The sequence below is a fragment of the Hippopotamus amphibius genome, chromosome 3 (assembly GCF_030028045.1).
Source record: "Hippopotamus amphibius kiboko isolate mHipAmp2 chromosome 3, mHipAmp2.hap2, whole genome shotgun sequence".
Taxonomy (NCBI): Eukaryota; Metazoa; Chordata; class Mammalia; order Artiodactyla; family Hippopotamidae; genus Hippopotamus; species Hippopotamus amphibius.
Window position 1 is genome coordinate 154,948,261 of NC_080188.1, and position 66,743 is coordinate 155,015,003.

The following is a 66,743-nucleotide window of genomic DNA, read 5'->3' on the forward strand; positions in this document are numbered from 1 at the left end:
AGATCCCACATGCCGCAGAGCAACTAAGCCCGTGCGCCACAACTGTTGAGCCTGTACTCTAGAGCCCGTGAGCCACAACTATTGAGCCCAGGTGCCACAGCTACTGAAGCCCATGTGCCTAGAGCCTGTGCTCTGTAACAAGAGAAGCCACCACAATGAGGAACCCACGTACCACAATGAAGAGTAGCCCCCGCTCATTGCAACTAGAGAAAGCCCATGTGCAGCAACAAAGACCCAACGTAGCCAATAAACAAATAAAAATAAATAAATAAATTTATAAAAAAATACTCAGAGACCTTTTAAAAAAATAAAAATAAATAAAATTCATAAACCATATTCTGATGGAGGTAAATGACTGGGTATTTCTTCTAATTTATTGGAAGCAAAGTGCAGCTCTAATGGAAAGGAGTGACATCTGAGAGACAAGGGACACAATCATCCCAGCCACCCTGAGCCCCAGAAGCAGGATCTCGCCCCCGCCGCCCCTCCTGAGGCAAGGGCTGCGAGGAGCGGGGCCCACACCACTCAGGGACCAGCTTCTGCATTTTGTCCCTCCTGTTCTGCCCTGTCAGGAATTCACAGCCTGTAGAGGTTAATTCATGAGTCACACTCATGTCTGTGGAGACGTGAGCGGCTGATTACTGTGTGTGTCTTCACAACAGCTTTGTTGGACAATGTACCCAGCATGGAGGGAGGAGGCACGGGGGAGCTGCAGGTCATGTACAGTCTTCTTCTTAAGGGAGTGAATGCAGAGAATGCAGGGCCACCCGGGACAGGAGCTGGGGAAGGAGCGCCCAGTGGAGGTGGGTACATGTCACCCCGGACCAGTGTCTGCTCTGTGGGAACTTTGGAAGATGTCTGGAACTTTGCAACTGATTCACTGCTTCTTTCCTTCATTTAAAAACATTCATTAAACAACGCCATATTTTAGACCCTGGGAATACAGCAGTGAACCCAACAGATAAAAGCCTTATTCTTATGGAGCTTACCTTCTAGGAGGGGAATAAAGGCAATGAACAAATAAACAAGCAAGGACACAGGCCGTAAGATGGTCGTGTGCACTATGGCCCCAAATAAAGCAAGCCCTGGAGTGTAGGGAACACCAGGTGGGAGTGGGTGGCTATTTTGTATTACATGGTCAGGTATAGGCTCGCTGACATTTGACCTGAAAAAGTGAAAAAGTGAGACCTGAGGATAAATGGGGAAGAGCATATCAGGCAGCAGGAACAGCAAGTGCAAAGGCCCTGAGGTGGAAGTATACTTTTCATGGTCAAAGAATATCAAGGATGTTAGTGTGCCTTCAGTGAGGGGGTACAATATGGGAAGATGAGGTTTGTGCAACAAACAAGCACCTAAGTTTGGGAATCAATGAGCTAAGGTAGTGTTTCCCGCCGCATACTGCATGCAATGTGAGTATGGGGACCCCTGGTCCTTTGGGGATTATGCCACTGGCTGCACCACTCTCTATATTCCTGTGGCTCACATCTGTTAATCCCCAGATATTCCCCTCATTTATAGGGGACTCCTGGTCTCCACTCCACCCCGATCCTGTCATCACCCAAGGTTATTTAGGTGGCAGTGTAGACAGTCCTCCCTACCTCTGAGCATAAATTTCCCCAAAGTGTGTTCTTCCAGTTATGGGAGATATTAATGGATGTTGGGAGGTAGAGAGTAGGTGAGATCTATGACCAACTAAATTTGGGAAATGATGAATAAGTAAAGAGTAATGGAGAAAACGAATTTTTCATTTAATACCAAAGCTGATGGAAGCCACTTCTGTCTTCAAAGAAGAATGGCATGGTTCACATCAGTAAGAAAACACATACTCTGTGGCCCCATTCCACTTATAGGAACTGAAGAGGGGAGGAGAAAGTAGAAAGGAAATACAAAGATTTCTAAGCCTCTGCCCTCTTTTCTGTTGAAAATGGGCACATCCAAAAGCAGACAGCCTTTTGTTACAGCACATATGTATGGTGACCACATGCCCTGGTTTGTTGGGGACTTTCCTGGTGTATGACTGTTGTCCCAGCAAAATTATTATTAGGTCCCCTTTCATCCTCAAAAGTGCCATCGTTTGGATGATAAATTATGTGGTCACCTGTTAACAAAGCTTTGAAAGTGGAAAAGTAAGTCCAAGGTCAATAAGGAGGGGAGAGCAAAGTTGTTCTGTACGATAAAGTGAGAGTGGAGTTGGAGTGGGGGTAGAGGAGACTGCACAGATAGTGAGTTAGGCAGATGCTGAGGAAAGTTTTGAGGGGAAGGGGGCTAAAATCATGTAAAAATTTTCCACCACCACAAACCTCAGTAAAGCCCGCTGAATACACCAATGATAGGTGTGGGTATTTGGGGAAGGGGACATCACGGAAAGGGGACTGAAATTCACATCTCGGTCCGCATAAAGCAGAAATAAGGGGGAAGTGGTAAGAGGTGCAATCTGAATGAGTTGTACAATTCAGGGGGAGGCTGACCTCAGAGCTGGAAGTGAACACAAGAACACAAACTCTCTGAAAATTCTCAGAAATCTCAGGGAGGGCACCAGAGTTCCCAAAGAACCTACAGTTGGGAGATTAACAACGGTATGTGACCTCAGCATACACCTGGGTTGCAAAATTTAAACAGGTTTCTTTATGGTGAGACTTCTCAGAGCCTTTAGTATGTAATGTGCTTTATAAATAGTACTCTTGTAAACTCCCTTTTATTTTCCTAGGGAGCATCCCATAGGACAGGAGGTAATCCTTGTAACACCCTGTGGGAAGACCTGCCCAAGCAGCACTGTTACAGGGGGACCCTAGCCTAAAGTCTGCTTTTGAGTCTATCTAAGGAGGGTGCAGAGGAGTTATTGTTAGTCTTTTATGTGGCAAATGGGGTGGCCATGTCCAGCCTGAGGCCAGGACACCCCCTCTTCCAGCCTCAGTGTTTACCCAACAGGCCCCAATTTTTAGTTAGGCAGCCAGAGGCATCTCTCTGGGCCCGTAACTCTTAGCTAGGAGCAATTTTGCTCCCCTTCCCAGATATCTGAAAATATCTGGAGACATTTTTGATTGTCACAACAGAGTGGGGGTGTGTGGGGGTGTGTGTGCGCACACATGTGCACGTGTGCTACTGGCATATAGAGGGTAGAAGCTAAGGATTCTGTTGAACATCCTACAATGCACTGGGAAGTCCCCCACAAAATAGAATTATCCTGCGTAAATGTCAATAGTGCTGCTGTTGAGAAACCCTGCTCTAGGCTCTTCCTAGAGCTCATGTATGAGCCTGCCCTGGTGCTGTGCTGGCTCCCATGCATAGCTAAGATGAAGACGTTGACCAGACTCTCCATGCTCCAAGCTTGGGACCCACAGTGATTTCAACAAAAGTAAAATGAGCACTGAATAATGATTTAAAAATTTCATCAACTAGAAGGTTGGGTGAACAACCATCCCGATTTGCCCTGGATTATCCCAGTCTCAGCATAGAGAGCATGAGTTTTAGCATTGATGGGTTCCAGGAAACCCCTCAGGTCTGGGCTGCTAGCAGCTGGGACTCTCCACTGCTGAATTAGCCTTTGTGGTTTTAGAGCAAGCAGCTTCCCTTCTCAGTTAGGATGGGAGAATTCTGGACCTTTCCAGCTGACGTCCAGAGGGCAAGTGAGTTATACACTCCAAGGAGGCCCAGGTCTTGGGCACTGACAGATCCCTCCAGTTCATCTGCAAAAGAAGGTGTCCACAACCCACTGGCCTGGCAGACGTAGCTGTCCTGCTTTCCTTGCTGTTCACCTGCACCCACGGCTCCTGCCCTGCATCACTCTCAGAGGAGCTGCTCAGCGCATTTTGCTGAATGAGTGAATGGGTGCTGCTCTTCTACAAGATTCTTGGGACATTCTGTTAAATAGGCCAAGGAGCTTCTAGACGTTTGTCCGTGTGGTGGTTGCTGTTTCTCTTGGGAAAGCATAATTCTGCAAGGTTCTGAACACCCTCAAAGAAAACGTATCTGTTTTAACAAGGGCAGGGATTTGGAACATAAAATGCTTTGCGAAGTCCTGAGAAAAATCTCTCTGTGTGACTGGAAATGAGGCCAACTTGCTCCCTTCATATTTCTTATTCAGAGGATAGAAAAAGCCAGCTTCTCAGTGCCCAGCAGGGAGGAGTATTACTGACAGTATTTGGAATCACTGGTGCATGGTGATAACAAAAAGCAGTTGGTGTTATTATGTTTTAAATCCTCTGCAGACAGTGCACTCCTTTAGTGCCTGCTTCCAGGAGGGACAGCTCCCACTGCCGCCTGCTCCCACCCACCCTGTGCACCACTCTCTTGTCAGCTATCAGTCCTGGCCCTTCACTTGCCTTGTACACCCTTCGGCAAGTTAACTAATTTCTTTAAGTCCAGGTTTTCCCATCTGTAAAATGGAAGTAATAATTTCACAGATTATGAAAATAATCTGTGACTGCTTTGAAGATACGTATTGTCTGATGATGTTACATGAAAATACTCTGTAAATTATAAGATGCTGTAGAAAAATGTGAAGAATTATTATCAACTGATTATATGACAATTGATTGTGTTACAGGCAGTTATTTCTCATGGGTCAGTTGAATGGAATAGATCAGCAGGACGATTTTGCCATCATTAGGAGTGGCCACTATCAGCTAACACGTTTTTTTTTTTTGAGAACCTGCCTCCAGTACTACTCAGCAACATCTCCTCATAAACAGGAACTCAGCAAATAAATAAATCACGTGGTCCCTAATTTTTCACTTCCTTAGGAGCCGATGATCTAACGGGAGTTAAAACAGTGGAAAAAATTTGTGTGCAAAAAAGGCCAGCCCAGACAGAGAAAAGGATATACTGAATGCACAAAGTTCCAATCTTATGTAATTGATGAGTATAGAGAGACGTCCCTCAAAAAAATTCTTGTCTTCATGAAAGGATGTATTTCAGGCTTTGTAAAAATAGTGTCCTCCTCTAATACACTCTGAAAGTACGTTTTTGGGCATAGATGTTAAAAACTTGATTTACTGAATTCACCAACGTTCCCTGGAAACACCTAGCTGGAGCAATCTTGACTGCACAAGGAAAGTGGGGAGACACCTAGAGATTCCAACCAGTTAGAAGGATGTTCCTTAAGACTTGGCATCCAGGCACTCCCACTCCATTCCTCCTGTGTCTTTGCTATGCCCTTGGGGTGTCCTTGGCAGGCTCCACTTGTCCCTCTGACATTGGAGCACCTCAGGGCTCTCTCCTGGCCCTTTGCCGTCTCACTCTACTCCCAAAGGCTTTAGTGCTCTCTGATGGCTGATGCCACTGAAATCTACGTCTCCAACTGTAGACATCTGTAGACATACAACTAACTGCTTACTGGACTTCACCTCTTGGGTGTATGACAGCGATAATAATGATAGATACTTTGGTAGTCTTAATCGTGTGTAAACACTTACATAGTCTTAACAGACACATTTTAAGTGCCTCACGTATAATAAGTCATATAAGGCTCACAGCAGCACTTTAGAAAGCTACTATTGTTCTTGTTTTCAAGAAATTGAGTCACCGAGAAGATAGGTAATGGCAGAGTCAGCCTGGCTTCAGGGCCCCGGTCCTTCACGGCCCCCTGGGTACTCACACTCAACACATCAGGCACAGAAAGCGTGATGCTGCTCCCCCAGTGCTCTCTACCTCCCCACTGGCCACCCACTGGCTGGAGCTGGAAATCTATGAGTCATCTTGCAATTCTTTTCCTCCCACCTCATTCCAAGTAATTCAATCACCAAATCCTATCTATCACTTCTACATCCTACGTATTTTAAAAATCTGTTTAATTGCCTCTGTCTCTCTCTCTCTAATATATTCTTTATGCTGCAATCAGAGGTTCTTCAAAAAACAGACTCCAAGTGGCCATTATCAGTTAACCTTTCTTCAACTTATCGGTGGACTTCAATGGTTCCAGTTGTCCATTGGATAAGTCCTAAGCTTCTTAGCAGAACCTGCAAGGCCTTCTGTGATCCCACCCATACGCATCTCCTCAGCCTCATCACTCCTCCCTGCCCCCGCCCCCCGCCCCCTTATCTTGGCTGGCTCTCAGTTTTCCAAATGTGCTGGCTCTCTCCCCCCTGAGATTTTACTCCTGCTCTTTCTTCTGCCTGTAACCCTTCCCCCACTCCCTAGGTCAGAGCTGAGTCCTTCTCTGACCAAAGACTGTGATGAGCCCTTCTGCTATATGTTCCCTGGCTCCCTTTAACTTTCCATGAGACAGCATTCATCACACCCTCGTGGCATCTCTCATCTGAAGTGTATGATCCCAATTGCATGAGGACAGGGATCACGTCCATCTTCTTTACCTCTGGATCCTAAATGCGGGGCCAGGTGCATCATCAACTACCAAGAAATATCTGTAGCATGAATGAATGAATGAATGAATGAATGGCAGAACCATTCAGAGGGAATAACATAGGGACCCCAGTAGCAAGGTCCTTGCTATTTGATAAAATATCACCTTATTGAGATAGAATTCACATACCACACAATTCACAATTCTGTGGATTTTAGTATACTCATAGAGGTGTGCAACCATCACCACAGTTTTAGAACATTTTCGTCACCCCAGAAGAAACCCTGTGCTCATTGGCAGTCACTCTCCATTTCCTTCTATGTTATTTTAAAAAGATAATAAAGCCAAGTGTTTGAAGAGTGTTTCATGGGGGTTAACAGAGCCCATATGCGCTCATTGAATCTTGAACAAATTCTGCATTTGAAAGCATCTGTCAATGAGTTTTAATTTCAGTTTATGGAGGAAGACCTTTAATCAATAAAAAGTTGCATCTAAAAGGAAGGGGAGGGGTGGTGGAGGTGGCCGGGGGCTGGAGGCTCCTGTTTACAGACTGCTGACCCTGGAAAGGCACGGGCTGGGTGCTCCATATGTGTTGTCACATGAACTTGGGGTGCGGCTCTGCACCCTAAGCTCTGGTATGTTGAGTGTCTGCAAAACTCATTGCTGTAGGACGTCGATTAGTTGGAAGATACAGATGGTAGAGAAATAATACATAAAGCAAATGGCTTTTGAGATAATAATACAAGATCTAAATTTAAATCCTGATTCTGCTGCTTACTACAACTCTATGACTTTGGGCAAGTTAACCTTCCCAATATTCAGTTTCTTTATTTTAAAACAGTATCCTTAGTATCTGCCTTGTATGGTTGTTGTGAAGATTAAAGGAGCCAGTGTATGTGAAGCAACTTCATATACTGGTACTCAATGAATACTAGAACATTTTACTACTACTAATAAACAGATTTGAAAAAATAAAGTAACACTATGTAATTACTGAAAAATGAGAATTCATTGCTATCTAGATTGTAGTGAAATAGACACACTCAAACACTGCTAACAGAACACATGTACTGAAAGCAAAAGGTGAATATGATGCAAAGGCCATAAAGTTGCTTTCCTTTGACTGAGATATCCACCCCTGGAACTTCATCCCAAGGAAATAGTTTAAAGTAAGCAACAACCACCACAAACCAGCATATACAAAGTTACCCATCACGGTGTCGTCTCCAACAGTGAAAACCCTGGAAAGAGCTCAAGGATGCTCCAAAGAATGAGATGGCATTTAGGGTTACATTAGCAGGCTGGGATAGTAGGCAGCCACTTAAAATGCCCTGAAAACTTTTTGGGCACAGGGAGACCCACTTGTGCAGACAGCCTTAGGTGGGAGGAAGCCTGGAGGAGCTTGAAGAAACAAAGGCAAGCAAAGTACCTGAGGTACAGCTAAAAGGGTAGATCTTGTTCAGGATCTAAGCTCAGGGGGAAGCCATTGAAGAGTCGTTAGCAGAGAGTGACCTCACCAGAACTACAGGTTTTAAAAGCTGATTTGTTATAATGTGGAAGACAATTTAGGAAATTATTTTTTAAAAAAACCACAAATGTGAGGAAAAAGCATTATGAAAAAACGTATTAGGATAATTGGGTAATGAGTATTTTTTCTCCATTTCAAAAATTCCTTAATCAAAAAATAAAAATAGGATAAATAAAAAGAGAACAATAAAAAGGTAGAAAAAAAATTCCTCAATCTTGTTGACACACCATGTTTCCCCCTTAAAAATCAGGAGAGATAATTGATTCTCCTGCAGAAAGTAGCTGTGTTCTCTGTGAGACGCTGCATCCCACGAGTGTTGGAGGCATTGTGCAAGGGGAAAAGGGCTTGGGAGGGATGCGGTCTTATGAAATGTGCAGGGGGTGGGAGGTGAAAGTGAGTTATCGACCTCCATCAGCCACTCCTTCTCCACCAGGTGATAAGCTATCAGAAATAACTTCCTGTTGATGTTACAGATGTTATAGCTTCATTTATCACTGTCTGATCTCCCCTTGAATGCTGCCTTTAGGGCTGTCAGCTCAAAGCAGAGAGAGCAGGACCATATCACGCTGGGCTCCACAGATGGAGGCCTGGATGTGGATCTCCCAAGGAGCACCAACAAGAATCCATTGACAGTGGCCTCCGGGAAGGAGCAGATTAAGCGCTTTTGTGAGCAAATTATCATCTCATCTTCAGCAAGTGTTTGCATGTAGTCAGGCAGTGTGCGAGATGTGGGCATACCCCAGGCATGTATAAATAACAGAGCACTTTAATTAATTTACTCACTTATCCATGCCACAAACACTGCTTGAGCACCTACTAGAAGCAGGCAGAGTTCTGGTGACCAGGAATACAGTAGAGTAAGAAATAGACCATCGATTTAGAGCAGTCACGGATGATTTAATCAAAACTCCTTGTGATTATTTATGAAGAAAATGTAGTCTAGAGAGGTCGAATCCCTCAGATCTCCAGGTCACTGAGGTCCAAGTCAAGTGGACTTTCTATTGTTGCAACACTGTCCTAGTGAGAGTACACACATGGAGGAACCCGAAATATGTCATGTTCAAAGATTCTTAACAACTACATGGTATTGTGAGCCTTAAAGTGCCATCACGGAAGGTTCTGGTCCCAGAGTGGTCCGCATAGAAGAGCAGAGCAGCGTGAATGTTACACAACCCTGGCTGCTGCCATATCTACCCTGGGTTCAGGTAAAAGGGCAGTCAATGCAGTGGGTCAAAAATCTCAGCTTGATTCCTGTGGGTTAACTGTAGCTAGAGTTAATTACTGAGACCCTGGCAGGGTCAGAAGCAGAGAGATATATGTTGACAGTGTAAGGAACATGCAGGGTGTGGAAAAACCAGTAAGGAAATCACTCTGTAAAGCTTCCAGCATCCCCATGCATTCCTAAACTTTGAATAAAGATGACAATTCCTGTTCTTAACATAGCTACACAAAGGAAAGAAAACCAGCTACAGACGTACTTCCACAGTGAACTGATAATACATTGTGAGTCGGAAAATGCTGAGCAGGACTCAGCCCAAGAGATGGATTTCTAACTTTAATTTAGAGAACAAAACTGTAAATAGCCACCATTTGTTGTTTACCAGAGAAAGTTCTGTTAAATGCTTTGCCTATTTATTTGTATTCTTTAACTTTAAAAAATCTTATGAGATTTAAAAAAATTAAACATTTATTATTAACCTAAGAAAAAACTGAGAATCAGAGAGGTTAAGTAACTTTTCTCACATCACCCAGCTACCAAGTAGTAGATCCGGGTTTCAAATCTGAATATATCTGACTTGGGAGCCATTATTCTACACTGGTTATCTTGTTCTGAGCAGGGAGGTGACATCACAGAGGTCTATAAAGTTCTGCTTTCTTTGTTTTATATCAGGATCATTTTATCCTCCTCCTGTTTTTTTTTTTTTTTTTTTTTTGAAAATGTTTTGTATTTTTTTTAGCTCTTTATTGGAATATAATTGCTTTACACTCTTGTACCACTTTTTGAGGTACACCAAAGTCAATCAGCTGTATTTATACACATATCCCCATATTCCCTCCCTCCTGCGACTCCCCCCACCCTCCTCATCCCGGCCCTCTAAGGCATCACCCATCATCGAGTTGATCTCCCTTTGTTATACGGCAACTTCCCACTAGCTATCTATTTTGCAGTTGGTAGTGTAAATATGTCTATGCTACTCTCTCACTTCATCCCAGCTTCCCCTTTGCCCCCCGCCCCCCCAACCTCGTGTCCTCCAGTCCATTCTCTGCATCTGCATCCTTATTCTTGTCTTGTCACTGGATTTATCAGTACCATTTTTTTTTAGATTCCGTATATATGAATTAGCATACAGTATTTTCTTCTTCTTCACTGCCAAATTTAGGTGTCGAGGGTTTAGCTTGAGACCCCCCCCAGAAGCCTGCAATTGACCTTCATTCCCTACCTGGCACTATCTGTCCTACAAACTGCAACAGTCAACTTAGGTTGGCTTTATTCAGTGTTTAACAGCAAAGAAGTCCTTAAAAAACTATCCTCATCAGTTGCCACTCATCCCATACGCACACTGAATAATCTATGGTCACATCACACACAGATGTCGAGATGAGGACAGCTGGGAGGGACGTTTGCTAATATGTAGAGACCCACTTCTTTTTTATGAAGGAAGATCATGAGTCCACAGGTGGGAAAGTGATTTGTCCGAGCTCATAGAGCAAATTAGTGCCAGAGCTGGGACTTGAGCCCAGGCCTCTTGACTCCTCCTCCAGTGCTCTTTCCACTCTACCAGGCTGTGTGCATATTCGTGGTATTTAAATATGTGTCCACAGGAGAGGAAGAGACCACTAATATCCATCGATGTAAACTGTCTGCATGGAGCAGTAGAGTAGAGCCCTGCCAAGAGAGATAGGGGGTGTTATCTGTCGCTTCACCCCGCTCTACTCAGCTGAGCTAGATTATTATCTTCTGAGCAGCGTGCCCCCGCCCTGTTAGAAATGATGAAACATTGGTGACTGACCTACAGCTACTGAGAAACTTCTGGGTGGGGCCGAGGCATGAGGGAGATGTTTCCATCAGGACATTGCTGAAACGCAGGCTGGGATCAGACCTTCCGCATGGTCCTGGGCGTAAGTATTGTCTGGGCAGGTAGGATTTTAAATTAGTTTGAGGGGTGTGTGTCTGTCTGTGAACATATATGTGTAGAGGTTTCAGAGGGGGTCTCCGTTTACGTGCTAGGATGCTAGGGTGTGGAATTCAATTGCCATTGGCTTGGAATGAGCTTATGATTTGGCAGTGCACACTTATGGACATTAGTCTCTTGCTCCTGAGACCTGGGATCTGTCTTCAGTAGGAGCAGTGTCCTTCAGGGCTCCAGCTGGAAGGTAGATAGACTTTGGATGCAGACAGAATCAGATCTAAAGAACTTTGCTAAATGTTTGTAATCCTCAGTTTCCTCACCTGTAAAATGGGTATAAAACCAGCCACCTTACAGTGTTGCTATGAGGATTACAGACAATATACATTTAGTATCCAGTCCAGTGCTCCATCAATAGTAGCTATAAATTAATTACTTGTTTTAAGTCGACTGGGAACCAGATCCCAGAGGATATCTCCCAGCAGGAGTTTTTCCCTTAAAATTCATTCTGATCTACAAAGAACTGGGATGTGTGGAGAAAAGGGAACCAGCCTGGCTGTTTAAAAATGTTTTGAATGAGAATCAGAAAATGTATGCTGTCAAAACAAACAAACAAACAAACAAAACCTATGCAAACATCTGGGCTAGGGAAAGCCAGAAACAACAACAGCAAAAATAATAGTTGACCCTTACGTAGAGCTTACTATGTCCCAGGAGCTGTTCTAAGAGCATCACGTAGATTAATTCATTTACTCCCCACAACAACTCTGAAAATATAGGTGCTGTTCATAGCTTCTCCTTATGATTGAGAAAACTGAGGCACAAAGGTGTTGAGTTCTAGAGAACTTTAGCATAGAAGAGTGTTCTTAGAGCAGGCTTCACTCCATCATCTCTGCAGCCTGGGAACTCAGAGGTGTAGACTAGGCACCCAAGGGAGCCCTGGTGATTGGCCGACCCTGCTCTTGTTCCGTGCACTGAGCTTGTTGTGTGGGCTTCAGCAACCCTACGCAGTACAATGCCTTGAGTAGTATCAGCTGCGTATTCAGCAGGGCCCAGTGCAGATGAACACTTGGGGTCCCTTTTCAAAAATTATTAAGAATTTAGAGATGGCAACAGCAGAGCACTGAACTCATCATGGGGCCCTTCTGAATGTGAGGTCCTAGTGGACTGCATAGGAAGCACGCCCACAGCCCTGAGACCCAGTTGTGAGGCAGGAACAGGGCTGGATGGTTCCATGGTCTCACTTATCCCTCTTGACAAATTCTGTGAGGGAGGGCTTTGGCTTTCTGATTTACAGAGGAGGAAATTAAGACTCAGAGACATTAAGTGCCCCCACCCCAAGCTTATACAGTGTTTATTACATGCAGACTGATTGAATTGCAATGTGTCCAGAATGTTACAAAGTGCTTTTCTCCACACACTGTCTCTAAATATTGCACCAGGAATTGTGGAGCTAAAGTGTGCACTAGACATGGTCCCAGCCACCAAAGTGCTCACAAACTGAGCATAATCTGTAGAAGGTGTTTAGTTTCTCTAAAATTTAGTTGGTCAATTCTATAAAATTTAGTTGGCCCCTCCAATTCACCAGGAGCTTTGTAGAACTAGCAAAATGACTCCTGAATACTGCTTAAATTGCTTGCAATTATTTGTCTTGCTGATTTAGTCTAGGTACTAAGTTGCATCATCTCAAGTAATTGTTTGGAAAAATGCTTTCCCCCTAAATCACCAAGTTGCATTCATCTCAAGCACTTTCTTACAAAAATGCTTTCCCCCAAATTACTAGTTAGAAATTTTGGATGACTTATTTTCCTCCTAAAAAATTGGTGGTGCCTGCACCTGTAAATCCATGTGACTGGAAATGTGGCTTAGGTGGTTGAGACTCAAAAGTTGCTATTCCTGGTTAATTTGAGTCTTATCCTTTATGTCATTTTAGACTCTTGGAATTCTACAACAAAACGTCAGAACTAAATCTGTTTAGCTCACCCCCTTCAGTTTCTAGATAGGGAAACCGAGGCTCAGAGAGAGGAAGCAAGGTGTCCAAGGTGGCTGAGTTTAGAAAGTTGCTGAACTGGAATGTTGATCTGGGTTCTCATTTTATATTCCAGATGTTTCCCAACTGCCTGGAGTGAGGCCCCTGCCATGGTGACCAGAGCCAAAAGAAATCCAGAGACGATTTCTCTGATACCCAGGACGGAGGTGATGCCCTAACCCTCTGTCGTCCCCTTGTCTGTGGTATTTGTCAGACCCGATTTCCTCCCTTTTCACACCTAGGTACTTTGACCTTCTCTGTTCCCTGGTGCATGGACATGGTGACAGTCATAGGAGCAGGGACTGTTTAGGACTAAGGCTCTCCCAGGACCATGTAGCTTTGTTTACTGGGTTGCTTATACCTCTCACCTGAAAATCACGTGTCAGCCTCTGTGGGAATGGGTGCATTTATATAGGTAAGCAAATTTGGGGTTGAACCCTCTGTTTTGGTCTGAGGAACACCCCCTGTTGTGCACCTATATATGCCAGGCACTCGGCTAAGCTTCTTAAATACTGTGTGCGGAGTGGTGAAGGCTCTGGCTCCAAACAGCCTGGGTTTGAATTCTTTCCCCTCCATGGGGGATTACAGCCTGGTTTTGTCATATGTAAAATGGGGACAGCAATAGCATCTACCTCATAAGATTGTTGTTTTGAGGATTAAATAAGTTATGCAAAATGCTTTGCATGATGCTGGCATACAGTAAGCACACAACGTGTGAGTTAAAAAAATGAAACAGGTGATGTCCTCATTTTTCCCATAAAACACTGGGGCCTGAAGAGAGAAAGCAAGTCACAGCTAGGAAGCCCAGAGCTAGGATCCCCAGCACAATTCACCTGGCCATTAAGGCCCTGTTCCTCACCATTTCCCTGTCCTTACTTGGGAGGTTGCCTGCCAGCGTACTCAGCTTTCTCCCATATCATCTCATTCCCATGTGGTCAAAGCTATAGTGAACTTTGATGAAGACAATCAATTCCACTAAAGCCGTCCCCTACAGTCAGGGTTGGCAGACACCTTTAGCTGGGGTGCTGTGTTCCCCACTCTCCAACTATCCATCACCTGCTCTTCAAATAATACCCTCTCAGTGACTCCTCTCTGAACCGTCTATTGCATGGGGATCCCCTTTTCCTCTAAAACATTGCGTGTTATTGATAGCATGCCTTTTAACAATCCATCATGCTTTGTTGTGGCATCTTTTGCTCTTTTTGATTTTTTTACACATTACCGTCTCGATTTTCCAAGTACATGAGCCCTCGGAAGTTCAGATAGCGTTCTCCCTTTCTTTGCGACCATTAGCGTATTTCTTTTTTTTCTTTTGTTTTTTTTCTTTTGCAGTGAAAAAAATGTCAAATTTAATACAGGGAGAATTGAGGTCCTGGCTTTGTTATTAATTATATGCCTATATCAAACTTAGTTGTATCAAGCTATTTTTATCCCTCAGGAACTCAGTTTTCTCTTTCATTCAGAAAAAAATGTTTATTTCCTATTTCTAAGGCTTTATGTTTTTTTTCCTTTAAGAACTTTTATTGAGATACAATTGACATACAATAAACTGCATATATTTAAAGTGTAGAGTTTGATAATTTTTTTCTTATTAGTAATTATGTATGGCAATCCCAATCTCCCAATTCATCCCGCCCCAACACCCCCTGCTTTCCCCACCCGTTAGCGTATTTCACCCAGGACCATGCACATAGATCACTCAATAAATATTTGATTGATTGAAATTCAGACATTTAGCTGATTATCTCAATGTTATGTTAATATGGTGAGATAGAATTTAGATGTAAATAAAATGTTGATGTAGATAAATGTGGTCTCATGCTAATTTAAGTTGCTCAGAATTTCTGGGCTTGTTTCCATACTCTTAAAATATATATTTTTTTCCTGATTGGAAAAAATCATCCACAACATTTCAATACCTAGTTTCGTCAACATTTAGGTATATTTTCTTCCACTTCCCCTTTTTGAACAAAGCACATTTAAATAGACTCCCAAATTTAATCTCCATAAATGTATATTCATAAGAAAATTTATATTTGATATGCAAAATTATTGTCAGTGAATTATTCTGTATTTGATGAACTGAATCGGGTGAATTGAGGGGTGGGGATTACTACTAAACTAATAGTCAAAAAATTTTTAATAACCCAAAGTTTTCTTTCTTTACAAATATTCATTCTTTTTATATTTATTTTTTATAGTGTTGTGATCGTATTGTATATTGTATACTGTATACATACAACAAAGTACAAGCGAAATCCAACTGTCTTGTACTTTTTCACAGAAGACTCCTTCCCTAGATTAATTTTTCCTAAACATAATTTTAAATGTCTGTATAATATCCCATCCTATACCTTCACTCTAATTTATTTAATCTTTGTTTTTCAATTAGATTGTTTTTCATGTTTTGCTTTTATAATCCACAGTGGGTAGAGCTACCTTGCAATAACACCTTTGGTCTCATCTCAAATTGTTTGTGAATTGTCTGTTCCACGCCTTTTACCAATTTGTCATTTGGGGAGTGCTAGGGTGTGCTAATGTTCCTGTTCCAAAAGGTAAAATCTTTTAAAATTGTGTTGCACATATTCTTTAATTTTTTTCTGTTTGCCTTTAAATTTTATTTTAACATACTGTTTTAATATTTTAGAACCAAATCTAATTTGCTTGTATTGCTTTGTGATTTCATCTGTTACATATAAACTGAGAAAGTTTTCTCTCATCTGGAGATTTAATAAATATTATTAAATATGTGAATAGTCAGTCCTATTTCCTTCTAATTTTAAATTAATTAATTAATTAAATTTGTGGCTGCATTGGGTCTTCGTTGCTGCACACGGGCTTTCTCTTGCTGTGGTGAGCTGGGGCTACTCTTTGTTGCTACTGTTTGTGTGTGGGCTTCTCAGTGCAGTGCCTTCTCTTGTTGCAGAGTATGGGCTCTAGGCAGAGTATGGGCTCTAGGCCTGTGGGCTTCAGTAGTTGCAGCACGCGGGTTCAGTAGTTGTGGTGCAGGGGCTTAGTTGTTCCGTGGCATGTGGGTTCTTCCCAAATCAAGGATCAAACCCATGTCCCCTGCAATGGCAGGCAGATTCTTAACCACTGCACCACCAGGGAAGTCCCAATTTCCTTCCAATTGTAATGTCTTAATTTAAAAATATTTACCTCTTTTATCCCTTTGGAATTTATTTTGTTATATCATGTCTGAATCGAAGATATTTTCTTTTTCCCTATAGGTAGCTAATTCATTGGCCTGTGTGCAAAATGTCTTAAATCACCCTTTCCTTTCCTCTCCCTGCTTTGTGAACCACTTTTATAATATATGTTACACATAGGCACATTTTACAAGTCTGCCCTACTTTTAAAAAGTGGTATATGTCTGGAACCCACTTTGTCATAATTTCTTTTCAAACAAGTTTCAACCCTTCTGGATTGTTATTATTTTTTCCCCAGATAAGTGTTTGAATAATTTTGAGGTGTAGGAAATTCTCACTCTAATTTTGGTTGGAATTACAATGGACCCATAAATCAATTTCAAAATGATTTATTTTTAGTCTTCTAGCTTCCTAATTTGAAACCCATCAGATGTCTTTCTGTTAAAGTGTTTTAGATTTCTCAGTAAATTTCTACAATTTTCTTCAAAATAATTTTCTTATAATTAAAGTTACGCTTAATAGATATATCTGTTGTGATGGTTGCTAATGTTCCTGGTTCCACCTGCCCCCAATTCCATTTTCTAACTGGCTATTGCTAGAATAATAGAAAGAATGACTGGTAATTTTAGAATATTTATCATGCCCTCAGGACTTTCCTGAGCAGTCTCATTAATTTCACTGTTTTTTCAACTGATTCTTTTGGGATTTCTAGGAATAAGAATCACATCTTTTGCAAATAAGGATAACTTGACTTTTCCTTGCCCCATTTCTTTCATGCATCAGTTACTAGCTGAGGCTCCAGAGCCAGCTGTCTGGGCACAAAGCCTCATTAACTCTTCCCGTTATCTTGGCCAATTTACTAAATTTCTCCATGTCTGAGTTTTGACCTGTGTAAAGTGGAAATAATAATAGCACCCACCTCCTAGTGTGGTTGTGAGAATCAGATGAGTTAATACATGTAAAAGTACCGCAGAGAACATGCTCGGTAAATATTCAATATTATTATTATAGGTTGGAAGAATTTCCAATTTCCAGGACTAACTTTTGAAAATGGTTACAGCAGACATCCTTGTTTTCATATAATGGCTAAAATATTTTACCATTTGGTAAGATGTGGATTGTTGGTATAGAAGGGATATTCTTCATTGGAGTAAGAAACAATCCTCACATTTGAATTTTATTAACTTAAAAAATAAAAAATGAGCATTCAGTTTTATCAAAGATTTTGGTATTTTACTGAGATCATCATTTAAAATATTTGATTTATCCATGTTGTATTTATAGTATATAAAAAGCAGCTTCTTGTAATGATTGAGGGTTAGACTTTTGAGTCAGATGGGCTTGAGTTTAAAACTTGACTCTTCCAGTTGGGGGACCAGGACAAATTGCTCAACCTCTCCAAGCCTCAGTTTCTTCGTGTAGGAAATGGCAATAACATCTGTTCTTGTAGAGCAAGAGGATTAAAAAAAAAAACACATAGCAAATATTCAACATTAATTTTTATTATTATAATAATTAATTTCCTGGATATCCCTGGAGCAACTTGCTTTTAAATTTTTTTTAAAAAAATTTATTGGAGTAGAGTTGATTTACAATGTTTCAGGTGCACAGCAAAGTGAATCAGTTATACATATACATATATCTACTCGTTTTTAGATTCTTTTCCCGTATAGGTCATGACGGAGTGTTGATTAGAGTTCCCTGTGCCATACAGTAGGTCCTTATTAGTTACCTATTTTATATATAGTAGTGTGTCTATGTCAATCCCAATCTCCCAGTTTATCCCTCCTCCCCTCCATTCCCCCGGTAACCATAAGTTTGTTTTCTACATCTGTGACTCTGTTTTGTAAATAAGTTCATTTGTACCATTTTTTTTTAGATTCCACATATAAGCGATATCATCTGATATTCATCTTTCTCTGACTTACTTCACTCAGTATGACAATCTCTAGGTTCATCCGTGTTGCTCCAAATGGCATTATTTTGTTCTTGTTTTTTTTTTAAAAATTATTTATTTATTTTTAATTTATTGGCTGTGTTAGGTCTTCGTTGCTGCATGCGGGCTTTCTGTTGCTGCGGAGAGCAGGGGCTACTCCTCGTTTCGGTGCACGGGCTTCTCAGTGCAGTGGCTTCTCTTGTTGCGGAGTATGGGCTCTAGGTGTGCAGGTTTCAGTAGTTGTGGAGCGTGGGCTCAGTAGTTGTGGCTCACGGGCTCTAAAGCTCAGGCTCAGTAGTTGTGGCACACGGGCTTAGCTGCTCCCCGGCATGTGGGCTCTTCCCGGACCAGGGCTGAAACCTGTGTCCCCTGCATTGGCAGGTGGATTCTTAACCATTGCGCCACCAGGGAAGCCCCTATTTTGTTCTTTTTATGGTTGAGTAATAGTCCATTGTATATATACCACATCTTTATCCATTCCTTTTTTGATGGACATTTAGGTTGCTTCCATGCCCTGGCTACTGTAAACAGTGCTGCAATGAACATTGGGGTGCAAGTATCTTTTTGAATTATAGTTTTCTCCAGGTATATGCCCAGGAGTGGAGTTGCTGATCATATGGTAGTTCTACGAATATTTTTAGTATTTTAAGGAAACTCCATATTGTTCTCCATGGTGGCTATACCAATTTGTATTCCCACCAACAGTGTAGAAGGGTTTCCTTTTCTCCACACCCTCTCCAGCATTTATTGTTTGTAGATTTTTTGATATTGGCCATTCTGACCTGTATGAGATAATGCAGTTTTGATTTGCATTTCTCTAATAATTAGTGATGTTGAGCATCTTTTTCATGTGCTTTTTGGCCATCTGTATGTCTTCTTTGGAGAAATGTCTAGATCTTCCACCCATTTTTTGATTGGGTTGTTTGTCTTTTTTATATTGAGCTGCATGAGCTCTTTGTATATTTTGGAGATTAATCCTTTTTTCAGTTGCTTCATGGGCAAAAATTTTCTCCCATTCTCAGTGTTTTCTTTTCATTTTGTTTATGGTTTCCTTTGCTATGTAAAAGCTTTTAAGTTTAATTAGGTCCCATTTGTTTGTTTTTATTTTCATTACTCTAGGAGGTGGATCAAAAAATATTTTGCTGTGATTTATGTCAAAGAGTATTCTGCTTATGTCTTCCTCTAAGAGTTTTATAGCACCCAGCCTTACATTTAGGTCTTTAATCCATTTTGAGTTTATTTTTGTGTATGGTGTTAGGGAGTGTTCTAATTTCATTCTTTTACATGTGCCTGTCTAGTTTTCCCAGCACCACTTATTGAAGAGACTGTCTTTTCTTCATTGCACATTCTTGCCTCCTTTGTCATAGATTAGGTGACCATAGGGTCATGGGTTTATCTCTGGACTTTATATGCTCTTCCATTGATCTATATTTCTATTTTTGTGCCAGTACAATACTGCTCTGATTACTGTAGCTTTGTAGTAGAGTCTGAAGTCAGGGAGCCTGATTCCCCTGGAGTAACTTTTGATATAATATCATGTATTTACCTCTGTGTTCATAAATGGGATGGACATGGAGAGTTTTCCATTTTTTTTTTGTGTGTGCCCTGTGTTCTTTAAAAATTTCAAATAACTCATTTATAAAACTACCTGGACACAGATTTTGAGTACATATTTTTTATAATGCTTTTAGTTTCTAAATAATAATAGCTGCCACTTATTGTATGCTTACTACTATGTTACAAAAGCTAGAATAACTGCTTCACATACCTCATCTTATTTCATCCACAGAGGCAGGTATCACTTGTATTCATCACATCTAATCCTGAGAATTAGTTATTATTGCTCTCATCTTACAGGTAAGAAAACAGAGTCTTTGAGAAATTAAATAACTAGACCCAATTCATGCAGAGGATGAGCTGAGATGTGAACCCAAGCTGTCTGACTCCAAGTTCTCTGCCTCTAGCAGCTAGAGGGGAACAGAACTTGGATCCCAAACGTTTTCATATTATTTTGCCTTGTTTTTAGTCTGTTTAAGTTTTCAGTGCCTTATGGAATCCATTTTGCAAATTTATATTTTTCTAGGAAATGTATAATTTTATTGATACTTCACAAAAAGAAAATCTCAGGAGTCTCACAATTTTTGACCTCCTCTGTTTCTGTGGTTATATTCATTATTAGTTTGGTTTATTGATGTTTCCTCCTTTTCTTGATTCTTCAAAACTGCGTATTCAATTGGGGAGAAACGTCTCAGAATATGAAGGAGGCTGGATGACATTATAAAATGGAAACAACTATTTTTTTCTTTCAAAATATTCCTTTTCCATCCCACTATGCTTCCCTTTCCCCTACTCTACTTCAGTCTTTAAAGAACAGAATGCTGAAGGCTAGAAAAAGCCTTAGGGGTACTGTCAAGTGCTGGGCCTGGAAAGGACTTCCACCTGTCCCACTTACACAGTTGCAAGTGGGGAGTCAGGAGCAGGAGCCTAGCTCTCGTCTCCCGGTCTTGTTCTCTTGTAGCTCAAATTCTTCATTTTAAAGACAAATTAACGAAGATTGCCAAGAAATCTTTTTAAACGCTTCATAAAAAACCTTTAAAGCTACTTAATTTTAAAAGATTGATCAGGTCGGCTTAGCAATATTGATTATGGTTACTTTAATCATATGATTTTCACATAAATCATCTTCTGCTGTGCTCTTGTTTTAAACCACTCTTTCCAGAATATATCTATCCAAAGAAAGCATAGCGTCAGATAGGAAAAGGTGTGTTTTCGTTATTTCACCCCTTTTGTTATGACATACCTACTAGAAGTGCCACAAGAGAGCTCCATTATCAGGAGAAGGGGAAACAAGAAAATGGAATCCAATCCTAACCGGAAGGCTCGGGGTTTCTACCAGGTCTGAAGTAAACAGGAGAAATGTTCTTAGCCCTCTGCTGACAGCTGGCAGGACACTGCATTAATGTGGGGCTGGGTACCCAAACCTTAAAGAGGGCAGGACAGTCCCATCTTAATGATGGAACGAAGCGTACCAAACTCACATGGTCCAGGTATTTTTTCACAACGTGGTTACCTCAAATTGCTCATTTCCCGGTTGTTTGGCTGTGTGTGTGTGTGTGTGTGTGTGTGTGTGTGTGTGCGCGCGCGCGCGCGCGCGTGCAGATGAGCAGATGTTTCTGCCGACTGTCTGATCAGCAATCTGCAATTAGACCCCAAGGAACAACCTGCTCATTGCGGTTAGGGGCCATTAGCCACTTAAATAATGACATCTGTCATCATTTTCATACCTCATCCTGCCCAGATTTTATCTTCAAACTGTACTCAAAACGAATGCCTAAGTTTCCAAAAATAGACAGACCCAATTTTAATAGCTCAACTCTAGTCACCATTTTGGTGCAGTGTTTTAGGGTTGAAGAATATCTAATAATTATTGAGTGCTTCCCACATGCCTGCCCTTATATTTAGACCTTCATAAACATAACTCCCTAAGCCCACACAAGAACTCTGTGAGGTACATATTATCATTGTCCCCATTTTACAGTGCAGAAACTGAGACACCGAGAAGTTCAATAATTCACATCTAGAAGGGAACAGGACTTGGATCCATACTGAGATCTGTTTGACTTTTATGCTATATCTTGACACAGGTACTGTGTGTCATTTGACTAGCAAGATGCTCAGAGTGTGTTAAAATGACAGAAGGAAGTGTAGGCAATATAGTTTTGTATAAAGAGACAAAATAAGATATTGGTTTTAAAATAATGGAACTTAATGCAGTGATTCTCATTGGGGGGGGGCAAAAGTGACTGCCTCAAGGGGACATTTGGAAATGTGTGGGGTCATATTTGGTCATTTTGATTGTTATATTGACCTGTTACACCTGTTATTAGTGGTCCACTAGGGCACTGAATGTCTGGCAGTGCACATAGCAATTCTAGACAATGGGGAACTCTCTGCTTCCAAATGTCAAGAGTACTGAAAAACACTGATAAAGTGGAATAGTCGTAATTTTAAACGATGCTATAAAACTGAAGGTGGCAAACTCAGATGCCTTCAGGGATCAGTCAGGGACTGAAAAGTACATGGCCCTCCTTAGGGCATCCACATACAAATCCTTAAAGCACATTATCAAACAAAATCATCTAGGCATCAAATTTGACCTGTGGACCCCAGATTGTGGCTTTTTAATGAAGTTTTTTCTGATCTGGGAACAAGTTTATGATCTATTAAGCGAAGAGGAAAAGCTCCTGGCAACCTCCAGCTGGCCAACACCCAGCCCTGCAGAGACGATGGTGGCAAGCTCCTTGGTTACGGCCCCACCTCTCTCCCAACTTGGTCCAGGTTTGATCTTGGATAACCTCAGTGTGAGAACTACAGATAGAAACAAAAATATCAGGACTTTCCACGCTGCCCTTATCACTTGGAAACCCTGACTGGGAAAATAAGCCTTACTGGCAATAAAAGCCTTTTCAACATTTACTGTCTGCAGCAGGACACGGGGCCTTCTTGCCACCCCCATCTTGTGCTGAGTAAACATCATTTCAAAGGCTCCGAAACCATCCTGGCTTTTTCTTACAGTAAACTGTAAGAAACTTTTTCTTAAAGTTCATATTCAGCTCCATTTTTTTTTTTTGACACTAAAAAATTTTTTTTAATTGAAGTATAGTTGATTTACAGTGTTGTGCTAGTTTCTGGTACACAACAAAGTGATTCAGAATATATACATATTCTTTCTCATATTCTTTTCCATTATGGTTTATTACAAGATATTGAATATAGTTCCCTGTGCTATACAGTAGGACCTTGCTGTTTATCTATTTTATATACAGTAATTTGTGTCTGTTAATCCCAAACTCCCAATTTATCCCTTTTCAGCACCATGTTGATGAAATTTATGAGCTAATTTTTAAAATAAACATATTCATAAGGGTGGAACAGCATCCACAGTCCCGGGCCTAAAGCCCAATGAAGTCACAGAGTGCATGAGTGTGTGTGTGTGTGTGTGTGACATTGGGCTTCTTCACAGAATATCTCCCAGTGTGTTTGCTCCTGTTAGACCCCTTGGCTTGAATTTGTGCATCCAGCAGCAGGTAAGTCTCCGGGAGCAGAGATGAATGTTGGGGGTAGGCTTAGATGCAGAGCTCAAATCCAGGCCTGGTTGTATGGCCTCAGACTCCTCCCTCAGCCCTCTGGACCTCACATCGCTGCTTATAAAAGGAGGATAGTGACACCTAGGTCATGGAATTGTGTGAATCAGGTAGGGTGAAGGGTGTGCTGCGAGCTCAGCCCTGTGGCTGGCAGCGAGCGAGTGCCTACCGGTTGGCAGGTGTTAATATTGTTACTGCCTATTTTGTAATTTCATAAACTGGAATCTAGGGAAAGGAAAACAAACAGCCCCCCAGCAGCCGAGACTGCCCTGGAATCCTGACACGCTGCATCACCTCCGCAGGTGTCCAGGGCAGTCCAGCTGGTGGTGCTGCTTGGACACGAGGTGCCCAGGGAGGTTCCAGCCACGTCTCTTCTTGCTGCCCCCGAGAGAGCCCAAGCCCCACTCACAACCTGCGGCGGCCCTGTGAGGAGCTCGTCATGCTGACAGAGTGAGTGGGCTGGGAAGAGCCCGTGCAGGTTCCCGTCAGGCTGATGGATATCACTGGCTTCCAAGTGTGCACCTCACCCTCCCTGGCCCCTAAAGCCTTCCCATTCGAGAGGGAAGGGATCCAAGATGCACGGCAATACCCGTAGGCTGCCCCTGGCTCAGGGCAGGGTTGGGTGTGCAGCCGTCCTAGCACGTCTGCAGCCTCTAACCTGATTTCCTCATTTCCCAACAGAGAAATGAAGGTCTGGCATGGAATAGTGATTGCAATAGTGTCGCTGGTCCTGCAGGCCTGCCTCCTCGCAGCCATCAACTACCTGCTCAGCAGGCACCTGGGTAACTGGCTCAGCATCCTCTTCCCTCCTGGTTCCCCTCAGGGACCACTCCCAAGCCTGCAGCAAGATGAGCCCCCTTTGGAGCCCCCAAATATCACTTGAAAATCTACTTGAGGAATCCCTGGCCAGATGTCCCTTCATTCCACCAACCTCTAAGTGGGTAATCCCCATTCTGACCCGACCTGTCTGAGGTTGGGAACGATGGCTCAGAGTCCTTCCTCTACGCAGACCTTCTGCCTAGAGACGTGTTTCTGCAATGCTCGTGAGTGTGGGCGCAGTCAATCTGAGCCTAGTGAATTTCCTTCATCCCAGCCAAGGGACTGAACGTGAAGAAATAGCCTTAAATTACAACAGAAGGGAGCATGGTTAGACTAAGAGATTAGCTTAAATTCCTGAGCCGATTTGCAGTGGAAAGTAGGAAGCCCTGTCCAGGGAAGACATTGTAATTAGGGAAAATAAAATAACACTGCATTGGCTGTGCTAAGACGAGGGATTGGGCAGGATGGTGTAAGACTAGGCTTCTCTAGTCATTCATTCATTCATTCAATACAACAAGGAATAAAATAAAAATCCCTGCCCTTATGGACCTCACATTCCATGGGTAACAGGCACAGACAGCAAACAAAAAGGTAAAATGTGTGTCAGGTTATGATAAGTGCCAGGGAGACAAAAATGCAGCAAGGCAAGGAGATATGAATTGGATGGGGGTCCGCATCCCTGAGATGCTGACACTTGAGTCTAAACCTGAGGGAAATGAGGACTAAGCCAGGAGAGTTTGCTCATAACAGCAGAAGCAAAGGGGCTGGGGTGGATAGAACGGAGGCGCAGCAGGAAGAGGAAGGAGGAGTGAGGCCCAGAGGGCCTTCGGGATGGGACTTTGGCTTTTACTCCAAGTGAGGCGAGGGGTATTACAGGGTTCTGAGCAGAGGAGTGCTTTGAAGAGATCCCTCTGATCAGTTTTCCCTAAGGAGAGCTGTGCTCATAGATGGCGAACTTTCACTTCTGACTCTTGCCTTGTCCCCTCTAGCCAAGGAGAATGAGCGGATACTGAAAGAGGCCAGGCTCCAGGTCCCCAGGCCCAGCCCTGCCCACTACCTCCCACCTGCTACCAAGGAGATGAAGGAGACTCGGGCAGAGAGAAACACCCCTGTGTCTGAGCCCCGCTTCCGGAGTGAGTACTAGGGCGGGGGCAGGGGAGAACTTGTCATGAAGCTTATTCTGCTCTATCTGGACTCCTCGGGAGCTTCCCTGCAGCAGCCCCAGTCTGTCCTGCCCAAACCACTAGCCGGAGGATTCCTCACACACCTTCCCCTCCCAAGTACAGGCCAAGCCAGGCCCCCGCTTTCAGAATGTTTTTCATCCTATCCAGTGGGGCAGATTGCATTGGGTTTTGTGTGGGTCTAGGTGCTTTCCTAGCTTTGGTCGTGTGTGAACGGCTGCCGCAGGGGCTTGGGAGCTGTCTCTGCCCGTCTTTGTGATGCCATGGCATCTTTTACTCTGTCTGCCCACACACCCCCCAACCCCCACCATGGAATCTGGACATTTTAATAAATCTGAGTCTTGGTGATGGTTCACATTTATATCCCGCTCTGGCAAGTGAACCAACAGGAACACCATGCTCTCGTTTTCTCTCTCTCAGCTTGGGAGACCTGCCAGCTCACTATTGACACAGTGGAAACTGCTGCTTCTGCAGCAAGAGATTCACTCAACAGAGATTGCTCTGTCCACGGCTTTATCTTTTGGTTGATTTGTGTTTGCTCCCTCCTTCTAAATTTTATCTTTTCGGTTGGAGAAATCTGGTTGTCAGACTTCCTTGGCACCAAGATAAGGCCTCAATGCATGTGGGAACCAGAAGATGCCACTTGCATGAACTCAAGGTTTCAGTGGAAGGGGAGAGGCACAGGCCTCACCATGACCCGTGATCCCGAAGCTTCCCTGAAGCCTGGTCAGAATCAGAGACTCTGTGGTTGGCAGGGACCTCAGAGATCATCATCGAACCCTCTGTGTGACAGGGGGCAAGACCAGCGCACAAAGAGGAATGTAACTTGCCTGGAGTTAGTGACAGGTTTAGATTAGAAGCTGTGCCTGTGATTTCTGGGGCCAGAGCTGTTTGCCTTGGGCCCCAGTGGCTCAGCCTACTCCCCTTCCAGCAGACAGCCCTTCCCAAACACAGTCCAGCCTCATGGGCTTGGTATGACTTTTAGATGGAGCTGGACAGAGCAGCAGTGCCTCTACCCTTGGACATGTTCCTGGCTACCTTGGGAGGCTCTGCCCTTTCTCTCTTCTATTCTTCTCATTGTGGGGCTCTCTGTCTCTCTTCCCCACTCCTCTTTGAGTTCCTGGCTCTGCCTCTGTCTTCATCTCATTCTCCTTTCCATTGCCTCTATATCTTCTCTTTAAATCCCCTGGCTTTCTTTAGAAGAACAGTTTCTATTTCTCCTTAGATGACAGTGACACGTCCTCAGATAGCTCCGACAGCTCGGACAGCTCACCTCCCACCCGCCAGGTAATGGACACTCCTTGTGATCTCAGCCCTCCATATGCAGTCTGGGGTCACCTCGGCTACAGAGATGGGAGCAAGGCAGGAGGGGCTTCTGGAGTCATTACAGCATCCTTAGGTGAGGGTGGTTGGGCTTTCGTTCACAGGCCCATATCAACATAGAGCATCCAAACAAAGTGGGTCTGACGAGGCTGTAAAAACAAAGGTGCTAATGAGAAACCCCCGTCTCCCCTGTCCCAGTCGCTGATCAAAGTCCACTCTGAGTCCTGACCTCACTTGGGTGGAGTCTCCATATCTTTCTTCCTTAAACCCATTCATTCCCGGAGGCACGAGGAGCCATCTTCCTCATTGCCCTGGCCCTGCTCTCAGACACAGCTACCTGGGACCCCGGTTCGTTCCCATCCAGCCTAGAGCGAGCCTCCTTGAGTGAGAATTGAGTACCTCCACCAAACATGGTAGAAATCTTGATCCAAATTTCTTTGCTTTTTCCTCTAAGGCCACCAAGGATGTGACCTACACACAAGTGGTCTTTTCAGCTCCTGGGGAACGAAGAAATGACTCTGTCTTGGACTATGAGAACATAAAGGAAGCCACAGATTATGTCAATGTCAACCCAAAAAGCCACAAGCCCAATTTCTGGACTTTTGTGAACCCTGCTGTCTCTGAGCCAGTGGAATACACTCAAGTGGCCTTGTGAATTCTAGGCTTTTTAATGCGGTGCAGTTCGTTATGAATTATTGCACTTATTTTGTAGGGGAATTACTGGTTTTGTTTTGTTTTTAAGACACAGCATAGGAGAAAAAAAGCCTGTGTATCAGCAAGAAAGATTCAGTTAAGTATGAAAACATTGGAGCAGTTCAGTAAAGAAAGTGATGAAGTCTCTCTCCATAAAAAATTTTTTAAAGATTTTAATCAGCTGTAGTAGAGTTCTGTTTGACAGTCTTATGATTAAATGCCTCTCTGAGCTATTTAATTATTGGCGATAAACAACTTCCTTAAAATTTTTAAATAAAACGGCAACCACCAGTTCCTCTTTTCCTCTGGCCTAAACTTGCCTGCTCTTCCTTTTTCAGTATTTTATCTTGCTGAGTAATCCTGCTCCACTCTCAGAACTTTAAATAGTGCCCTTGGAAATAGTGCCCTTGTGTCTAAAATATGGTAAATGCTCAATAAACATTGAAGTGAGAAAAAAAAAAAAAGCTTGGAAAGCTCCCCATTACTCAACCTTTGAAACTGCTGTTTCTTAGGAATGAAAGATGACAGAGTACTAGAAAATGTCAACTAGCTTCACAATCTGTTATTCCAAAAAAAATCTTTCCAAATTCAATCCAATAAAAATCAATATCCATTCTTGGTTTGTAGTGGTTGTTGTTTTTACTTTTGCTATCAATTAGTAGTAAATAAACACTTTCTTAACTTGATTAAGAATAGCTTACCTGAAACCAGCTAATGAATGGCATGATATTTAACTGTAAGGTCCTAGACGCAGGCCTATTAAATCATGAACAAAGTAGGAACGTCCAAAAGCCTGCCATTTCTTTATCATCTAACATTGCTCTAGAAATTCTAATCAGTGCAGTAAAACAGTTAACAAAAATAAGGGCTATAACTATGGGAGAGGAGAATAAAGTTTGTCATTGTTTGTGATATGCTAATCTTCAAAAAAATTAGCTTTTTGATTTTTGTTTTTTATTTTAAATTAATTGTTTGATTTTAATTTAATTTAAAATTAATAACATGCAGTTAGCGGTGACCAGATATACAACTTACTTTTCCCAAAAGCTAACTAAGACACTAAATGAAAAAAAAATTGCTCACAATAGCTAAGCAAATATCTCAAAAGATGGAAACCCCAGAAATACTCCTAGCCAAATTCAAACCCCAGAGGAGTGGCATTCAGGTCTAGAGACCATTCATTAACTGTGCGCCATCTGCTGGTTGTAAATGACTTTTCTAGCCCTGATATGAGGGGGGCGGGGGCAGCTTTCCTCTTCCCAGTTTCCTCTTCCCCAAGATGATCTGAAAAGATGGTTCCAGTTTGAGTTTCTGCGGCTGGAAATTTTTGCCAGTCTACATGTCCTACACCTTTCAGCTACCATTGTTGTTCCTCTCCTACTATGGTTTGAACATTTGTGTGCCCCCCGCCCCCCAATTTCATATGCTGAAATTCTAACCCAAGGTAATGGTATTGGGAGATGGGGCCTTTGGGAGGTTATGAGGTCATGAGGGTGGCAACCTCCTGAATGAGATTAGAGCTTTTAGAAATCCACAGAGCTCCCTAGGGCCTTCCATCATGTGAGGCTACAATGAGAAGTCTGCAACCCAGAAGAGGACACGCACCGACCATGCTGGCATCCTCCAAAACTACGAAAAATAAATATCTGTTGTTTATAAGCCACCCAGTCTATGGTATTTATAATGGCAGATGTAGGGACTATGGCATCTCCTTAGAAAGCTTTATTTCTTCTTTTTTTCTTGCAGTTTTACTGAAATATAATTGACATACAGCACTGTATAAGTTTAAGGTGTACAGCACAGTGATTTGACTTACATACGTCATGAAATTGTAACCACAGTAAGTTCAGGTAGCATCCATCATCTTGTATAGATACAAAATTAAAGAAACACAAAAAAATCTTTTTCCTTGTGATAAGAACTCAGAATTTACTCTCTTAACTTTCACATAAAACATACAGCAGTGTTAATTAGATTTATCATGTTGTACATTACATCTCTTGTACTTATTATCTTATAATCGAAAGTTACCTTTGTACTTTTTGACTGCCTTTATCCAATTCCCCTTCCACATGTACCTGAAAAGAATGTGAATTCTGCTGCTTTTGGATTAAATGCTCTGTGTGTATCTATTAGTTTTATCTGACCTAATGTGTCATTTAAGGCCAGTGTTTCATTATTGATTTTTTGTCTGAATAATCTGCCCATTGATATAAGTGGGATGCTAAAGTCCCCCCCATTATTGTATTATTGTCAATTTCTCTTTTTGTGTTTGTTAATATTTTCTTTATATATTTAGGTGCTCCTCTTTGCAGTATGCATTTGTGTGTGTGTGTGTGTGTGTGTGTGTGTGTATACACAATTGTTATATCTTCTGGTTGGACTGATGCCTTTACCGTTGTGTAATGTCCTTCTTTGTCTCTTGTTACAGTCTTTGTTTTAAAGTCTATATTGTCTGATATAAGTATTGCCAACCAGCTTTCTTTTTGTTTCCATTTGCACAGACTACTTTTTCCATCCCCTTGCTTTCGGTCTGTGAGTATCCTTATATCCTTATATCTGAAGTTAGTCTCTTATAGGCAGCATCTATCTATTTATCTATATCTATCTATCTATCATCTATCTATCTATCTATCTACCTATCTATCTATCTATCTATCTATCTATCTATCTATCATCTATCTACAGCCACTCTATGTCTTTCTTTTCTCTTTTTTTTAATTTTTCATTTATTTTGCAACTGAAAGTTTGTACCTCTTAATCTCCCTCACCTATTTCTTTCTTCACTCCATTACCCTGCCCTCTGGCAACCACTTGTTTGTTCTTGGAATCTATAACTCTGTTTCTGTTTTGTTATGTTTGTTCATTTGTTTGTTTGTTTGTTTGTTTCTATTCCACCATAAGTGAAATCACACAGCACTTGCCTTTCTGTCTGACATTTCATTTAGCATAATACCTCGAGGTTCATCCACGTTGTTGCAAATGGTAAGATATCATTATTTTTATGCCTGAGTAATATTCCATTGTGTATGTATACCACATCTTCTTTATCCATTCATTTATTGATGGGCATTTAGGTTGTTTCCATATCTTGGCTTTTGTAAATAATGCTGCAGTGAACATAGGGGTGCATATATCTTTTCCAATTAGTGTTTTCATTTCCTTCAGATTAATGCACAGGAGTGGAATTGCTGGGTCATATGGTAGTTCTAGTTTTAATTTTTTGAGGAATCTTCATACTTTTTTACACAGTGGGTATAACAATTTACATTCCCAACAACAGTGCATGAGAGTTCCCTTTTCTCCACATCCTTGGCAAAACTTGTTATTTGTTGTCTTTTAACATTAGACATTCTGACAGGTGTTAGGTGATATCTCTTGTGGCTTTGATTTGCATTTCTCTGATGATTAATGATGCTGGGCATCTTTTCACGTGCCTGCTTGCCATCTGTATAATTCTTTGGAAAAATGTCTATTTAGATCCTCTGCTCATTTTTTAATTGGATTGTTCTTTTGATGTTGAGTTGTATGAGTACATTGTATATTTCAGCCTTTTTATGTCTTTTGTTTGGAGTATTTAGTCCATTTACATTTAAAGTAATTATTGATAGGTGTGTACTTACTGCCACTTTGTTAATTTGGGGGGATTGTTTTGTTGTGTAGTTCTTCTTTGTTCTTTTCTCCTTCTTTTCCTCTCCTCATTTGCAATTTGATGACTTTCTTTAGCATTATGTTCAGATTCCTTTCTCTCTTTTTTTTGTGTGTATCTATTATAGGTTTTGCTTTGTGGTTAACAGGAGGTTCATATATAACACCTATCTATCTATCTATCTATCTATCTATCTATCTATCTATCTATCATCTATCTATCTTCTATCTACCTATCATCTACCTAATCTCCTTTATTGGATGTATCATTTACAAATTTCTTCTCCCATTCAGTAGACAGTCTTTTCATTTTGTTGATAGTTTCCTTCATAGTACAAAACTTTTTAGTTTGATGTAGTCCCATTTGTTTATTTTTGCTTTTGTTTCCCCTGCCTGAGGTGACATATCCAAAAAAAATGTTACTAAGAACAATGTGAAAATGTACATTGCCGGACTTCACTGGTGGCGCAGTGGTTGAGAATCCATCTGCCAATGCAGGTGACACTGGTTCAAGCCCTGATCTGGGGAGATCCCACATGCCATGGAGCAACTAAGCCCCTGCACCACAACTACTGAGCCTGAACTCTAGAGCCTGTGATCCACAACTACTGAGTCTGCATGCCACAACTACTGAAGCCCACACACCTAGAGTCCATGCTCCACAACAAGAGAAGCCACTGCAATGAGAAGCCTGTGCACCACAAAGCAGAGTAGCCCCCACTCTCCACAACTAGAGAAAGCCTGCATAAAGTAATGAAGACCCAACGCAGTCAATCAATCAATCAATCAATCAATCAGTATATAAATTTTAAAAATGTGTACTGCCTGTTTTTGTCTAGAAGTTTTATGGTTTCAGGTCTTGCATTTGTCTTTAATCTACTTTGAATTTATTTTTGTGAGTGGCGTGAGAGAGTAGTCCAGTTTGATTCTAGTGCATGTAGCTGTCCAGTTTTCACAACGCCATTTATTGAAGAGGCTGTCCTTCCTTCATTTTATATTCTTGCCTTTTTTGTTATAGGTTAATTGCTCATATAAGTGTGGGTTCATTTCTGGACTCTCTATTCTGTCTCATTGATCTATGTGTCTGTTTTTGTGCCAGTACCATAATGTTTTGATTACTGTAGCTTTGTATTATAGTTTGAATTCAGGGAGTGTGATACTTCCAGCTTTGTTCTTTCTCAAGATTGTTTTGGTTATTTGGGGTCTTTTGTGTTTCCATAAAAATTTTAGAATTATTTGCTCTAGTTCTTTGAAAAATGCCATTGGTATTTTGACAGAGATGGCATTGAGTCTGTGGCTTGCCTTGGGTAGTATGGTCATTTTAACAATATTATTTCTTTCAATCCATGAGCACAGTATATTTTTCCATCTATTTGTGTCATCTTCAATTTCTTTCATTAGTGTCTTATAGTTTTCCAAGTGCAGGTCTTTTACTTCCTTAGTTATATTTATTTCTAGATATTTTATTCTTTTTGATGCATTTGTAAATGGGATTATTTTCTTATTTTTTCTTTCTGATAGTTTGTTGTTAGTGTATAGAAATGCAACCAATTTCTGCATATTTAATTTTGTATCCTGCAACTTTACAAAATTCATTAATGAGCTCTAATAGTTTTTTGGTGGCACCTTTCGGATTTTCCATATGTAGCATCATGCCATCTGCAAACAGTGACAGTTTTACTTCTTCCTTTCCAATTTAGATTCCTTCTTTTTATTTTTCTTTTCTAATTGTTGTGGCTAGGACTTCCAATACCATGTTGGTTAAAAGTGTTGAGAGTGGGCATCCCTGCCTTGTTTCCGATCTTAGAGGAAATGCTTTCAGCTTTTCGGCATTGAGCATGATATTAGCTGTGGGCTTGCCATATATGGTCTTTATTATGTTGAGGTATGTTCTTTCTATACCCACTTTGTTGAGAGTTTCTATCATAAAGGAATGTTAAATTTTGTAAAAAGCCTTTTCTACATCTATTGAGATGTATATGACACAACTTTTATTCTTTAATTCATTAATGTGGTGTATCACATTGATTGGTTTGTGGATATTGAAAAATCCTTGCATTCCTGAAATAAATTTCATTTGGCCATGATGTATGATCTTTTCAATGTGTTGTTAGATTAGGTTTGCTAGCATTTTATTGAGGATTTTTTCATCTATGTTCATCAGTGATACTGTTCTATAATTTTCTTTTTTTGTGATATATTTGATTGTGGTATCAGAGTGCAGCTGGCATTGTAGAATGAGTTTGGAAGCGTTCCTTTCTTTGTGAATAATTTGAGAAGGATAAGCTTAAACTGTTCTCTAAATGTTTAGTAGAATTCACCTGTGAAGCTGTCTAGTCCTGGACTTTTGTTTGTTGGGAGTTTTTTAAGTTACTGATTCAATTTCATTACTGGTAATTGGTCTGTTCTTATTTTCTGTTTCTTCCTGATTCAGTCATGGGAGATTGTACATTTCTAGGAATTTGCCCACTTCTTCTAGGTTGTCCATTTTATTAGCCTATAATTGTTTGTAGCAATCTCTTATGAGACTTTATATTTCTGTGGTGTCAGTTATAACTTCTTTTTCATCTCTGATTTTATTTATTTGGGCCTTCTTTTTTCTTTTTTTTCCCTGATGAGTCTAGCTAAAGGTTTATCAGTTTTGTTTAAGCTTTTCTTAATGGGGAAAAAGAGATTCCACTGATTAGAGAGGCAGAATGAGGACTAAACACCATCAAAGCCAACAATGATGACACTATCTTTGCACCCAGCAAGAAAACTCTACTTTTTATTGATCTCTTTTAAAAGGAAAAAAGAAAAAACAGAGAATTCAAGAGTGTGCTGAAGAGATTCAGATAAGTTACAGCATACCCAAGAGAGACTGGGCAGAGATACTGCTGAGACAGTTCCCACACCAGGAGAGGGGACAACCACAATAGCATGGACATAGCACCTGCTTTCAGCAGAATTCTGGATACGCCCTGGGAGTTGGGAGGATCATACATAAAAATAAGACTTGAGCAACTGGATGGGGTCAAGGCATGTACAACCTAGTTGTGTGGACAGGCAAGAACATGTACCAAACTACATGTGACAAAGGAGAATTAACAACAGAGCAATGAAACCAGAGCTCATCAATGCTTAAGCAGATTGGGTATAAGAATGTTAAGATCAGGTAGGCCTAATCAGGGAAAGCATCTGAGAGAGAGGTGCTTTCTGACCTCGGTTTAGGAGGAAAGATGGACAATTGATGGATGGGAGAAGAGGCAGAAGGAAAAGGAGCAGGCCTGACCCAATGCAGGCACTCAATAAATTCTCCAGGGACTGACCTGAACTTAACTGCATGGAAAAATGTCTGAGGTCAGAAGCAGTGATAATACTTGGGAGCAGGAAGTTGATGTCAGAGGAAACAGAAACAAGAATGCCACTGACCACCTGATTAAGGTCAGTAATCAACTCTGCTATGATTGGCTTCAAATATATGACTTTCATGGCAAATAAATATATCATAGAGGTTCACATTAGCACTCATCCCAGTTGCTTATATGGGGAAGGCATTCTTGGAGGGTGCTGTTTAGGAATAGAGTTGAAAGTGTGACTCCAAGTGACTTACAGAGGTTTGATTGACCATCGATGGTGCAGATGACTTAGATGGCCTTATAAGTGAAGAGGAGGGCTGATTTCACATCCTAAGGAGTTTGGGCCAATAAGCTGACAATTGGGGCCAGCTAACAATTTGACCTAATCCTCATTGCTAACCATGTTACTAGAAATAAAATGGCCTTTTGTTTGTGATACCTCTGTGAGCTTAAAGGGTTAGTTGCCTAAATCTGTATGAATGGTTGCCTGTACCAATAATCACCACTGGAGAAGCACAGTTTCTGGTACAATGAAGTCACTCTCTTCCATGTTGTGTGTCACCAGAACCTCCGGGGAAGAATCATGCTGCCCCACTCTGGGCTCCCCTGTGGATAAGGACTGGATAAAAATCTCTACAAAACTCTCTTATAACTAGGCACAGATAAACTGATTTGCTACTGGTAATGGGTAGAAAGTTGATAACATGCCAATGATGAACTGGGAATATACAAGATAGAATAAATGTGACCTGTCTTCCATGAATTTTTATTCTAAAGAAGCAAGCACCCGATGCTCACCATAGTGTCCCCATGAGGGACACTATCTTATTGGCCAGCAAGACTCACAGGGTGAGGAGGTATTTTATGCTCAGCCTCAGTGGGATATTTGCTCCAAGATCAGAACAGTTTTCCTGGTCCAGAGGAGCCCCAAGAGGCCTTCTAACCCAAGCCCCTGGCTTCTAAACCAAACACATTATAATGACTTCATCACTGAGGTCCCACCATCTCCCTCATACACTTACCCTTTCAGGCAGGAATTTCTATACTTAGACCCTCACCCTGCAGAAGAAACCTCTTGTTCTTTGCCCCTCCTTGCAAATATATTCTCCGTGAACTTAGACGAAAAGAATTGCACGTCCAAGTATCTCAGCAGAGCTGGGTCAAATGAGAGATCAAGACTCTAGAACTTTAGGGAAACTTAGTATGGCATAAGAACTGGAAGACCCCGTGGGTCATTACTGCTTCAGAGCCACTTTCAGCTCCACACTGCCACCGTGTGGCCCCAGGGCAAATCCCAGGTCACTCTAGCCTCCTTTTCCCTCTTAAGTGAATGTAGGGGTACAAAGAAGGTGGCTCCTCAGCCCTCAACCTTCCCCCTGCCCCTGCCCTGCTCAAGGAGAACACAATTTTATTTTAGCTTATAAATCCCACTGTCATTGCCTATAGGAAACAAAGATGTCCAGAAATTTATTGAGTTTTATTGGTCAATTGCAACCACATCTCTGGGTTCTGGACTTAGGAATGAGTTGTTGTGGCCTAGGCTGAGGCTATAGCCCCTTGATAGACAAAACACCTATTTATATACAAAACACAGAGTCATCTGGAAAATTACTGGCCTATACCAAACAACATATAAAGCCATTCTGAGAAATGCCCACAGTCAAGCAATTAACCTCCTCCTGCCATCCTCTGCCCTGCCCACCTCCCAACCCCCTGCTCCCACATGCTTTGCATGGACTGATGTACTATATTTCACAGAGTCCACAAAATGGCATAAACATTGACAAAGGTGCTCAGCCCAGGGACAGAATCGTTCAGTTTCCCTTGGGGTGAGCGCTCAGAAACGAGATTGACCCAGAGAGCGCAGGGACCCACCTTCCTGGACCCTATCCAAGTGGACCCTTGTGCTGTTTCTGAATGCCTGTGAGAGCTTCCTACAGGGCCTGCAAAAGCTGCCATTCATAGATCCAGACACGATCCGGTTATTTTCTTCAGGAGCCTCCTGAGTAGGCTCCTGAGGCCCCCACCCCAGCATCCAGCTGTTCCCCACTGGCCTCATCAGAGGACAGCACCAGCTTTCTGGAAAAGGTCAAGTGCAGCTGGTCCATGGCAGGAAGAGTGAGGGCTCCCAAACCACTACCACAAGTAAATCCCCCTTGTGCGATGTAAAACTGGAAATATAATGGTGGGATTATGTGCTACTCTTTGCTATAGAAGGCACAGAGAGGGCATGGGAGGGGCTCTGGCCAACCTTGATTCCAGGTCTCCTCTCCTCTCTACGGTAGACTCTCCTGGGCTCAGTGCCCTGGAAGTCACCCACCAGATGCAATCCCGAGCCAGCCCACTATCCTCTCTAACCAGTAGAGTGTTCTCTAGTCTACAGTCTTGCAAAACCCTCCCAAAAAGCTGGGCAATGTTATTTCTATTTAACAAATGAGGTGCCTGTTGCTTAGAGAGATTAGATAACTTGCCCAAGTTCAAACAGATAGAAAAGAAGTGAGATCATGACTCAAACCCAGGTTTGGGGGTACGAGGCCAGTATCCCCTGGGAGCCGTCATCGTGATGGAGCAAAGATTTACTTAGTACCTACTACGGGCACCAGGGTCAGGAACTGTGGTCTGAAGTGAGGGTGGCTTACATAAGCAGAGGAAGGAACAACTTCAATAGCTCACACTGGCTTGGGAGGCTCCTAAGCCCAGCTTCATTGGGATAGATGGACAGGAAAGAAGTGGTTGGATGTCAGGGACTGACATGAGCAACAGGGTGCAGTGAAGAGAGACAGTGGGTTCCCACATCCACCTTGAGCCTTGGTCCCATTAGGGCCTGTGTCCCACTCTCCAGTTCTCTAATACGGAAGGGTCGGGACACTGCTCACTCAAAACACTCAGCTGGGGTTCTTTTCTTTTAAGGAAGCCTAATGAGACTTCTTAGAGCTAAATGGCCTCTTAAAGAAGTGTATCCCCAAAGCCACAGTCTTTCCTCAAAGCTTCCCTAGGAGTGGAGGGCAGAGAGTGACTCTGTTCCTGAGAGCTGCCCTTAGGAGCTCTTAATTAGATTAGCAATCCCGACATTAGTATAGGTTCATGGGTTTAGCACAGTTCATGGGTTTACAAACCACCTACACACCCACAGTTCTATCTGATCCTCATAATGAAGAGAGCAAGGCCATCGCTGGCAGCACAGTGGCAGAACCAGGACCCAGTTCTGACTTTAGCTGATGCTGTTTCCACCATTAAGACCATTCCTTAGATTAGAACCAGAATCATGGTGGGGGGTTATCCCATGGCATAAATCCCACTGGAGATAACGAGGAGCCGGACCAAGCCCCAGATTATGCCTGCCGGGCTCCCTTGGCATCAACATCACATAACTGGGGGCAAAGGTGGATGGTACGGCCATGGCAGGTCCCAGTGTCACCAGAATTGAGTCAAAGGGCATAAATATCATTGTCATGAAAATCCAGCAATTCTTCTAGAGCCTATTGGTTAGAACGTCCTTAGAGAATGCTTCTCCAGTCTTCCAAAGTCAGGAAAGTTTCGAGCTGGGAAAGACCTTAGAGATCATCTCTGTTCTACAGGTGAGGAGGTGAGGCCCAGAAAGGGAGATCACTTGGCCAAGGTCATACAGATACCACATGGCAGAGCTGAGTTTCCAATCCTGGGCTCTTGATTTGATCACAGCAAGCAAGTGATTCATGTCGAAGCTTGAAGAGCCTCAGCAAATCTAGAGCCATGACTAAGTCACACTTTCTCAAAGGACGTCTCCGCCATACAGCCCCAAGAGGCAGGAACCATGTGGACTCCTTGAAGGAAGGAGGGAGAGCGACCAACCCCTGCTGCCTCCGAGGCTTCCTCTCACTCAGAATTTTATTGTGACCACTTTCATCTTGTCCTTTCCTCATTCTTTCTTCTCACACTCACCCCGAGTGAGTCATTCCACTGAGAATATGCAATACTTCGCCCTGTCACCCACCCTAACTCTAAATGAGGGTGCATGGAGAGAAGAGAAGCAGCATTTGCAGAGTTTTTACCAGTTACCAGGTACTGTGCTAACCCTGCATTTCCCTTCGGCAGACAGGTGGGCATAGCAGGCGAAGCCCCCATACCTATTCACTTTTCTTCATTAAACAATCCTCTCTCTACAGAAAAAACAAAGAAACAAACAAAAACAGAACAGAAACCAAAAAACAAAACCTCAGGATTCAAACAGAGTCCTCGCAGTTTTTCACTCCTTCCCTCTTGAACAGGGATGTGCCAGTCAGGTTAGGATGGGACAAACAAAATAGGAGACCAGCTTCTGAGTCCCTGCTGCCTGTGGACCCTCAGACAGGGCAGCCCTAGTCCTGTCTCAGATCTGGGGCACCACATCTACCACATGTGTGGTCCCCAGACACCCTGTGAATATGGCAGGATCAGGAAAGAAGACAGTCTCATTCTCCCTGACTCCCAGCGTGTGAGATTGGGAGCAGATGAGGGCAGCTGGGTCACCAAGAGTAGGAGCAACTATTCTGGCCTCCTCGCCCTGCCTCAAACTGGGATCCCCTAACTCCAGCCTTGATGCTCCCAGCATTTACACCCAGTGCTGAGACGGGCAGAGATCCTCCGCCAGACTCCAGGGAGTGTTCCCTAAAAGATGCGGGTCTCGGTGGTGTTGTCCCCGTCCACCTGCTCTTCATCCTTCGGTGAGTCTTTGGGCCCTGGCCTCCCGCTGAGTCTGGGGCTGAGGCCAAGGGCAGGTGTGCCGGTGGAACGGGTCAGCAGCATGGTACGGCGGCTGGACGGGCTGCCGTTGGAGAGCTGTCTGTGCATCCTGGGCCCAGGCCCCCCACAGCAGGCCAGACGGCGCAGGGAATGTGGCCACTGGTGGCTGTTGAAGCCCATGTAGATCCAGGGGTTGCAGCAGCTGCTGAGGTTGCCCAAAAGCATGGAGATGGTGAAAGCCACATTGGTTGAATCTGCCAAGAGAGAAGCACAAGAACTTCAGAGCTTGAAGAGACCAGGGAGAGAGTCCTAGTCTTTACTGAACAGAGAAGGAAACTGAATCCAAGAGAGGACCAGGGACTCATGTGGGGTTCTATAATTAGAAAGGGACACGGCTGGGGCTTGAACCTGGGACTCCTGACTCCAGAGTTTTGCCTCACTGATTTATGTGTTCATTTTGTACTACAGGGTGATGATAGGAGCTGAGGCTTGCTCTGAGTTGACTTTAGAGATGCACACATAGTCAGGGACAGGACCAGCCCAAATAGGAGACACTACCTTTGTTCCAAAACCTCGATCTTAAATCCCCTAAAGGATGTAGAGCCAGGATGAGGCAACTGACAGCTGGGGGTAGGGGCAGGGCAAGGAGACAGACAGCTTCTCACCAAAGACTCAGGGACAGGCGGCCAGGAGGCCAGTGTGCTGTAGAGGGAAACTGGGCATATTGGAAAGTAAGTTTAAAGTAATGAATGTCTGCCCCACTCAAAGGCCCCAGGGGGTTTCTGTTTTTCTGAGGGAGCACATTTTCTGAGGGACACTTAGTTCCTGTACTCCTTGCTCAGAGAGGCCCTTGGTAAGTGCTAAGTCACTCTACACGTGGCCTGAGGGGCAGGCTGATGGTGATGGTGAGTACAGCAGGTGAGCAGGAAAGCCTGTACTGGCTGAGTGGCAGGATCCCCATCTTCTCATAGGTTCTTTGATAAAGGGGCGAATGGCCTTTTCATCCTGGTGCCATCAGCTTAGCCGTGCTTGTTGGGAATAAAGCCATGCCAGGGATAAAGCCTGGCCCATAAAGGCCTTGATTTGACTCCTGGCTCCATCTCCTACTAGCTGTGGCACTTTGGACCAGTTATTCCACCTCTCTGAATCTCAGGTTACTCAGATATCAAGTAGAGAAGGGCACCTCTAAGTAGCACAAGGCCTGAATGTTCTTGGCACTAGAAGGCCCTCTTTCCTTCTATTCTGTGCTTGACTAGAGCAGGACGGTCCCTACATCTGTTTAGGATTAATACACCCATTGCTTAAAGGGTAACTTATAAATAGTCTCTGGTCCAGAGTGGTGTCTGAAAGGAGGTTAAGAAGGGGTACGATGGGACTGTGAGTTCAGTATTGCTGTCACACTTCTCTTGCAGAGTTGTGTTAATGTCATGAACAGCCTTCCCCTTACTTCATCTCTCCAGAAAAGCAGTGTTTGGCTTGACTGTGTCCTAGGATAAGCAAAATGAGATTAGAAACAAAAGCACAGGAAGGGGGACCACTCCCTAAGAGCTGGTAGGAAGTGGTAGCCTATGTCTGCTGGCCTGTGAACCCTCAGGAAGCTTCCAGAGGGAACTGTGTACAGGGGCTCCCTGGGGCAGTCACATGCTGCCCCCATTGTATACCCCAAGCGGTGCAGAAGATGTGATGCACACAGTCACCTCTCTTCACCGACTTGTCCCCATACCCCACTCTTCTTAGGGGAGCAGGAACAGATGTCTTTGAATACCACTCTCCAACATTTTGGCTGCCCAGACACAGCACCTACCTTTTTGAGGACAAGCTCACCCTCAAATGGCCTGACCCTCTGGCAGTGTCTAAAACTTAGGAGGCGGCCATCTACCTCACTCCAAAAAATGGTCAGAGCAAGGCCTCCCCCATGCCAACTGGAACAGTCCTCTTGGAGGGTCCCATTTTGTTTTTCATGTAGGAGGAAGGCTCCTCTCCTCATCACTTTCAGAGCCGGAGTTATGGGGATGGGGGCATGGAGCTGAGGAAAAAACAAGGAGATCCCGGGCGTGGCTTCTACTCTTCACTGTGCCAAGACCAAGCTGTGTGGTCTTGGGCAAGCCATGTTTCCTCTCTGAGCCTCTGCGTTCTCATTAGCAAGACAAAATTTTAAAATATGGAAATTTCACGTAAAAGATACTCACATGGCAATTTTGGTTAGAGGGGAGTTGCAGCTGTCCTATTTACATGGGACAGGCACCACCTTTCTTAACTGCTTTACTCATGTATTACCTGCCTGGCCCTGGGAGCCACTGCGACCCTGTCCTAATACTCTTGTTCTCTCTTCTCCACATTTTTCCACCTCATGCTCCCAGCCCCACGCCCCACCAGACCCCACACTTGCCTTCATCAGGGGCATTCTCATCCCACACAGACCACATCTGGACGCTAAAGAAAGGCGCCCAGCAGGCGATGTAGGCCAGCACAATGACGAAGGTCATCCTCACGGTCCGGATCTTGGCCCGTGAGATGGTGCTGATGCTGTTGACCCGGGATGGCAGCCCCCGCGTGGCTGCAGCTGGGGCAGAAGGGGATGAGGGCCTGTTCCACGTCCTCCAACCCCCTCCTTCTACTTGCCAGGCCTCGGTCTTGACTTTTAGGTTCTTACAGATTTCACGACAGATGAGGCTGTAGCAGGCTGTGAGCACGGCCACGGGCAGGATGAAGAGGGCCAGGGTGGTCCAGGTGATGTAGGCCTGTGGCCCCCAAGGAAAGCGGAAGTCTGCCCAGCAGTCCAGCACACCGGAGCCCTGGACCACCTCTCGTAAAGAAAAAATGAAGACTTGAGGGAGGCTAAGGATGGCAGCCAGCAGCCAGGGAGCTGCGATGAGTGGGTAGGTGGACTGACTGGGCGGCTGGAGGCTGCGCAGGGGGTGACAAACAGCCAGGTAGCGGTCCAGTGTCATGGCCAGCAGCATGTAGGTGGAGGCGAACATGCTGAGCACCTGCAGGTACTTGACCGCCCGGCAGAGGAGGTCAGGGCCCTGGAAGCGGTAGGTGATGTCCCACAGCAGCTGGGGCAGCACCTGGAAGAGCGCCACGCCCAGGTCCGTCAGGGCCAGGTGCCGCACGAACAGGTGCATGCGGGAGTGCTTGCCACCCAGCTGTCCCACGATCAACAGCACAGTCAGGTTGCCCCCTGTCGCCAGCACCAGGACCGTGGCCAGGATGCCAATCTCCACCTTGGCCAGCTCCTCATCCCGGCCCAGCCAGGGTGTGGTGGCATTGGGGGCAGAGAGGGGGGTCCTGGGGGTGGGGATGGCAGTCCAAGGAGGCCCAGAATCCATGGTGGAAGTTTACTGGGAGGGACGGGGAGGAGGGAGAGGAATGGATGGAGAGGATGCGGGTGAGTGGAGAGGCTGGATGAATGAGATGGAGTGGGGAAGGGAAGGTTTAAGAGGGAAGAAAGGAGAAAATGTGGGGGATGACCAGAAGGCTGAAATTGGGTGGAAATCGTTAAGAGGATGGGGATAGAGAGGATAAGGGAGAATGAGATAAGGAAGGAGAAGATGCTGATCCCAGAGAGGGGAAGGGGAACCCAGGAGCGAAGGGAAGGAGGGGTCAGGGAGGCAAGGTGTCAGGAAGGGAAGACTAGATGAAGCTGTGCAAGGTGAGGCCTCTGGAAGGGAAAGAAGCCTGGGGGAGCTGGCACCACTCCCAAACCCAGCCCAAATTCACTTTCTCCAAACTTTTCGGGAAGCGGAAAGCGGATGTCCCTAAGTCTACTCGGAGGCGCGGTCAGCGCAGCGCATGAGCCCCGGCCGGCGGGCGGCGACCAGCTGCAGCGAGAGCCCGGCGTCTCTGCCACAGCCGGTTTCGTGCGCTCGCAGCCCGAGCGCCGCGGCCCCTCGGCGCGCCGCTTGGCTCCTGCAGGGGAGGGAGGAGTGACATCCACGGACCCAGCCGGAGGAAGGACTGAGAGCCTGGCTGGAGGGGTGGGGTGGGTGTCGGGGGAGGTTCCCTGACGGGGGACAGAGGGGGAGGTGGACCAGGGACAGGAAGCAAGAGAAGCGACGACGCGAGCAAGCGCTCACCAGCCGGCGGGACACGGACCCGCAGACAGACAGCCTCAGCTTGGCTCCCACCTGGAATCCTCGGACTGTCTCCCAAGACAGGTGCACACCGGGGGGATGGGTGGTGGCCACCCACTTACGTAGGGTCCCCAAGCCTGGCAGCGCTGTTGGGTCCCTGTCGGGGGCTCCCCATTAGCCCACCAAGAGTCCAAAATCTGCAGGGGTGGCCAGGTGGGCGAGGCAGGGCCCCAGATGGAGCTCTCGGCCCTTGGGAGGGACGTCTGACTGCAGACTCTGGTGGAGACTTGGAGCCATAAAGGGGGGAAGAAAATGTGAGGATGTGTTTGGAGAGGGGGCAGTAGTGGTGACAGGAGAAAGGTGGGGTGGGAGGAGCTAGACCTGGAGTCCTGGGGTTCTGGGGAAGGCTTAACCCCCAGCCTCCCAGAAGTCTTTCACCAGCAGTAGCCTAAAGGCAGTTAACCACCCTGTGAGATAGAAAAGTGAGGCTGCAGAAGTTACATGACTTGCTCTAGGAGATCACAGAACTGCTAAAGCAGTAGAGGCAGGACCAGATCCAGCACAATGTGCTTTTCCCAGAGCAGCCTTGACTAATACCCAGTGTGTGAGAGGCACTGGTGCAATAAAAATAGACCACCAGGGCCCAGAAGAAGCTTACAGCTGAGCGGAGGAAGTAGTGTGTGGTACTGATTGTGGAATTCACTTTATTTTCATTACATATAGGAGGTGGATTATTGGGGCTCTCCAGAGCAGATAGGAAGTTCCATAGGAGTGACAATAGCATCGTCTACCACCCTCAGAAAGGGCAGGCCCATCATCATACCAGAGGTCCCCTTGTCTCACCTTATAATCAAACCAGACCCCTCTTTACAGTGTCACCCACCCACCCATGCATCCAATTTACATCACTCTTTTTTTTTAAACAGATACAACTTTATTTTTTTTTTTAACATACAATAAACTGCATATATTTAGAGTGTACAATTTGGTATCCCAATCTCCCAATTCATTCCCCCCCAACCCTCCCCACTTTCCCCACTTGGTGTCCATATGTTTGTTCTCTACATCTGTATCTCTATTTCTACCTTGCAAACTGGTTGATTTGTACCATTTTTCTATAGTCCGCATATATGTGTTAATATACGGTATTTGTTTTTCTCTTTCTGACTCACTTCACTCTGTATGACAGTCTCCAAGTCCATCCATGTCTCTAGAAATGTCCCAGTTTCCTTGCTTTTTACAGCTGAGTAATATTCCATTGTATATATGTACCACATCTTTTTTATCCATTTATCTGTTGATGGACATTTAGGTTGCTTCCATGTCCTGGCTATTGTAAATAGTGCTGCCATGAACATGGGAGTGCATGTGTCTTTCTGAATTATGGTGTTCTCTGGATATATGCCCAGCAGTGGGATTGCTGGGTCATATGGTAGTTCTATTTTTAGTTTTGCAAGGAACCTCCATACTGTTTTCCATAGTGGCTGTATCAATTTACATTCCCACCAACAGTGCAAGAGCATTCCCTTTTCTCCACACCCTCTCCAGCATTCACTCTTTGTAGATTTTCTGATGAAGCCCATTCTGACCGGTGTGAGGTGATACCTCATTGTCATTTTGACTTGCATTTCTCTAATAATTAGTGATGTTGAGCAGCTTTTCATGTGCCTCTTGGCCATCCATATGTCTTCTTTGGAGAAATGCCTATTTAGGTCTTCTGCCCATTTTTTGATTGGGTTGCTTGTTTTTTTGATATTGAGCTGGATGAACTGTTTATATATTTTGGGGATTGGTCCTTTGTCTGTTGATTCATTTGCAAATATTTTCTCCCATTATGAGGGCTGTCTTTTCATCTCGCTTATAGTTTCCTTTGCTGTGCAGAAGCTTTGAAGTTTCATTAGGTCCCACTTATTTATTTTTGTTTTTATTTCCATTACACTAGGGGGTGGATCAAAAAAGATCTTGCTGTTATTTACGTCAAAGAGTGTTCTTCCTATGTTTTCCTCTAGTAGTTTTATAGTGTCTGGCCTTACATTTAGGTCTTTAATCCATTTGGAGTTTATTTTTGTGTATGGTGTTAGGGAGTGTTCTAATCTCATTCTTTTACATGTAGCTGTCCAGTTTTCCCAGCACAACTTATTGAAGAGGCTGCCTTTTCTCCATTGTATATCCTTGCCTCCTTTGTCATAGATTAGTTGACCATAGTTTATCTCTGGGCTTTCTATTCTGTTCCATTGATCTGTATTTCTGTTTTTGTGCCAGAACCATACTGTCTTCATCACTGTAGCCTTGTAGTATAGCCTGAAGTCAGGAAGCCTGAATCCACCAACTCCGTCTTTACTTCTCAAGATTGCTTTGGCTATTTGGGGTCTTTTGCGTTTCCATACAAATCATAAAATTTCTTGTTCTAGTTCTGTGAAAAATGCCATTGGTAATTTGATGGGGATTGCATTGAATCTGTAAATTGCTTTTGGTAGCATAGTCTCTGCCATAAACAGCCTACACATTCATTTGCACTTCACCCCACTCCATAGATCAAACACTCACCATTTCCCACCTAAAATACACTGGCATCCTCCTTTGGTGCTCTGAAGCCCAAGCCCTAACTTATTAAGGATCTTGCTCTTTATGAATGATTAAGTCTCTCTACTGGATCATTCCCATCTGTGGGCAAACAAACTCTACTGTTGTGCATTTAAAAAACATATATACAACCCACCTCAGACACTAGACCCCATCTCCAGCTGTTACACTCTCTTCCCCTTAACAGCAAAACTCAAAATGGCTGCCATTTCTTGATGTATTCATTTAAGATTATATGTATGTAAACATATGTTTTTAAAATGTTACATATTACATAAATGATATCATACTACATATACCATTCTGGAACTTGCCTTTTAAATTCTGCTTTATTTTTGAGATTTGTCCCTGATAATACATAGGTCTAGTTCATCTAGTTTATACTGCATACTATTCAAGTATGTGAATTAAAACATTTTATTTATTCAGTGCTCTATTTTTATAATTTAGGTTATTTCCAGCCCTTTTTTTTTTTGCTATTTATTTTTTTTAATGCTACAATGAACATTCTTATATATGTGTCTGTGTTCATGTGTGAGAATTTCTCTCAGGTGTACATATAGAAGTAGATGCTTGATATCAGTATTGTTGTGTCACACAATGCATGAATGAATTTTCAGTTAGATAGGACCATATCTTGAATTTTATCTCCAAATTTGTTCTATTGATTTATTCTCTCACCAGCTGCATTTGAGTTTCTCATCATTCTCACAGTCAGACTTTTTAATTTTCACCTATCTGATAGGTATGAAATACCTAGCATGTTGCTTTTATTTTCTGTTTCTCTGATGACTATTTTGAGGATCTTGAATGTATTTATTTATTGCTTGGATTTCCTCTTCTGTGAGTTGTTTATATCCTCTGCACTATTTTTTATTAGGTGGTTTTTCTTATCAGTTTGTAGGAAGTCTCTATATGTTCTGTTATGAATCTTTTATGTATTCTGATATGTTGCAGGTGTCTTCTCTAATATGTCACTTATCTTTTAATTTTGTTTTTGGGGTCATCTGTTGTTACAAAGAAAGTTTAAATTTTAATGAAATCAATATTTTCTTTTATCGTTTCTGCTTTTTGTGTCTATCTCAAGAACAGAGATATCTCATATTTTTTTCTAACAGGTTTAACATTTGTTTTTCACTCTTTAGGTCTTTAGTCCATTCAGAATTCATCGTGTGCATCTGTGAGGTAAGACTCTAACTTCATTTTTTTTTTTCCCACGTGGCAAACCAGTTAATTTATTGAGCACTCCATCATTTCCCACTGTCACCTGTATAATACATTGTTTCAAAACATGCATGGGGCTATTTCTGGGATCTCTGGTCTATTCCATTGTTTTATTTTTCTATCCCTGCTCTAATATTTCACTGTTTTAGGTACTAAAGCTTTATAATAAACTTTAATGTAGAGTAAAAAGCAAGCCTCCCTCTTGCTCTTATTTTCAAAATGGTTTTCACTGTTTTGAAATTGTGAAGTTTGGTATCAGTTTGTCTAGTTCCACACAAACTTCTATTGAGCTTTTGACTGAAAGCATTGAATTTTGAGAATAATTTGGGGGAGAATTGACATATTTATGGTTTTATTCAGATCTATTTTTATGTCCTTCAATAATATGTTATAATATTCTTCATAAATGTTTTCCACCTTTTGATAGAATTATTCCCACATACCTAACAACTTCTGTTGCCATTATCATAGAATGTTGTTCTATCACATTTTCTAATAACTAATTAGTTATTGCCAATATTCAGGAACAACATTGGTTTTTGTAACTTGGTCTTAAATTCAGCAATTTTGCTGTACATTCTTATATTAGTAAATTATTTTGGACTATCTATGCATATAATGTCTGCAAACAACAATCATTTTTTGTCTTTGTTCTGAATGTATTTAGTTCTTATTTATTTTTCTCGTCTTAGTGTGATAGCTAAGACTCTGCTACAATATTGAAGGGCAGGCAACATTGATTTCTGACTTTAGTGAAAGTGCTTCTAAAGTTTAACCATTAAGTATATTTATGGTAGGTCCTCTTCACATTTTTTGTAATCACTTTTTTTTTAATAGATAAGAAACCAGTTGAGTTTTTTTAAAAATTGTTTATTTATTTATATGTTTACTTATTTTTTTGGCTGTGTTAGGTCTTCGTTCCTGCGTGCAGGCCCTCTCTAGTTGCGGCAAGTGGGGGCTACTCTTCGTTGCGGTGAGTGTGGCTTCTCTTGTTGTGGATCACAGGCTCTAGGCTCTCAGGCTTCAGTAGTTGCAGCACGTGGGCTCAGCAGCTGTGGCACACAGGCTTAGTTGCTCCGAGGCATGTGGGGTCTTCCTGGAACAGGGATCGAACCCGTGTGCCCTGCATTGGCAGGTGGATTCTTAACCACTGCGCCACCTAGGAAGTCCTGGCAGGTGGATTCTTAACCACCGTGCCACCAGGGGAGTCCCACTCTTCACTTTTTAATTTTTAAAATATATTTATTTTTTACATGCACATAGTATAAAGAGTCAAATGACTCTATTCTGGAGTTATGATACTACCCCTAGGGGTAATAATAACTTTCTTCCATTGAAGTTTTCTCATTAAAGAAAAGTTTAATCATATACAAAAGTAGAGAGAATATCATAAGGAAACCCCATGTTTCCATCACCTAGCTCTAACAATTATCAACAGATAGCCAATTTTGTTTTATCTACCTCTTTGTCCACTTCCCCTCTACCCCAAAATTGTCTTGATGCAAATGTCAGACATCATATCATTTCATCAGTAAATACTTCAGATGTATTGCTAAAGAAATAGGATTCTTAAATATAACTATACTATCCCCCAGACTATATGAGTAATTCACTAACATTACCAAATATTCAGTCAGCTTTCACAGTTCCTTGATTGTCCAATAAAAATGGTTTATTGTCTTAAACTTGTTAACAGTTTGTCTGAATCCAGGTTCTAAAAAATTCATACATTGGCATCAGTTAATGTTCCACTTCCATCGTTTTGTTTTCCTTGTTCCTTGTAATTTTGTTTTTATTGTTTTATCCTGTAGTTTTCCATAATCTGTATTTTGAGCTTTGCATCCCTGTGAAGTTGTTTAATAAATCCCTCTGTTTACTGAGGACTGATAAGATTCTAGCCAAATATTTTCTTAGCAAAAGTACTTCATAGGTATTATTGGATGCTCCCATCAGGGATAAATAATGTCTGATTGCCTATCTTTTTGTGATGTCAGCGGCCAGTAATAGATCCATTGCCTAGATCTATTAATTCATCAGGATTGCAAAATCATTATATTCTAATTCTATCATTCCTGCATTGCTTATTAACTTAAATAATCCTATAAAGAGAATCTTCTCTTGGTCAACTATTTGGTCACCCTGAGGTACAGTTTGTACAGAAAAGATGAAATTAGTGTTCAGTATTGTTCCATTATTAATAGTTTTCAAAACAATGAATTGGTTCCCTGGAATTCTTCAAATATATTCAGTGTGTTTCAATCACTTATAATTATTATTTTGATGCTCTGATTGTTCCACTTTTGGTCAATGGGAGCTTATTTATGTTGGCACCTGAGTCCGTTTGTATTTGTGTTGTTCATTTGGCAATAAATATTAATCATTTTAATGTACATTTCTTTTAATTGAGATATAATTCACATACCATAAAATGCATCTTCTTTATTGAATGAAAGATTCTTTAAATTCTATAGTGCTTGACAATTTTCAAAAGTTTCACACACATGATTTCATATAATTCCGTAATAAACCCACTGTTCACCCTAACCCTATTCTGCCCCTGCCCCCTTTCCTCTCCCCACTGGTAACCACTAGTATGTTCTCTATATCTGCGAGTCTGCTTCTGTTTTGTTTCATTCACTAGTGTGTTGTATTTCTTAGATTCCACATATAAGTGATATCACACAGAATTTGTCATTCTCTGACTTATTTTGCTTAGCATAATGCTCTCCAAGTCCATCCGTGTTGCTGCAGATGGCAAAAGTTCATTCTTTTTTTATAGCTGAGTAGTATTGTGTGATATATATATATATATTTCATATGGGCACAGGTTGCTTCCATACTTTGGCAATTGTAAATAATGCTGCTATGAAGGTTGGGGTGCATGTATCTTTTTGAATTAGTGTACAGTTCAGTGGTTGTTAGTATAGTAAAATTGTTGTGCAACCATCATCACCATCTAATTCCAGAATATTTTCATCATCCCCAAAAGAAATCCCATACCCATCAGCAGTCACTCCCCATTTCTCCTTCCTCTCAGCCTCCAGCAAGCACTATCTGCTTTCTGTCTCTATGGCTTTTCCCATTCTGAACATTTTAGATAAATGAAATCATACAATATGTGGCCTTTGTGTCTGGATTCTCTCTCTCAGCATAATGTTTTCAAGGTTCTTCCATGAACCTATATGTATCATTACTTTATTCCTTTTTATGACTAAATAATATTCCATTGTATGAATGTACATTTTATGTATCCATTCATCAGCTGATGGGCCTTTGGTTTGTTTCCACTTTTTGGCTACTATGAATAATACTGCTATGAACATTCAGGGATAAGTTTTTGTGTGAACATATGTTGTTGGTTCTCTTGGGTACATACCTAGAAATGGAATTGCTGGGTTGTATTTGGTAACTAACTTTTTAAGGAACTGCCAAACTGTTTTCCAAAGAAGCTGAATCACTTTGTCCTGAGTCCTTTGGACAAAACCTTAGTTTTCTTTGATAGCTCTCTTACTTTTAGGTGTGACAAGGCATTTTTTATATAAGTATCATACTGAACACATTTTTCTCCACTTAATTTTGTTTTCACTTAATGTATCCTGAAGATCACTTCATAGGAGGATAGAGAAATATTCCTCTTTCCTTTTTGCAGTTGCTTAGTACTCAGTTTGTAGAAGTACCATAGTTTATTCCTCCAATCCTCTTTGATGGGCATTCTGTTGGTATCCAGTCTTGCTGTTAAAAATAGTGCTGCAGGGCTTCCTAGGTGGCACAGTGGTTAAGAATCTGCCTGCCAATGGAGGGGACACGGGTTCGATTCCCTGCTCCAGGAAGATCCCACATGCCACAGTGCAACTAAGCCCGTGAGCCACAACTATTGAGCCCATGTGCCACAACTACTGAAGCCCATGCACCTAGAGCCCGTGCTCCGCAACAAGAGAAGCCACCGCAATGAGGAGCCCACGCACCACAACAAAGAGTAGCCCCTGCTCTCCACAACTAGGGAAAGCCCACGTGCAGCAATGAAGATCCAACACAGCCAATAAACAAACAAACAAAAAACCCACAGGGAGAGACCATTTCATACCCGCCAGATTGACCAAAAAATAAAAAATAAAAAAATAAATAGTGCTGCAATAAATTGCCATATATATATTTCCTATATTTTGCCAGTATATATTTGTGATAGATGCCTAGAAATTAGATTGCTGGATTTTAAAGTATTTACATAAACAATTTTGCTATATATTGCCAAATTCTCCTCTGTAGGGATTGGACCAACTTGCATTTCTACTAGGAATGTATGAGAGAGTGTTTCCCCATAGTCTTGCCAATAGTGTATTCTTAAATTTTGGATTTTTGCTAATCTAAGTTAAAACTAATATTCTCAATATGGTTTTAATTTGCCTGTTTTTTTATCATGACTGAGGTTGAACATCTTAATGTTACGAGCCATTCATATTTCTTTTTTAAAAAAATAAATAAATGTTTATTGGCTTTGTTGGGTGTTGCTGCGCGTGGGTTTTCTCTAGTTGCAGAGAGCGGGGACTACTCTTTGTGGCGGTATGTGGGCTTCTCAGTGCGGAGGCTTCTCTTATTGTGGTGCATGAGCTCTAGGCTCTCGGGCTTCAGTAGTTGTGGCTCGAGGGCTCTAGAGCACAGACTCAGTAGTTGTGGCACATGGGCTTAGTTGCTCTGTGGCATGTGGGATCTACCCGGGCCAGGGCTTGAACCCGTGTCCCCTGCATTGGCAGGCAGATTCTTAACTACTGCACCACCAGGGAAGTCCCATATTTCTTTTTCTAATAATTATTGATATCTCTCATCAATTTTTCTGTGACTGTTGACCTTTTAATTCTCTCTTTTGGAAACTTTATATACTTTGGTAATTAACTTTTGCCTGACATTTAACTTGCAATTTTTTTTTCATTTTGTCATTGATCTTTTTACATGATTCATGGCATTTCTTGACAGAGACAACAATTCTTAACTCATTTAGTATTTATGTACTAGTAACCTCTATATTTCTAAATAACAAACATGTACTATTACTTCTTAGTTTTTATTTTAAGCATTATTTATTGATTTTGCCTTTCAACATAGACCCACTGCTCATGCATATTTCCTATACCTCCATCTTCCCAATAGAGTAATGGGAATTGTGACTTGTGAGTCTCCATCTGAGACTGACTTTGTATGAACTGAAAGTTGAATCTTTAAGAAATGATAAAAATTGGTAAAGCCTCTCACTCAAAACATTTAAGAATTTAAGAAAGACATGATTCATCCTCAAATAATTGAATCTAATCCTTTACAAAAAGATTTGGTTCCATAGATTTGAATGTTGGTTTCTACATTACTAACTAGTAGACCAAATGCAGAGAAATAAAAACTGAAATTATTAGATGCCACTTCAATTAAAGAAGAAAGAAAGGTTCTGTTTTCATACGTTCAACTTGAACATACTGTTTTCAGGAATAGACCTACTATGAAAAATAGAATTTATTTATATATTTATCAGTAACTCTTCTTTTAATAATCATCTATTTTGGCCAAAAGGGTGAGCTCAAAGTCCTTCCCACATTATTATTGGCCAGTTAAGAGTGGAGAATGTGTGTCCCTCTTGTGTCATGCCATGACTTTGGCAGAAAAAAGTAAGGGCATTTTCCTCCTGTAGCCTCTGGGTGCCTGGTCTGCAGAGGCCTCTTCTGGTTGGGCCAGAGCTGGCACTTTAGAGAGATGCCTGGTTCCTTGTTGTCACACCCGTCATCCACCAGGTGCTGGCCTTTCTGCTTCCCTGGTAACCCTTGATCCACGGTCCCATAAACGTTTAAATGGAGGAAGTGGTCTGGGGAACATGGGCCGTTATGGGGACTAATGCATCTTTTACAGCCTTGGTGTTGCCACCATCTTCCGTTAAATTGGTTTAACCCCGAGACTGATGGAAAGCGAATGGGTAAAAGAAGTTGGGATAGAGAATGTGAGGGTTGGCTGAACTGGTGTTGATCTCAGGAACTCTCCAGAAGTCTCCACTTTGTTCCTCTCACAAAACATCTTGAAAAGTCCTAGAATGTTGGAGTTGAAAGGGACTTATACCTTGGTTCAGACCAGGAGGCTGAGGAATGATGGAAAGGATCTCAGAGGCCATCAAGTCCCATTCGCTCCTTTTCCAGAAGAAAGTCCAACCTGAAAGCCAGAGATGCTAGTGAGGCTCTCAACACCACATGGATATCGAAGGTGAGAGCCTGACCAGGAGCCAAGGCTGTCCACGTGCTCTTTCCTCCATCGGTCCCTCTGGACAGTGGTTTTCCACCCTGGCTGCATGTGTGAATCTCAAGAACAAATTGTAAAGTGCCCAGGCCCCGCCCACAGAGGTTCTGATCCACCGCCATAAGGCAAAAGTTTCAGCACTGAAGCTGATAAACCAACTCAGTGCTTGACCCCTGCTGGAAGCTCAATAAGCTCTTGTTGAATATTAGTTCAGAATTTAATGGGCACAAACCAGTAAATGAATTATGCCCACCAGGTAATGTCGTTTTAGTTTATTTCTCAGCTTTATTGTAGACATATTAAAATATTCACAGAAGTAGAGAGACTAGTATAATAATTTGCATAGTATATAATTTGCCTTTAGATAGATGTTTTCTGGAGAGTAGTTCAGAGAAGTGACTCTAATGCTGCTGAGAATTCTGACAGCCCCACTAGACCAGGGTCAAGTTACCTGTGTGCAGTACCTTTAGGTACCTCGCAGACCACATTCCCCTGAACATGTGGCTGTGGGAGATGCATCTGAGGGGATCCAGTGCCCAGGCATCCTGGAGGCCAGAAACCTAGCAGGTAGCTAAAGATGGGGAGCCCTTTATACAACACGCATATTCCGCAAGCCTGGCCCCAGGGCAGACCTCGGCTCCAAGGGAGGAGAGGCAGAGTTAGTGCTGGATATTGTCCCTGGTGCTGAGGCTGTCTCCCAGAGGTACTAGGCTCTCTGGCGGGACTTTTTAGAGCAGGAGGTGATCGTGTTATGCTCACATATCACTGCCTTTGACTCTCTTTGGGGGACGGTTGAAACGTTCTCCATTAATTATCATCAGTTCATGAAACAGTCTTAGTCTCTCTTCTAAGCTCATTGTGGCTATCAGAAGCTCTAATACATTTCCTTGAAGTTTACTGAAATGAAAGCAGTGACTCACCAAGGATAAATGCATAGCATAGCTCTCTAGTTTCTGGGTAAGCTGGTCCCCAGCTAACTTAATGGGCTTGACTGTGTGAGGCTAGGAGCCCTGGAGAGAGGGGCCCTGGGGCAGGGGCAGAGGTAGGGGGGCAGAAGTGGGAAGGGGCACAGCTGCTGAGCCCAAGAGTTGGGGAAGATGAGGGACAGCTGCTGAATCCTGCTTCCTCTTCTAGTGCTCCTGTTCCCCAGAGAAGCAGTCTCAAGTCTCATCATCAAGCAGGCCTCCACACCCACCTCGCAGCTCCCCGCCCCCCCCCACCTGCCCCATTCAGCTACGTGGGAGGAGGGAGGTTTGCTTTCAGCGCTGCCTTTGAAAGCCTGCTTTCAGGGATCTGTGCTTTTTTGCCTTTGCTCCTTGCCCCACTCTCCCTCCACGTTCCCAGTACGCTCATGCTGTGCCCAGCAGCCCAGGAATCCTCGTGGCAAGTTTTATTGCCCAGGTTGGATGGGTGGATGGGTAGGTGACAGCCCATGTTAGAGACATTCCTCTTTATTTCTCTTCTCGTCCACACTTACCTATTCTGTGCCCCACTAATGGGGGTGGGGGTGGCAGGGAGCTCATTAATCTATATTGCTAACATATACAGGTAGGCAGCATGAAATGACCAGGGTACTATTATTCATCCCTGATGACAACAACATCCCCAGCCCTTACCATGGGTCTTGGCACGTAGTGGGTGCTCAATAAATGTTTGTTGGAAAGATGGATGGAAGAAATGGAAAAGCCATTGGACCTAAAGTCAGGAAACCTACATTCTCCTCTTGGTGCTGTTAGTAACTCAGTGTGCCTTTGATGAAGTCACCTCATCATTCTAGCCTCAGTTTCCTCTTATGTAAACCAAGGTGGTTGGATTGGTTGATCTCTAAATTTCCTGCCATGCCTCTTTTATGGTTCTATGCTGGTATAGTTCCTGACCCATGCTGAGCTGTTAAGGCTAAATATTAACTCCCTCAGGAGATACATTTAAAATACACCTGAAAAACAGCATCTAACCCAAGGAGATGCTCTAATTCTAAAAATTCAGAGATAACGGGGCCAAGAAATTCAAAGTCACGGGCCAGATTAGTTTTATGGGGACTGATTCTGAGCCAGAGTCCCAGTCAGAACCGGGTATCAGCAAGTGACCCACAGAGGACATCTGAACATCATGCAAGGGGACCAGGCTGCAGGGTGTTGTGGGAACATGAGGTGAGAGACTCATCCCAAGAGGCAATGCCGTTCTGTGAGATGCTTCCTACGCTGGCCCATGGCCATGCCCTTCCCAGGGTCCATCTAAATCCACATCTGGTCTCTAACATATGTCTGCCTTCAGAATTGGGTGTCCTGACTGCCTCAATTCAAGGAATGTCATTGTAGAGCCATTAAGGACCAGTTTAAAATGGAATTGCCGATATAAACAAGGATCTACGAACTATATTGGATACCTAATAACCTATAATGGAAAGGAATCTGAAAAAGAATATGTGTGTGTGTGTGTGTGTGTGTGTGTGTGTAAAACCGAATCATTTTGTTGTACACCCGAACACAATGTTGTAAATCAACTATACCTCAATTAAAAAAGTGGAATTGCCAGTCAATCTCTACAGTTAAGATTTAATGAAAATAAAGAAGATATTCTGGACAAAAGATTACATAGGAGGGTGGATTTGAGTGGTGAGATGTATAGACTTGATTTTGTTTGTTTGTTTTTAATCTACCTGGGTGCCATCATTATATATACATTATCTAAAATTCTCACTGCAACCCTGGAAAAGAAGCACTGTGCTTTTATCCTTTTTTTTTTTTTTTTTCTCTCTTACTGGTGAGGAAATTGAGATGATTCAGAGAGGTTAAGTAACTTGTCCACACAGCCAGTAAGTGAGGGACCAGGATTCCAAATCTTTTCCAGAAAAGACTCCAGAACTCAATCTTTCTCCCCACACATGCTGTTCTTGGGTACTTGGAAGAGGTGCCATAAAAAGGTCACAGCATTCCCATTATCTAATTAATAAAAACAATAATACTAATTACTAATATTTACATACCCTTTGGAGTTGAAAAATTATCTTACATTATCTCGTTTAATTCTCACCAAAGTCCTTTCAGATGGGTATTTCAGTCCTATTTTTCAGGAGAAGGATAGCGACATTCAGAAGAGCTAATTACTAGGCCAAGATCACCAGGACAAAAAATGGGGCAAGGGACAAAAGCAAAAGCTCTTTGGAGTCCTCATAAGGATTCCCAAGGGCTTCCAAGGGTAGAACTTGTGAAAATCACTGCTCTAAGCCAACCCTCTTCTCAACTTTGCATTTCTACCTCTTTTTCCCAGTCACACAGAATTGAAATTCAGGAATCATTTGGGAGCTTTGAACATGGAAGGACTCTCAAAACTGGCTTCAAAGTGGAATCTGGAAGTTGCTCAAAGGTGCTCTAGGGGCTGCCTTGGGGGTGAAGGGAAGGTCAAGTTGGGTGTGGGGGCTCCAAGAAAATTTATTACCATAAAACTGGCCTAAGAGTCTCTCTTACACAGAATTTGCCTTGGCTTTGGAAAGACTTAACAAACTGCAGGGAGATAGAAGTAAGACCCTGACGGTATGATCTGGAAGGCAGCAAGGAAGAGCTGGTTAAACCACTAGCATAAAAAACATAAGCCAGGATTTGGAAAGTGAAGAAAGGAGAGAGGAGGAGGAGGGAGAGAGTGCGGGTATTGTGGCTGAAGGCTGGTGCCAAGTCGGCAGAAATGGCACATGGGCTTTTTCAGAACAGGGAAGTCTCATTTTAGCAATCTGCTATTCTGCTGTATGCCTGTCCTCCCCATGCCCACTTCGTTCCCCTACACAGAGCTGCCTGGTATGAGGACATCTGAGGGGATGGGAAGGGGACTGAAAAAAGGTTGCACCCTACATTTTGGTCAATGTTGAGGCAGAGAGGAAGGCGAAACCTGCACAATGCAGAATGAGCATTAGCAGAGCTAGAGGATGGAGCCCCAGGTGACTAGGTGTGCGCAAGGGCTTGTGAACCTCCTGCAGTGTCTGGGCTGGGGATTCAGATGCTCTTCTTCAGATCTTGAGGAGCAGATGACCCTGCTGCTACCAAAACATGTACCCCTAACTGGGGTCCTCCAAACTCCCCTCAAATGATCCCACTTTTTCTACTGCCTGATTATTTATCCCGAAACACTGTTTCCCGCTTATTAAATCAAATCCAATTTCTTAAGCCCGGCCTCTCCCACCATCATCCGTGAACCTTCTGCTTTGGTCAGACTGTTCTCCTCTCCCATCCACACTGCTGCCTCTGTCCCCACACCTTGGCTTTGTTTTTCTTCTCAGCTGAAAAATGCTGTCTGCCCCTCTAGACTTATCTGAATCTGGCCAGCCTTCAAGGCTCCACTCCTCCACAGCTTCGAACAGCAGGGAAGTTTCTCCTGTCCAGTCTCAGTGCAGGTGAACTTGGTCTTGTTGGGAACTTGGAAATGCTCAATTTTCCATGCCTCCCTAATAAAGTTGTAAATGTATCACAATGCAGAGATGTCTCATGTGTCTTAATTAACTGATGACATGTCCCAGGCTTTCTGAGACATATTCAATTTCTTGCAAAACTTATCTTAGATCGTGCCTCCTAATTTAGGGTTCAGAAAAATACAGACTCTGTGCTGGCAGTGTGATTCAAAAAATATGCTTAGCAAAGGACTCAACTGTAATACTCATTACAAATTTGGGCCTGGTGGGCAGGGTATGAATTGGTAGGCTGGAGGCTGTATTTGCTTCAGGCCTTCATGGAACTTTCCTGACTAGACCCATTGGGGTTGATGGCTGTTCACAAGGCTCAGACCTTGAGATGCTGGGGATTGATGACTCTCTCTCAACCTCCCAGACATCGTCCCAGATGGGAAAGGAAGTCATCAAAAGAGGAAAGGATGAGAGTCAGTGTGTGCATGTGAGACTCTCAGAGCAGCACAGTGTGGTGATCCCAGAAGCCAGCAGGGCTGGGACGCTCAGGAGAGGAATGCTTCTGAACTGGAAGAGCCCTGCTGCCAGATGTGCCGGGGGACACAGAGCAGAGGCCACTCTGTGGCCTAACGCTGGGGCTGCACTCAGTGGGGTAAATGTGGAGGTGGACAAAGAAGTGAGCACATCTACGTGGAAGCAAGAGTGACATCCCTGTCATGCAGGCCAAGTGTGTCAGTCCTGTGATAGGAGAGCCTTTGGGGAGGGGGGAGGGCTGGGAGGTGGAGGGAGTGGGGGATGGGGAGAGATGCCAAACCAGGGGTCTGGGAGCCACTCGGTGAGCATAGGGAACCACAGATGGGGAACCTCCCCAGGTGGCCAGAAGGACTACAGCTCAGAAGCACAGGTGAGGAGGACACCCAAGATGAGCAGGGATTTCAAACCTGGGATTACAACAGTGTTGCTGATGGGTGGTCTGAGCCAGAGTCTTTTCTGGTTTCTTTTTTGTTTTTGTTTTAGGTTTTGAGATATGTAATATTGATCAACTAAATGGAATCTGTGCCCAAGAAAGTGTCAATTACCTTTAATAACTGATGTTTGGTGTAATGAACTGATCACAGAGTCCCCAAGCACTTTGAGGCCTGTTTGGGCTTAAGATAAAGTCAGCCTGTGAGCACTTGGGATCAGAAGGGTAATTTCCTTTGCCTTTAGGAAGAGCCTTTAGACTGAATTTTCCTTCCCCTCTTAGGCCCTTTCCCCTTCTGGAGCTTCATTGCAAAAGTGCCCAGGGGTTGACTCTGGCATATTTGGTGATCTTTTCATGCCCTGTTTTTTTCCCAGATGTCCTTGCTTGAGTCATGTTGATGTCACAGGAGGAAGGCAAACAGTTTCCTTATCTACAAAATGGAAACACTTAATACCTACTTGCAGGTTATTGTTAAGATCTGTGATTACCTGTGCGTGGTGCCTGACAGAGCTTAGTACACAGTAAGTGTTCAATGAAACGCACGTCATATTATTTTTTACCCCTGCTGCTGTTCTCAGCTGCTCCTCCTGGCTCCCTTTCTCTTTTTAGAGAGTGAGCATGAAGGCTGGAGATTAGGGCTTAAAATATATTTCCATTAGCAGTCCGCTGCAGAAGGGTAAATGATGGTGTGGCAGGCAGAGATGGAAAAGACTTTTTTTTTCAATGACCTGAGCACCTGGGTTATACCCAGACATCATTGACAGGACCATTTACCTCCAAACTATCACCTTGATAATCCCCCAGGTGTGCAGTGAAAGCCATTTATAAGCTCCTTCCTCCTCTTTTCTCCTCTGAATATTTTAAAAAATCACTTCAGTGTGAAACTAATCAATGACATTCTACCAGATGCTGGAGTGAAGGAAACAGGGCACTAAAATCCTTTCATGGAAGATGAAATAGAGGTGCATTGATTTAAGAACAACTAAACTCAATTTTTACCCATTTATTTAGTCCCTACCAGATTTAAAAGAGAATGCTTCTCAATTTGTAGTCTATAGACGCCCCCCCCCCCCCCCCCCCCCAGCACCACAGTCTCCAGGGGCTACTTGTCTGGAAACAAAAGGCAGTTTTCTGACCTCACCCTATTCCTACCGTATCCATCTTTGGTAGTAAGAATCAGGGAGTCACATTTTAAATAAGTTCCCCCATCAAAGTTTGAGAATCACTACAACATGTAAAGGAGTATAGTTTATATATTTAGGCAGCTTACAATCTAAATGGAGATGATAAAAAAAAAAGCAAGAATGTGATACAATCCCTGTGTGTTTTAGATAGATTATTCTGACAGCAGTGCACAGGATGGACTTGATTGGGAAGCCGGAGGTGGGAGATCTGTTCAGAGGTGTTGGCAGTAAGCCTAGAGTGAGATAAGGGCTGGAAGCACTGAAAGGAGGGACAGATGCCACATGTCAACCCGTGTCATATATATATATTATTGCAGGCAGTCACCAATTCCTTTTGGAAGTTGGAAGGCTATAGATGACAAACAAATAAAAAATATGAAATAGGGTGGAAAAAAACTGATTCCATTTATGCTAGCAGAGGCCCCAAGCACTAGGAAGAGGATGGTCTACTTTCTCTGAGTGTAATTCAGAATAAAACAACATTGAAGCCTCACATGGATGCTGAAATTTAAAAAGCTTATTTCTAGAGTCTCCAATTGCAATACTGTGGAGAAATTCACTAGAGCTGCCCTTTGCTTATTTTATTCCTCTGCTTTGCTGGGAACTTAATACGGGCTTAGTTTTTCTGTAAGGTTATCAGAACCAGCTAGGGAGGCAAGGTGGGTAGAAATAAGGCTGGCGGTGGTGAGCTTTGAGCCAGATTTGGGATGATGAACATGGGATAAAAGTAAGGATGAATGTGATCGTAGGAGGTGAGACTGACAGGAGTAGAGGAACTGCAGTTTCTTGATAAAGGTGAACTCAGCCCCATGGTTTCTAGAATCTAGATGAGAGAGCCAGATAAGAAATGTGAATATTCCTCCAGAGTGGGGACAGGCTTGTCTTTGTTGTTCTGCTCCATTGCCATCAACATTGGGTGCATGGGGATCTGAGACCTCAGAAGAATGCACAACTTGACTTGGGGGAAAGGGCCAGAAAATGCCACTGGCTAAAACGAAGTCAAATGGTCAACTGGAAATGGACACACTTGACCTCTTTAGACACTTCACAAGATGCCTTGTCTGTGTGAAGCCAAGAGCCTAAGTTGGAGATCCAAACACACGTCAGTATCTAAAAGGCCATGATAACGTCTATAGTTAAAAATAGCGACAAAAATCTTCTTGATTTTTTTCTGCCTGTTTAATTTTTTTTAAACCAGCATTTTCTAAAACATTTCTTCATGGGATCCTTTAAAAATATAAAGCAGGGACCTCCCTGGTGCTCCAGTGGTTAGGTCTTCGAGTTTCCACTGCAGGGGATGCGGGTTCCATCCGTGGTCAGGGAACTAAGATCCCACAAGCCATGCGGCACAGCCAAAAGAAAAAAGAAAAAAAGACCCCAAAACACATATACATACACCCACACACACATATATATGTTTACATATATTTCTATGTATATACATACAAATTTATATAAAGCAGACGTTGCAAACTAACTGACTGACTGAATCTGGCCCTGATGTGTTTTCTTTGTTTAGAGGAGCATTTTTTAAAGCTTTGAATAATTGGTTGCCAATATTTTAAAAAATCAGATGATTTCACCTAAAATCCAGATTATTTTCTCTGAAAAAACTCCGATCTGGTAACTTCGGGACCTCGTTCCCACAAGGCCACAGCCCCTAGGACATTGTGAGAAGGCAGGCACCCTCTCCAGTTTGCCAGAGTCCATAGGACTCACCTTGTCCCCTCCCCCACTGAACATCACTTGCCATTTATCTGCACACCTGTGCTTTCTTTTCACATAGTGAAGAGCATTAAGAAGCATATTTATGCGCAAATTGCTATTGAAATTGTTCTTTTATTCAGCCTGATTCACTATGCTACACACCTGGTCCCTGCTGCATTTAAGCTGGTGAGCCCTTGTATAACATCTATTCGCGTCGCACGGAACCAGACAAAGGAAAGAGCTTCCAGGCTGCGTCTCCCACCGTTCCCACCTCCATGTATAGGTGTGGAAATGCCAGAACGTACAGTACTTCAGAGAGCCTTGGGCCGGGGTGTTCCCCATTACGTGACTTCCCCTCCCCCAGAATCTCAAGACAACCTCTGGAAAGCACTATTAGAGTAAAACTGATAAGAAGAAAGTTGTCATCTTTTGAGGTGATGTTATATATGGCTAACAAAAGAATAGGTGTTTAGAAAGAGGCACATCTTGGGAAGAGTCCACTTGAGGGTATGCTAGGTGTGCAAACCTCCTAGGGGGCTCTTCCTCAACCTCTTCTACAGCCTGAGTAAAATCATCTGGTCTGATTCTGTGCTCCCCAAGCAGCCGTCTAATTATAAATTCCATTCAGGAAATGTACGTCTTGGAAAGTGGGTGTGAATATTCTGGTCACTGGACAGCCACGCTCATGCAGTGCTCACTTGTAGATCAGCTTTCTGGAATGCATGTTTCTTGTGAGGTGTGGTTAGCACAGGCCTGTATCCCCCAGAACCTGAATTAATAAAACTGAGCTCCTCGTCATGCAAAATTGAGGACCAGAATATTCACAAGCGGCATACTCACCAAGTGATAGAGTCGCTGGCTAGCTGGTCACCTTTCGCCACTGCAGGGAAATGGATCTGTCCGGTCCCAGGGCCTCCAGGGCCTGCCGTTGGAGACTAGTGGGTCTAAATTTCCTGGGCTGCAGGAGCTTTCTTGGTTCATTTGCTCCTGAGCGCTCCCTGTCCCTGGGAGTTGTTACTGGTCTCTGACTGTTACCGAGTCCAAGCTCACTCTGCTCACTGCTCGACAGGCCAATGAATTGGAGACAAGGTGTTGAGGCAAGGAATACGGCTTTATTCTGAAAGTCCGCAGACAGAGAAGGTGGCAGACTAGTGTCTCCAAAAAATCATCTTATCGGGGTCTGGATGCCAGTTTCTTTTATAGTATCAGAGAGGGCGAGAGGGGAATAAAGTAACACCCGTTTTCAGTCTTGCAGAACATCTCCTGGGATGGCTAGCCTCAGGGAAAGGATATGTTAATTTCTCTTATCTGTAGCCGTTCACAGGGGAGTAGGGTTCCCTGAGGGAGTCCATTATGTATAATCATAATAACAAAAGTAACAAAAAGCTAAAGTCAAAGAAACAGATCCAACACGGAGTCCAATTTAGCTTTTCCCTGTTACAGTTCCTCACAGCTGTGCCTGACACAGAGGAGCATTCTGTAAATGTTTATGGGAAGAATTTTAAACAGAAACATGTTCGCAGAAGCCAGGTGACCCCATCCCCCCAGCAGAGATGCCTGAGGGGATTCTTACTCTGCTTGGGAGGCTGTACTTCTCTCTCAGATTCTACAACTCAGCTTCCTAGGTTGAGTGTGGCAGAGGGCAAGCAAGGAGAAGCAAGATCAGGGCTGGCATTCAGCCAGTGGGCCGTCTAAGGTGGGGCTCTGAAGTGAAAGGGCAGCATTGCCCCAGCAGGCATCTCTCAGCTGCCAGGTAACGAGAGGCGCTCTGCTGGGATCCCTGGATACCCAGGAGAGGGAGAGGAGGTGGGGGAAAAAAGAAGCAATATGTTGATCAGCTGTGGTTTTCCTCTGAGGCATCAGGTGCCAGGTTAGAGCACAGCATGGAGGAGATCCTGCTTACTCAGAGAGGACAGGCAGGAGGAGGATGTACATGGGGCCAGCCCTGCTCATAATGTTAAAAACTGCTATACATCCCTTGCCTTTCAGTCTAGCTTGGTGTCCTGCCAGCCCCCCATGTGTGGTGAGTGAATGGAGGGGATGTAGCAGACCCCCACCTGCACTGTGATCTCAGAGGAAACCTGCACTGATAGACCTACCCCTATGATGAAGCCAAGGACTCCTACAGTGTTGAGTACTGCTTTTGCATTTTTCAGAAAGAATATTATAATGAACCCCATATACCCACCACCTTGATTTAACATTATTTTTCATTTTGCCATATTTGCTTCTTTTTAATGCAAATTCCAGACATCATGGAATATGAAGCTTTAAAAAATAAGGACATTTTTTCACATACCCATAATACCATTATTATACCTAACAAAGTATTATACTTCTACTCAGTCCATATTCAAATTTCTGCAGTTGTCTCAAGAATGAATTTGTATGGTTGGTTTGTTGGCAGTGAAGCTTTTTAAACAGTGTTCCCAGCAGCCTCAGGCTTCTGCACAAATATCTCAGAGACCAGCAAGGGTGAGGCTGAGCCGGGAAGAGGCCCCCACCCCTGCTTCAGCCAGAGCAGGTTTTATTATTAGGAGCAAAAGGAGTTTTCTGTTAAGGAAAAAAAAAAGATTTGAAAATCATTTCCACAAGGCATTACTTCTCTTGTATTTTTAAAGAAAATGTCTAGTGCTGTAACTGCCTTAAATCAAGGGGACAGGTTCCTAGTGGTGGTATAGTGGGAAACCAGGTGGGGGGTGGGGAGATTTGGTAGAGAGTCCAGTGGCTGTAAAAGGAGAGATTTCATTCCCACTGGGCGTTAACCTGGGCTCACAGAGCAGACCTTGCTAGTACCTGGAGTACTTTGGGTCCACCTGGTAGTTTCTCCCCGGGGGACTAACACATCTAACATTTGGCCCTTTCCCTTTCTAGATCTCACTCTATGAATCTCATCTAGTTCTAGCTCATAATTGTAGGGCAACTTGGAATAATCTGAGGCCAAAGAACTTTGAAACTTTATTATTTGGAACAAAAATTTCCCAATAATTTCCTGCTCAGTTTCTACTTTCAGCTTTCTTAGGTACTCTCTAAAGAACCTGACCTGGAAGGAATGGTCTTCCAAAATTCTAATGGCTAGAGTTTGGCATTACCAAAGCAAGATGAATACAGAGTATCAATAACACAGATCTATCGGTTGCAAAGCAAGAGGTATGGAATCACAGATGCAGCACATAAGCAATCTCACCCAGCAAGGGGCTGCAGCTATTGTTACAGCAGTCCAAAGAAGACAAGCCTGGAAAAGGAGAGTAGTCAGAGATTCTACGAAATGCTGATCTTTTCAGGGAACCTCAGCAATCACAGCTTACAATAACAGCTCAAGACCTTTCTCTTCCTTCAGGACATATGCCCAGATTAACCCGCCAAAATACTCAATTTGCTTTTGAGGTTCTTGAAGTTATATTTCAAATGATGATATTTTTCTCTCGGGTCTTTCTTGTTCAACTGCAGAATTGTAAACTCCATCAAGATGGCGACAATGTCCATTTTATATATATAGTCACTCGCATATCAGTGAACACATGTTTATCCATTAATTTTTGATTATACAAAAACTGTTTGGGCAGAGGAAAAATTGGGGGACATTTGAATTGAGTCATCCTTTCCCAAAAGCAATATTTTTGTAATTTCTCAGTAAGGGCTTATAAAACTCTAGCTTGCCTTTTATTTAAAAAAAATTTTGGCCATGATATGTGGCTTGTGGGATCTTAGTTCCCCAACCAGGGATTGAACCCAGGCCCTGACAGTGAAAGCGCCAAGTCCTAACCACTGGACCGCCAGGGAATTCCCAACTCTAGCTTACCTTTGAATCTAACTAATATTTATGAGTATCTACCAAATATCTAGTTCTCTTTGGATACAAGAGATGCATGAACTATGGCCCCTTCCCTGGGATGTTTGTGATTTAGTCGGTGACACAAACCTGCCCACAAGAAAGATTAAGTCACACAAGAGAGTATATGCTCTTGCCTCCATCTATTCAAACATGACCCTGCCTTCAAAGTCCAAATCAAATCTTCCCCTCACACTAAACAGTAATCACTGAGGATCCACTGAGTGCCAAGTGCAGTATCCAGGAATCAGAGGTACCACAGTGAGTAAGACAGCCACGATTCCCGATTCTAGCACTTAAAAAGCTACTTAAATAACAATTAAATGTTACATATATAGATATGCTCTCTGCTAACCAAACAGTAAGCTCTTGAAAGATAGTGACCATATCTTACATTCTTTTGTCATCCCCTTGCCAGCTTAAATTTGAACATGGAATTTATTGCCTAAAGTTTGAAAGGTTGGGTTGTGTGGAATTTTCAGTAAATATGAAAAGCTATAAGTTGATAGTAAAATCTTAACACAGAGAAATCTTAAAACATTAAGAACTCTCACCCTCCCTTCAAAACTCATCTCGAATGTCACCTCCTCCAGGATGCCTTACCCTCACTTACCCAGGCAGGCTTAGTTCCTCTCATCTCTCTGAGTCCATACTACTTGAACACCTCCACAGATTAAAATATAGCACAGTTACTGTAATTATTAGTTTACCTAAGTTTCCCCCAAGACAAGAAGCTGGGGGGTTGAGGGAAGGGCTGGGGGTCCCTTAGCCTGCCCAGGGAGACAGCTCCTCCCTGTTTCTTGAATGGAAGGTTAGTAGAGGATACACATCCAACAGGCTTTTTTTTCTGATAGGATGGCGGACATACAGATAAACATTTGCAAAATTACCACTCCATGTAAATATACAACAGTCCTCCCTACTCTCTTTTTCCCTGAGAATATAAGAATAAAGTGTTGTGGGAGGAAGAGAAAGGGAAAGGTAATAGTCAAAGGGCACTGAGTTTCAGTTATATAGGATGAATAAGTCCTGGAGATCCACTGGGCAGCACGGTGCTTATAGGAAACAATGCTGTACTATGCATGTATTTAAACATTTGCTAAGAGGGTAGATTTTGTGTTGTGTTCTTAAGACATACACAAACAAATAATAAATAAAAAGGGTGGGAGGAAACTTTTGGAAGAGATGCACGTGGCATAGAATGTACTGATGGTTTCATGGTTTCAACGAATTATCTCCAAACTCACTAAGTTGTTTAACTTAAATATGTACAGCTTTTTGCATGTCAGTTGTATCTTAACAAAAAAATTTTTTCTTTTTAAAGAATAAAGAGTTCTAGGCCTTTGTGAGAGGGAGATGGTCTAATCGGAGACTGCAGATTTGGAGGTTGGACTCACCCACCAGAATGAAACCAGAGACTTGGGAGAGGGTTCCCTCAGCATTGTCCAAAATGAGGAAGTGGGAATGTTGGCTGTCAGGAGAAGGGGGCAACATCTCAGAAGAATCCAATAGTACGGGCCAAGGAAAAGTTTCATCTGAGAAGGTGGCCATTGAGAAAGAGGGGTCTGGCAGCCACAGACAATGGTTCAGCCGACGGG

At 43.0% G+C, this 66,743-nt stretch overlaps 2 protein-coding genes across 6 annotated transcripts; one reads left to right on the forward strand and one right to left on the reverse strand.

Annotated features, from left to right (window-relative positions):
• The first annotated feature begins 10,878 nt into the window (after positions 1-10,878).
• Positions 10,879-27,818, forward strand: RHEX (regulator of hemoglobinization and erythroid cell expansion). Of its 5 annotated transcripts, XM_057728570.1 has the most exons (8): positions 10,879-10,949; positions 13,063-13,153; positions 19,861-19,928; positions 23,518-23,665; positions 23,897-23,997; positions 25,024-25,167; positions 26,441-26,502; positions 26,993-27,818. In XM_057728570.1, the coding sequence occupies exons 4-8, from the start codon at positions 23,655-23,657 to the stop codon at positions 27,191-27,193; spliced, it is 519 nt and encodes a 172-aa protein (XP_057584553.1). In that variant the 5' UTR covers positions 10,879-10,949; positions 13,063-13,153; positions 19,861-19,928; positions 23,518-23,654; the 3' UTR covers positions 27,194-27,818. The 5 variants fall into 5 exon arrangements, with proteins under 5 accessions (XP_057584553.1, XP_057584557.1, XP_057584555.1 ...); XM_057728574.1 differs by lacking the exon at positions 23,518-23,665; XM_057728572.1 differs by lacking the exon at positions 19,861-19,928.
• Positions 27,819-38,843: 11,025 nt separating this feature from the next.
• On the reverse strand, positions 38,844-42,250 carry AVPR1B (arginine vasopressin receptor 1B). The gene is made up of 2 exons (XM_057728952.1): positions 41,308-42,250; positions 38,844-39,172 (listed from the first exon to the last, which is right to left on the reverse strand). The coding sequence occupies exons 1-2, from the start codon at positions 42,248-42,250 to the stop codon at positions 38,844-38,846; spliced, it is 1,272 nt and encodes a 423-aa protein (XP_057584935.1).
• Between the last annotated feature and the right edge of the window lie 24,493 nt (positions 42,251-66,743).

Coding starts and splice junctions, on each gene's coding strand:
- AVPR1B (XM_057728952.1), bottom strand. CDS start 42,250: ATGGATTCTGGGCCTCCTTGGACTGCCATCCCCACCCCCAGGACCCCC. Junction 39,173..41,307: donor TGAGAATGCCCCTGATGAAG/GCAAGTGTGGGG, acceptor CTCTCTTGGCAG/ATTCAACCAATGTGGCTTTC.
- RHEX (XM_057728570.1), top strand. Junction 23,998..25,023: donor CCTGCTCAGCAGGCACCTGG/GTAACTGGCTCA, acceptor TGTCCCCTCTAG/CCAAGGAGAATGAGCGGATA. Junction 26,503..26,992: donor GCTCACCTCCCACCCGCCAG/GTAATGGACACT, acceptor TTTTCCTCTAAG/GCCACCAAGGATGTGACCTA.